Source organism: Notamacropus eugenii, chromosome 4 (assembly GCF_028372415.1).
Source record: "Notamacropus eugenii isolate mMacEug1 chromosome 4, mMacEug1.pri_v2, whole genome shotgun sequence".
Classification (NCBI taxonomy): Eukaryota; Metazoa; Chordata; class Mammalia; order Diprotodontia; family Macropodidae; genus Notamacropus; species Notamacropus eugenii.
Window position 1 is genome coordinate 330350585 of NC_092875.1, and position 72089 is coordinate 330422673.

The 72089-nt window shown below is 36.9% G+C and overlaps 1 pseudogene; it reads left to right on the plus strand.

Moving 5' to 3' along the window:
• The first annotated feature begins 34261 nt into the window (after window positions 1-34261).
• On the plus strand, window positions 34262-34884 carry LOC140498464 (MRG/MORF4L-binding protein pseudogene; annotated as a pseudogene).
• The last annotated feature ends 37205 nt before the right edge of the window (window positions 34885-72089 follow it).

Below are 72089 nucleotides of genomic sequence, written 5' to 3' on the forward strand. Positions count from 1 at the left end.
CACCACTGTTGCTTTTACTCTGAGCCACTCAGTGAGTACGCCTACTGCTGCTGCTACTATTACTTCTATTACTACTACTAACAACAACAACAACTAGCATTTACACAGCACTACGGTTTTCAAAGTACTTTCCATGTGCTACCTTGTTTGAACCTCACTACAACCCTTTGAGATAGACCACTTTTATCTCCATTTTCCATATGAGGAAATTGAGGTTGAGAGAGTTTGAGGGACTTGTCTAGGATCCCAAATATATTAAGTATAAGAAGCAGGATTAAAATTTGAGTCTCTCTGATTTCAAGTCAAACACTCTATCCACTATGCCACCTAACTACCTTTCAATTTAGTTGTGACTGAATAATTTACTGTATTCAGAGAATTTCAGGAAGATAAAATTTCAATGAATTCCCAAGTCAATCTTCTGAGCAAAATTCTTCTGATTTGAATGTAGTTTTCATAGTTCAAAGGTGAAGATTGATATCTAGGGTAAAGCTGACTCAAAATGTCAGAAGCTCAATTTGTTATCTTTGCACCTAAATCTTCTCCTCTTCAAAATTTCTCTATTTCTGTCAATGGTATCATTACTGTGCCTGTCTCCCAACTTCTTAATCTCAGTACTAACTCAACTCCTTACTGAAATATTCGTATATTTTATATATTCATCAACTGTCAAATCTTACCATCTTACTTACTTCCACAATATCTCTCACATCTGGCTTCTCTCCACCCACACAGCTCCTTCCTTAGTTCAGGACCTTATCAGCTCACATCAAGATTATTGATTGGTATCTCTGTTTCAAGTCTCACCACTTTAAACCATCCTGTTTTCATGTATGAAAATAATTTTCCTCAAAGACAGGTCTAACCACGTTATTCACCTACTCAGACAACTCTAGCACCTGCATATTGGGATTACACAAGCTTCCAAACACAGATGTTTGGAAGTCACCCATTTGAGCTTCTGGGAGCCAACTGTAAGGGCTCTCACCCTCTTTGATTAACCTTGTAAAATGCAGTGAATATTGCCTCAGAAAAAATCCTGGAATTGTGGAGTCAGCAGAAGCAGTCTTTTAGTTCAGGAGGCTAGGGAGACCACAGAAAGGTGGTGAAAAAAGATAAAGATAAAGAAAAAGATATAATCTTCTCTAATCCTAGATTTTAATGTCTTTTACAAACTGCTCCCTAATTTTCCCATCCTCATTCAGCATAATCCTCTACTCTCTGTACTCTTCAATCCAGCAAAACTGGCCTTAATTCTTCAGAAATGTCAGTCCATCTCTTATCTTTATCTTTGCACTGACTATTTGCACGTCAGGAATATACTCCTCATCACTTCCCCCTATGTTCTCTGGACTCCTCCTATGACTCTTTAAACTTTTATATCATATCACAGCATCCTTCTTACCATGAGTTCACTCTGCCCCTGTGGGCTTGTCACCTGGGAAATTCTTTGTACCTTTTCCCATTGAAAGATAGATACTCTGCTATTGAGACATATTCCTCTGACTAGTCATTTCCAAATAGAAATTCACTTTTAAGGAAAATCCCAGCCAGGCATGACTTCAATTTTTTTTGGATTCTACCCTTGACTACCCATACTTTCTCCACCATGCCTCCTTGTGAAGATCTATCATCACCCACTTTAGGGAATTATTTTAGTTTTTCTTCTTCCTTCATTAGAATTATTCCTTGAATACAGGAACTATCTTTCTATTTGTATTTTTATTGCAAACACTTAATACAATGACTGGCATATAGAAAATGTTTAATAATTGTTAGTTGACTTGACTCTTTCTCATGGAATGCCCCTCTTCTTTTAAGACTCAGTTTAAGTACAATCTTCTTTTTTTTTTTTTAAATTTTTTCAAACTTACTTGCTTTCAATTTTCAGCAATCACTTCCAGAAGTTTTAAATTTTCTCCCACTCCCTCCCATTTTCCTCCCCCAGACAGCATGCAATCTTATATAGGTTCATACATTCTTATTAAACACATGTTCACATTAGGTTATGGTTCATATAAGAAAACGAATGGGAGAAAGTTGACAAAAACTAAACAAAGCCAAACATAACAAAAGAGAAAACAGCCTGCTTCATCTACGTTCCAAATCCATAGTTCTTTCTCTGGAAATGGATGGCATTTTGTATCGAGTCCTTTGGAAATGTTTTAGGTCTTTGCCTTGTGGTGGAGGACTAAGTCTACCAAAAACAGTCCTTGCACACCATGGCTATTACTGTGTATAATGTTCTCCTGGTTCTGCTCACTTCACTCAGCATCAGTTCATATAATTCTTTCCAGGTTTTTCTGAAGTCCCCCTGTTCCTCATTTCTTATAGCACAATAATATTCCATTACATTCATATATCACACTTTGCTAAGCCATTCTTCAATTGATGGATATTCCCTCCATTTTCAGTTCTTGACCAACACAAAAAAGGAGTTGCTATAAATATTTTTGTGTCCATTTCCTGTTTTTATCATCTTTTTGGGATGTAGACCTAGAAGAAGAATTGCTGGATCAAAGGGTATGCCCAGTTTTACTTTGGGGATAGTTCCAAGTTGCTCTCGAGAATGGTTGGATCAGCTCACAGCTCCACCAACAATGAATTAGTGTTCCAACTCTCTTATATCTTCTCCAACATTTATCATCTTGCTGTTTTGTCATGTTAGCCAATCTGATTGGTGTGATGTGGCACCTCAGAGTTCTCTTGATTTGGATCTCTCTAACCAGTAGTGATTTAGAACATTTTTTTTCAGATGACCATAAATGGCTTTAATTTCTTCCTCTGAAAACTACCTGTTCTTATCTTTTGACCATTCATCAATTGGAGAATGACTTGTATTCTTCTAAATTTGACTCAGTTCTCTATGTTTTAGAAATGAGGTCTTTATCAAAGACACTAGTTTTAAAAATCTTTCCTAGATTTCTGCTTCCTCCTAATCTTGTTTGTATTGGCTTTGTTTGTACAAAACCTTTTCAATTTAAGATAATCAGCATTATCCATTTTGCATCTCATAATATTCATTATCTCTTTTTGGTCAGATATTCTCCATAAATCTGACTAAAAACTATTCCTCACTCCCCTAATTTGATAATAATACCAGTTTTTATACCTAGATCATACACCCATTTGAACTTTATTCTGGTATATGGTATCAAGCATTGGTCTATGCCCAGTTTCTACTACTCTATTTTCTAGTTTTCCCAGCAGTTTTTATTAAAAAGTGTGTTTTTATCCCAGAAGCTGAGGTCCCTGGGCTTATTAAACAATAGACTGGTCATTCACAACTGTGTCATGTGTGGATCTACCCCTCTATTTCTTAGTCAGTACAAAGTGGTTTTGATAATTGCTGCTTTATATTACATTTTAATATCTGGTATGGCTAGGCCGCCTTCCCTAGCATTTCTTTTAATTAATTCCCTTGATATTCTGGACTTTTTGTTCTTTCAGATGAATTTTCATATTATTTTTTCTAGCTCTATAAAATATTTGTTTTTTTGTAGTTTAATTGATACGGCACTGAATAAGTAAATTAATTTAGGTAGAATTGTCACTTTATTATATTAGCTCAGCCAACCCATGAACAAATGATGTTTTTCCAATTATTTAGAACTGAATTTATTTGTGTGGAAATTATCTTGTAATTGTGTTCATATAGTCTTCTGTTGAGCTGACTGGTTTGTGCCAAGGCCAAGGCCAGGTAAAGTCTGAGTTTCCCCAGGATTGCACTTAAGCTCACAGCAGGAAGTGTGAGTGAGGGGGAAGAGGACTTCTCCTCCTCTATGGCTGCACTAATGCTGTCTATGCTGGTGTCTGCCCAATTTCCTTGGTTGTGCGAAGGCACACCTGGTGTGCTGGTGTTGATGTTTACTGGCTCCACCCTCCTTGGGCTCAGGACCTCCTGCTGGTCCCCTCAGCTGGGGTTTGCTGGGATGCTTCAGGTCTTACCCTGGTCCCCTTCAGCTATAGCAAAAGTGGACCTTCCCGGTGGTCTCCCTAGCCTCCTGAACTAAAAGACTGCTTCTGCTGACTCCACAATTCCAGGATTTTTTCTAGGGCAATATTCACTGGATTTTACAAGGTTAATCAAAGAGGGTGAGAGCTCTTACAGTTGGCTCCCAGAAGCTCAAATGGGTGACTTCCAAATATCTGTGTTTGGAAGCTTGTGGGCTCCCAACCCTAAAGCAGCCACTGTCATGGGCCTGTCCCCTCTCTCTCACCCAGCTCTGCTGGATTCCCGTCCTGTGCTGAGTGGCCTCAGAATCGAAACTGTAGCTGGAAATTCAGCCTGCCTGGGCTGATCCCACTATGCTACAACTGCATCTGCGCTGGTGCCTCTGCAGGCTTCTCAGGTACGATTTTCTATTTAGTGCCTTTCATAATTCTTTCCAACTGATATTTTCCGGCCTCCTAAAATACCTTTCATGTAACTACTTTTTTTGTACAACTGTATTTATTTTCTTTATTCTATATATGCATATATATAATTAAACTAGTTAAATCAGTCAATATATAATTATCTTTATAAAACAAAAAAGCATAAAGACAAAAAGTACAGATTTATCTAAGATGGGTAATCTGTATGAATCCAAATATTTAAATATGAAGAAAAATTAAAAATGACTGTTAACCTTTAGGTTATGATATGACATTAAAACATCAAGGAGTTGATATGCATACACATATATATTTATACAAGTGAATATACATATATATACAAATATAATTTATATACAATATAGTTTATATTATAACATCCATAATAATTTTTACAACATAATTTGTATCATATGATATGATATAGCATAATACAACATAATATAATATTATATAACATAAGAAGAAAATAAAAATGTATATACTCCCTACTTTATTCCAGGCACTGTGCCAAGCACTTTATAAATGGTGTCACAACAACATTTTTGATACTCACAACGACCCTAGGAGATAGATGCTACTATGGAAAGTCTGTGTGTATACAAATACATACATACATGTATACATATACACACATATATGAAGACATGTACATATAATTAATGAAACATATGTGTGTTTGTATATATATGTATATTTATGTACATTTACACACTTACATATGTATATATTAGCTATTGTGTCAAGCATTTGGGGTATTCCCAAAAATTTCATTTGGGTATCATATAGTGATCAGAGTAGGTAAGTTGATCTTTTTTTATTTTGGTACTCTCTGTCCAGAGCTTCCATCTTGCTGGTAACATTAGTTTTAATGGTGTACAGAGTTTTCTGCTAGATGTTTTAGGGATAAAAAGAGGGAATAGAAGAGATCATCTCTATCCTGCAGAAGCAGACAAAAATAAAGAAGTAATAATAATTATAAATATTGAAAATGAACATCCATATATTTATGAATACTTGAGGAATATTATTCATTTTCATTTCCTCATATTACAGAGTAAATTAGATGGAAATGATTAAAAGAACATGATAATATGCTGATTTGAACAAATCCTTTGTTTTGGTCCTCCTTTCTATAGCCATTAATAAACTGTGGAAATAGAGACTAAACCAGAGACCAGCAGTCTTTCAAGAACTGTCTCACAAAAAATCCAACCTCTTTCTACTAGTGGGGTGCCAGATAAATATTTCTTGTCTACTATGTAAATGGTATTTGGTTGAGCATTGTGGGGCTAATTACACTCCTTTGTCTTCACCCATGGGGACAACACCCTAATTTAGGTACTCATGAGTTCTTGCTCGGTCTTCTCATTGATCTCCCGGCCTGAAGTTTTTCGCATCTCTATGCTTCACACAAACCTCAAAATGATTTTTTTTAAAGCAAAGATCTAACAATGTCATTCCCCTACTCAAGAACTTGTCTCTAACTTGTCATTATTGTCTCTAAGGATAAATAAAACTCCTGTGTTTGTCATTTAAAGCCCTGTACAATTTGACACTAGCCTCAACTTTCAAGACTGGTTTAAGATTCATTGCATATTCTCCCATAGTCAAACTCGCTCTCTTATTGTCTTCATATTCAGCATTCCAGCTTCCCCATGTCTACCTTCATATTATGATATCATTAAAGAATTCTTCCCTACACACACACACACATACGCATACACACAAACTTTCTCCTTTTTTCTGCCAGGTTTCTGTATTTCTTGAATGAAAGATTCATTTCTTACTGTTGAGACATTACTGATTCTACATATCTTCTTTTTTACAATATACATAATATGGAAAAGGGCTGCACATTAAGCCACTGTTAGTATTTAACATGCTGATATTGATTGGGTTACGCAATGATATCCATGGTAAGAAAAAGCAAATTTCAAGGCAACAAAGGAAAAGGAGTTTACCATTAGAGTAGAGAAAGGGTTAAATTTGAAGCTGAATTCAAAACTAGATCGGTTCTTTACTTGGTTTATGGCATTAATTCCAAGGTTTTGAAAGGTGACCATGCTTTCCCATCCATTCTTTAACATTCATCAATAAATGTTCTCTAAATGGGTAAATGTATAGCAAATATTACTTGCCTTAAACTAAAATGCAAAAGCAAAGCCAATACAAAATTCACATATTTTGCGCAGCAGGTAGAGTACTAGACCTGGGCTCAAGAAGATTCTTTTTCCTGAGTTCAAATCTGACCTCTGACACTTACTAGCTGTATGATCCTGGGCAAGTGACAACTCCGTTTGCTTCAGTGCCTTCATCTGTAAAATGAGACAACAAAATGGTAAACCATTCCAGTATCTTTGCCAAAAAAAATTCCATATGGGGTCACAAAGAGTTGGATATGACTGAAAATGACTGAACACAAGAAATAAGTTGCTAAAGAAAGTGAAGTCCAGTCAACTAGATCTTGGGTGAATGAGTGAGAGGAGCAGATGCTGCAAAGGCCTACTCTTATATTTTCAGCTGAGAAACATTTTTCCCTAACCTTGGGAGTGACTGTTGAAAGAGAAACGTCCAGGTAGAGAGAAGCACCATGCTTATATAAATTGATAGAAATGAAAACAAATACATGTCAATCTTTATGTCTTTGGCAATAATGAACTTTAAAGTTTGTATGCTCTTGCTTATATAAAGAAAAAGCTTCACTCCCAACATTACACTTTGCCAAAAGATGTCCACTCTTCAGGAAAAGTAGAAATTTAGGTGAAGATGCACACAAACATATACCTGTTGGACAGCCTTTTCCAAAGGTGTGATTAGTCTGTGAAGCAACTTGATTCTGGCATACATTTAAAATTCCCTTTCTCCAAGTGTAGATGCCTTTTGTCGTCGGGAAGATTTATCATAGACTAGTTCTTATAATTAAGTTATATATATTCAGCCACACAGAGATGGTGGTTATCTCAGAATGGGCAGCCCACTCAAATTAGGCTCAAATAAGTAACCTAAAAATAACAGAAAGAATCAACTGTCAGAGCATGCAGTGTGTGTGTGTGTGTGTGTGTGTGTGTGTGTGTGTGTGTGTGTGTTAGAGTGGAGGTGGCAAAGCTCTTCTCAAATGCAACAAAGGAAAGAAAGTTGTGTTGTATATTTGTATACAAGCTTATGAGATGACAGACACCTATAGTTCAATGAAAACTATAAACAAAATGTGAGTGAAAGGAATGATAATAAATCATACTTATTTCTAAATTCATAATCAGTATTCATAAATACAAATATTTCTTTTATTTAGCAAGGAGATATACAAAAATGGGGATTACTCTTACAATTTTAATATAAACTAAATAATAGAAATTCTAGTACTGGCAAAAGTAATAGTGGTGTTGATTTGATCCAGTATTTAGCCTCATTTCTACAAGGAGGAATTCATACATCAGTAGGACCTCAAACCATGAGGTGGGTTATAGCATTAGGAAATAGCTGATAAGAAAAGGCATTCAAGACAGGTGTAGGACTCTAGTGATAAGAAAGCATGATTGAGCCCAGCGTCTGGAGGAAGTAACTGGGACACAATACCACTGATTCAAGACTATGTGATTTCTTTGCATAGGTACTCCCTTAACTGTTACAGGTTGTAGTCTATTTATGAATGATCTGAAAGAATTGCTGTGCCATATCTTCTCCTACCAAAAATAATCATCTCCTTCTCCAAACATGGTTAGGTTTTTCTTCAGAAAATAAACACAAGGGGCAGAGCAAAGATGGCTGAGTGAGAGCAGCGACTCACATAAGCTCTTAGACAAACTCCTTCAGATATCTCTAAAAAGAGAATCTGACCAAATTTTGGAGGTGCAGAATCCAATAGGAGACAGACTGTGGCAGATTCACAATCCAAGACAGACTGGAAAGTCAGTGGGCAAGATCTGTTCCCCAAGGGTGAATCCACAGCATACAGAGCAGCATGAGTGGGAAAACTCCAGGCAGCTGCAGACAGTTGCAGCACAATGGAAAGGCAGAGTGCCAGCCCACTGTGGGAGACCAGAAGAGGCAAGCAAGTGACAACTTCTGAACACCAAATATCAGCCACAGCAACTCCTCAGAGTTTCAGCCCTAAGACTAAATGTCTGTAAGTCACTACTTGAACTTTCAGGAGCCACAATGGCGAAGTGAAGGGTAAATGCTCTCTCCTCCCCCCTTGTTGACCTTAAAAGAACCATAAAATAATTTCCCAGAAAAATCCTGGATCAGTGGGAACAGCAGAGAGGGCAAACAGTCTCATAACATCAGAGGCTAGGAAAAGAGTTAAGGGGAATTCCTCTTACTCTGGGAGAAGTGAACCAGTAGGAGAGGAGCTCCAGAGGAGGTGGAAACTTGCACTAGGAACAAGGCAAACCTCAGCTCTAGGAGAGGAGCCCCAGGAGCGGTGGAAACTCTCACTAAGATCCAGGTGTGCCTCAGCACTCCAGGGGAAATAGGAAGACAAGAAGGCAGCTGGGATCACCGACTCCTGAGCTTGCCTTTGCCTCAGCTCAGCTGAGAAGATCTCCCTTGACCAGACCACTCCTCCCCCACACTTAACATGGTAGTCCCAGGGCTGATAGGGGAAACACAAAATAAGAAGATAAATTAGCAACTGCCCTTAGTTTTTTCACTTCAGTCAGCTCAACATCCAGTTTTGCAGTTTCTAACTGAAAGAACCAGCACCCACAACACATAATCACCATTATGTGCAAGAAAAAGCAAGGCAAAAGCGAAAAAAACATAGATTCTTTCTATGGGGACAAGGACCAAAACACGCATACCAAAGAGGTCAGTAATGAGACTGTACTCCCATCTGAAACTGCAGAAGAGACTGTGAACTGACTGTGAACTGCTCGCATGCACAAACAGCCCTCCTGGAATATCTGAAGAAGGAAATAGAAGAGATACTGGCCAATGATTCTAAAAGCATGAAAAAAGAATTCCATGAAGAGAACATCTCTTTAAAATGGAAAATTGAGAGGGCAGAGCCAAGATGGCAAAGTAGGAAGATGCACACATGCTAGCTCTTACCCCACAGCCCATAAAATATCTGTAAAGAAAAACTCTCAACAAATTCTAGAGCAGCAGAAGGCACAGAACAACAAAGTGGAGGAGATTTCTAACCCAGAGTAACCTGAAAGACCAACGGGAAAGGCCTGTCACGTACTAGACACATACCAGAGCCCAACTTTGCCCTTGGCCATGTGGCATGGAAAGGAGCAGATTTGAGCAGACTTTAGGGATACAATCTCCAGCAGGAGCACAGATCCCTCAACCCACAGGCACCAAAGGTTGGTGAGAAGGTCTTTGTGGCTGGCCAATAAAGGAGCAGGGTGTTCCCATAACTCAGGCCTCCTCAGGTGGCAACAGTAGAGGCAGTAGCAGACAGGGCTCCCAAAGCAGGCAGTAGGCCTCACCCATTGTTGAAGGACTCATCGTAAACTCCCTGAGAGAACTGAGCCTTTGTGGCCCCCCTGCCACCTACTGAGCAGCTAATCACAATCTCACGCTGAATAGCAGCTCTGCCCCCACCTAAAGCCCCTGAGGCTATGCAGTAGCTCATCTGAATCCCAGCCCCCAGTGCTGGCTTGGCAGTACTGAAGGCGAGGTAGTTGTGGAGAGGAAACTCAGAAGTCAAGCAACTGGCTGGGAAAATGTCCAAAAAAGGGGGAAAAAATAAGACCATAGAAGATTACTTCCTTGGGGAATAGGTGCCTTCCCCCATCCTTTCTGATGAGGAAGAACAAGGCATACTGTCAAAGAAAGTCAAGGCCTCTGCTTCCAGGGCTTCCAAAGTGTACTTAAAAACAAGTTAACAACTTACTAAAGGAGAACCAAAAAAAATGCTGAGGAGAATAACAGTTTTAAAAAGAGGTTAACTCAATTGGAAAAAGAGGGCCAAAAAGCCAATGAAGAGAAAGAGGTTTTAAAAAACAGAATTAGCCAAATGGAGGAGAAGGTTCAAAAGCTCACTGAAGAAAATAATTCTTTGAAAGAGAGAATTGAGCTCCAGGAAATGAATGATTATGAGTTAAATCAAGCAGTTAGTAAACACAAATAAAAATTTGAAACAATAGAAGACAATATGAAACACCTAATTGGAAAAACAACTGCTCTGGAAAATAGATCCAGGAGAAACAATTTAAAAATTATGGGACTACCTGAAAGCCATGATCAAAAAAAGAGCCTAGACATTATCTTCCACCAAGGAAAACTGCCCTGATGTTCTAGAATCAGAGGAAAAAATAAATATTGAATGAATCCACCAATCACCTCCTGAAAAAGACCCAAACAGAGAAACTCCTAGGAATATCGTGGCCAAATTTCAGAGTTCGCAGATCAAGGAGAAAATACTGCAAGCTGCTAGAAAGAAACAATTTGCATTTTGTGGAAATACAATCAGGATAAAACAGGATCTGGCAAATTCAACATTAAGAGATCGAAATTCTTGGAATGGGATATTTCAGAAGTCAAAGGAACTGGGATTAAAACCAAGAATCACCTACCCAGCAAAGCTGAGTACAATACTTCAAGGGAATAAATGGTCATTCAATGATGTAGAGGACTTTCAATAATTCCTACTGAGGAAAAAACCAGATCTGTATAGAAAATTTGACTTCCCAAAACAAGAATCAAGAGAGCATGAAAAGGTAAACAAGCAAGAAAAATTATAAAAGATTCTCTAAAGCTGAACTGTTTACATTACTACGTGGAAAGAAAATATTTATAACTCGAGTCTTTTCTCAGAATTTGGGTAGTTGGAGAGATTGTACATACACACACACATACACACACACATGCACATATATAGATAGAGAGTACAAGGTGTATTGAATCAGAAGAGATGATATGCACACAAAAAATAAAATTAAATTAAGGGAAAATGGAACAGGGCAGGCTATAATATAAAAGAGATAAGAAAAATCTTTTTCAACGGAGGAGAAAAGGGAGAAGGGGAGAGGGGAAAAATGAAGTTACTCTCTCCAAATGTGGCTGAAGGAGGGAATAACATGCTCAATAAATTTGAGGAAAAGACCAGATCTGTATTTAAAAATTTGACTTCCCAAGACAAGAATCAAGTGAAGCATGAAAAGGTAAACAGAAAAGAAAGATCAATAAAGACTCTCTAAAGCTGAACTGTTTACATTACTACATAGAAAGAAATTATTGTTAACTCTTGAGTCTTTTCTCAATATTTGGGTAGTTGGAGAGATTGTACACACACACACACACACACACACACACACATAGATAGATAGAGAGTACAGGGTGTGTTATATCAAAAGAGATGATATCCACATACACAAAAAAATAAAATAAAATAAAATAAAAATTAAGGGGAGAAGGAGGAAAATTCTGGGAAGAGAAAGAGAGTAATGGAATGGAGCAGGCTATAACTCACAAAAGAGATAAGAAAAATCTTATTCAATGGAGGAGATAAGGGAGAAGGGTAGAGGGGGAAAAATAAAGCTACTCTCCACACATGTGGCTGAAGGAGGGAATAATATGCTCACTAAATTTGATATGAAAATTTATATATACCACAGGAAAGTAGGAGAGGAGGCGACAAGTGGAGTGAGGGGAATGTTAGAAGGGAGGGCAAATGGGAGAAGGGAGTCACTAGAAATAAAAACTTTTGAGAAGGGACAAGGTCAATTGTAGGGGGGAAAATAAGGGGGAAAGGGCAGGTCAGAGGGCAAGATAATTAGTATTACACAACGTGATTACTATGGAGGTCTTTTGCAAAACAACACATATTTCGTCTGTATTGAATTGCTTTCCTTCTCAGTAGGGCTGGGGAGGGAAGGGGGAGAGGGGGAGAAGTTAGAATTCAAAGTATTAGAAACGAATGTTGAGAATTTTTATTGTATGTAATTGGGAAATAAGAACTACAGGGATAGGGGTATGGAAATTTATCTTGCCCTTCAAGAAAAGAGAGAAGATGTGTATAGGAGAGGGGTGAGGTGTGATGGAGGGGAGGATACATTGAGGGAAGGAGTAATCAGAATGCAAGGTATTAGGAAGTGGGGGGAGGGGAGTGATGGGGAGAAAAATTGAACATGTTACAAAGTGAGGTAAAAGCAATTAGTATTAAAACAATAGACTGAATTGATTACTGAGAATAAATCATTGACATCTTTAGTTTGGAGAAAAGAATTTCATTCTAAATTTACTAGAGGAAGGTAACTTCGGGTAAAATTTGGCATTGATGGACAAGTCAAGGTTTTCATGGTAAATTTTATTTTACAATTGCCACTAGAACATGTATAGAAAGGCATGTAAGCCACTTAAGACTTGCCTCAAGAGATGTTCCTTAGACAAAGTGAAACTATTATCATATTTGAAATCTGATTATTGGAACTTGCCATTTTTAGATGCTATGGGAGTATTAAGTGACTGTTCTTCTGAGTCTAACTCCAGGTATGGGTAGCAGGAAAGGTGATCTGAGCCTCCAATACATGATGCCAGTAAGCTGATGAGATGCTGGTGTGAACTGAATAGGTGATCTCAAGGGAAGTGTGGGAGAGCAGCTGTTCAGCATGGGCTGAGGTGGGATTCTAATGACTCAATTTCCCCACTGACACCTGGCAGACTTTAAACCTGACTGAATGTAAGTGGATAATCTAATCCTGCCTGGAACTGACATGAAGTTGGGGTAATATTTTACCCCTGCATTGTCCTTACTATTGGTGGCAATTTCCTACAGTCAAAGGTTTGTAAGCTTAACACCAAATCTATTCAATTATGGATTATGGGTAGGGACACATCCGAGGTTGCCTAAAATTAAGCTATTAGGCATAGGACTTTAGACCAACAAAAATAAGTTAGGTTCCTTTAATTCTTAGTAACACTGTGGAGACAATTAGGTCAAGAGCTTGTGAAGTTAGCAACATAAATATTGCTTATGTCTCAGTTGGTTAATGTTTAAAAAAAAAATTTCTTTTGTGGTCCATAGTGTAAATGCTTTAAAAAGAAGTATCACCTGTTCAAAAGTTGGAATTGCTTTATCTGGTATAAACTGTGTTAAAATAATAAAAAAGAAGGAATAAAAGAAAAAAGTAAAGAATCAGTCAAACAAAATCTAAAGAAAGAAAAGATAGAAGAAAATGGAAAATTTGTAATTGAAAAAACAACTGACCTGGAAAACAGATCCAGGAGAGAAAATTTAAGAATTATTGGATTAACAGAAAGTCACAATGAAAAAAAGAATGTGGACAATATCTTCCAAGAAATCATCAAGGAAAACTGCCCAGAAGTGCTAGATCCAGAGGACAAAACAGTCATCAAGAGAATCAAACATTCACCTACCAAAATGGATCCCAAACTAAAAACCCAAAGAAATATTGTTGCCAAATTCTGGAACTATCAAGTGAAGGAGAAAATGCTACCGTCAGCCTGAAAGAAACCATTCAAAACTCAAGGAGCTACAGTCAGGACCAAACAGGACCTACGTTAAAAGACTAAAGGAATTGGAATACGATATTGCATAAGACAAAAGAGCTGGGACTACAACCAAAGAATAATTATCCATCAAAGTTCAGCATAACATTGCAGGCAAGGGGATGGTCATTCAATGAAGTAAGGGATTTCCAGACCTTCATGACAAAAAGGCCAGAACTCAATAGAAAATTCAATCTTCAAACGCAAGTCTCAAGGGAGAAGACTTGCTGTCCCTTCTGCATGTAGGATAATTGTTACAAAAATGAATCAATAAAGTGCTTGAAACATTGGCCCTTATACAAAAGATATGCTTCCATTGGTCATCTATTTATTAACATCTAATGATTATTTCTCCTGTTCAGTTTCTTGGAGATTCTCTGTTTTCCTCTATAGTCCTTTGAATATCTAAGGCCACTATTGATTGAGACTTAGCAGACACTTATACTTATTATTAAGAAGCATCATTGGGCACATGGAGAGTTGTTTCACTTAACCACAGAGTACAATGATCATTGCTAGATGGTAGGATTGGCCTTTGGGGTATAGCCAAGAAAAAGGCATGTTCTAAGGAGAAGAAAATCTCAGCAGCTGTCTCATTCCCCACTTCTCACTCCCTAACTCCAAAACAATTGCATGATTCAATCAATCCCATTAGCATGAAACAAAACAAGCAAAAATAGCCAATCTCATTGTTTGCCAGTGTGAGAATAGCACAATCAATTTTCTTACATACGAAGAAATGAAGTAAGAATCTCATCAGAGAACATGATTTCATTGCTGGAGTTCAATCTTCACTTAGGAAGCTGAAAGTGTAAGCATAGGTTATTCCTTAAGGGTTGCTGTAGCCTAGATCAGAATTTGTAGAATCTGAGTAAAGTCACAAAACTCACACCTAATCTGAGCTTTGATTTGACCATCTTTTATTATCTTGAATATGGAGTTTATTTAGTCAATTTCTAAATTCCCTGTCAACCAACTGTCCTATAAATCTATGATATTATAAATTTAGATTGAAATCTTTAGATGCAGAGTTGGAATCCAGACAATCATCACAAGAGAAGTTCTCTTTTTCCATGTAAAGGCAGAGTAGTAATATGGTAGCATTTATTGCATGCAGTCATGGGGACTTTTTGTACCCAAACTCCTCTCCTCTTAGTCTGCCCCAGAATTTGACATTTCTCCTTTTAGAGAGTCATTCCTTTGGGTTGAAGCCTTGTAAAACCAGGAATCCCTGTCTAAATGCAAATATACCTAGGAGGAGCCATACAGTTAAAGTTAAAGTGTAATAAGAGAGGAATACTTCAGTATTAATTAGTTCATCAGAGATTATTAAGATAGTCACTTAGCCCTTCAGGAAATGAGATCTAAGAAAGATAGAATTTGATAGTGATAAAAGAAAAGATAAAGCTCTGGAGTATGAGGCCCTACAAAATGAAGACAGTCTCAAATGAGGAACTCTGTGGACTAAGAGGTGGCAAGAAAAGTGACAGGATGGAGAAGAGCAAAAGCTATGGAAGTAGCAAGAGTACTAAAATATGAAAAATAAATAACATTTGCAGAACTAGTAAAAGAGCTAGGCTTGACAGGCCCCTGCAGGTTTACATTCTCCAATTTCCCTTAATTCTTCTTCTGAGGACAAACACAATATTACAAAGTGGCACAGTACAACTTAATGGATGATTCCCCACTCTTGTTCCAAACTAGATTCAAAAATATAGAATATTGTCTACTGAGAGAAGCCAACATTAGGTTAAGCAAACTGTTCCCAGAAGCTGATAAAATAAACGTGACAACAGGCTGGCTCCCACTCCCTGGAGAGCCCAATGATCCACAGTTACCTCCCTATCCATTTTTAAGACATGCAGCTATTTCTTTACAGAGAGATCTCCAAGTTCCAAGCCAAGGTCATTAACCTGGGTAAGTGGTTCTGTTCCATGCCCTGGCAATTCCAAGTGAGAGACTTAGCTCTGAACAGAATCGAGGACACTTGACTTTCAGTTCCAGGAACTAACCATTTCATGACCCTTATTCATCACACCTCTCAACACGAGACATTTAATTAAGTGTGCTTGGATTTTAATACTGGAGTTGATTGGCTATAAACCCAGGAATGCATGCAGATCGTATTGTAGTCTTCTTCGTTATCTTTTGTACCATGCATTACTTTTTCATGTGAAGCCATAACAGTACGATCCATTATGAGCTGCTAGAATTTCAGGCAGTTTCATTCCTCAGCCACAGCATGATTCTTTTGGCAATCATTAGACTAGTCTTCCAGCTCTACATTTTAATGGTTACTTATGAAGCCATTTAATGCCAGGACTACCTGAAAATATTGAAGCATAATTTCTAGCCAGTCTTTTCCCTACTGTAACCTATTATTTTTCTCTAAAATATTTTAATCTCCTTAAACTCATGAGTGTAATAGTCTGTTTTTTTGGAATTAGAATGACTCAGTCTTCAGGATCCACTAGAGTCATTACTGGGATGGTGCAATTTGGGTTTTGTTCTAGCATGCCAAAATTTAGAGGGGATACTTTCAGTTCTTCAGCAGCAGCAAAGAACAAATAAGCTTAGCAGTAGTTAACAGGAAAATTTATCTAAAATAAGTAATTTCCAGACAGAGAGGTTTCCTTACTGCCCCAATCTCAGTAGCTAATCCCACCCATATCTCCAGTCAAAACCTATCGGAATCCTAGGTGTCTAGCATCTCTCACAACACACCACCTTCCATCTCCCTCATCCCCCAAGATTGAACTAGAGGTTTGCTTTGTGTTGATTACTCCAGGTTCAAACAATTGCTAATTGCAGCTACATGAATTATTATTTCACTTGAATACTTTGTCATAATGGTCTCATCTAAATGTCAGTCTCCAATAAAAGGAAATTCCCTGATTTAAGGAATAAGATGGTCATTTTTGGTTCTTTTGATTTTTTCTACAAATGTATAGAGAGGCATATTTTACACCTTGCAGGAACTCAGTAAACACTTATTGCTTTAATCCTTGAATTCACTATGTATGTAGTGATTAATACTCTCTCATCCTCTCTACCAACTTGAACACTACTTTTTAAATAAATAGACTTGAAACTTCTCTTTGGCAGTCACCTTTTGAATCAGTTTCCTAATGAAAACTAATTTTTTTTTTTAATCAAACACAATATTCCTCAGCTACATCACTCACTTTGGTTACCAGATGTAAGTCTAAATTCCTTTTTGCTTCTTCTGAAGATGAATTCTACTTTCACTTTGAGCTCTCTTTTCTTCCTTTTTCTTTTTCTCAAAACACCTTTACAACACATCCCACTTTCTCCTATTATACTCCAGTCTTTGTTAAAAGAGATGGCTCTTTTCGCTGCTTAGATCATCTACTTTATATATGTCCTTGGTCCCGTCCTCTGATTTTCTCCAGAAGACTCACCTCAATAATTCCCTTTCTCTATAATCTTTAGGGGGGGGGGGGCAGAGCCAAGATGGTGGAGTAGAAAGACGCACATACACATAGCTCCGAACCCACAACCCATAGAACATCTGTAAATAGCAACTCACTGCAAATTCTGCAGGACCAGAGGCCACAGAACATTGGAGCGAAGGAGATTTCTGTTCCAGAGGGACCTGCAAACCTCTCGCAAAAGGTCCTTTGTGCTGCGGACAGGGAGCCAAGTACAGCCCTGCTGCAGCCGCGGCACCAAGAGGAGCAGATCCAAGCAGGCTTCAGGGATGGGATCTCCAGCAGCCGCGCGGGTCCCTCCACCCACAGGTGACGGGGGTCGGTGAGAAGGTCTCTTTGGCGGGTCAAGAGGGGAGTGGGGTGCCCCCATAACTCAGGCCCCCTCGGGAGGCAGAAGTGGAGGTGGGAGCAGACAGGGTCTCCCAAAGCAGGCAGGAGCCTGGATCCATTGTTGAAGGTTTCTGCATAAACCCCCTGAGGGAACAGAGCCTGTGAGGTGGCCCTGCCCTGACCTGAGCAGCTGAACTTAATCTCACACTGAATAGCAGCCCTGCCCCCGCCAAAAGCCCTGAGGCTGGAAGCAGCATTTGAATCTCAGACCCCAAGCACTGGCTGGGAGGATCAGGAGGCCAAGTGGGTGTGAGGAGAATATTCATAGGTCAAGTCACTGGCTGGGAAAATGCCCAGAAAAGGGAAAAGAAATAAGACCATAGAAGGTTACTTTCTTGGGGAACAGGCATTTCCTCCCTTCCTTTCTGATGAGGAAGAACAATGCTTACCATCAGGCAAAGACACAGAAGTCAAGGCTTCTATATCCCAGCCCACTCAATGGGCTCAGGCCATGGAAGAGCTCAAAAAGGACTTTGAAAATCAAGTTAGAGAGGTGGAGAAAAAACTGGGAAGAGAAATGAGAGACATGCAGTCAAAGCATGAACAGCAGGTCAGCACCCTGCTAAAGGAGACCCCAAAAAATGCTGAAGAAAATAACACCTTGAAAAATAGGCTAACTCAATTGGCAAAAGAGGTTCAAAAAGCCAATGAGGAGAAGAATGCTTTCAAAAGCAGAATTAGCCAAATGGAAAAGGAGATTCAAAAGCTCACTGAAGAAAAGAGTTCTTTCAAAATTAGAATGGAACAGATGGAGGCTAATGACTTTATGAGAAACCAAGAAATCACAAAACAAAACCCAAAGAATGAAAAAATGGAAGATAATGTGAAATATCTCATTGGAAAAACAACTGACCTGGAGAATAGATCCAGGAGAGACAATTTAAAAATTACGGGACTACCTGAAAGCCATGATCAAAAAGAGAGCCTAGACATCATCTTTTATGAAATTTTCAAGGAAAACTGCCCTGAGATTCTAGAACCAGAGGGCAAAATAAATATTCAAGGAATCCACAGAACACCGCCTGAAAGAGATCCAAAAAGAGAAACTCCTCGGAACATTGTGGCCAAATTCCAGAGTTCCCAGGTCAAGGAGAAAATGTTGCAAGCAGCTAGAAAGAAACAATTCAAGTATTGTGGAAATACAATCAGGATAACACAAGATCTAGCAGCTTCTACATTAAGGGATGGAAGGGCATGGAATAGGATATTCCAGAAGTCAAAGGAACTAGGACTAAAACCAAGAATCACCTCCCCAGAAAAACTGAGTATAATACTTCAGGGGAAAAATTGGTCTTTCAATGAAATTGAGGACTTTCAAGCATTCTTGATGAAAAGACCAGAGCTGAAAAGAAAATTTGACTTTCAAACACAAGAATGAAGAGAAGCATGAAAAGGTGAACAGCAAAGAGAAGTCATAAGGGACTTACTGAAGTTGAACTGTTTACATTCCTACATGCAAAGACAATATTTGTAACTCTTGAAACTTCTGTATAATCTTTAATCTCTACTTGTCTACTAATAAGTAATAAGGAATCTACTGATTCCTTCCCTATTGCCTAAAAGTAGGATCAAATCATCCACATCCTTAAAACGAAACAGAAACTTAATTAGATCTTATCAAACCCTCACACTATCATTTTATATCACTACTCCTTTTCATAGTCCAACCCCTAGAAAAATTGTATATAGTTATATACACTCATTTACCTTGACTTCTTTTTCTACCCTTATTTTTCAAACTATTTACAATCTGGCATCTAGTTTCATTGCTCAATTTGAACTTCTTCAAAGTTGTGAGTGATAACTTCCTGGTAACCTTTTTCAGCCTCAACGTAGCTTTTAGCATTATTGACTACCATCTTTGTCTGCCTGGATATTCTCTCCTTTTATTCTTATGATCCTGCTCTTTCCTGGTTGGTTTCCCACCTGTGTGCCAATTCCTTAGTCTTTTTTTGCTGGGTCATCCTCCATATCACTCCAAAAATTCATCCTGGACTACTCTCTCTCTCTCTCTCTCTCTCTCTCTCTCTCTCTCTCTCTCTCTCTCTCTCTCACTTTCTCCTGATCTCTAACCATTCATTAGCATTGGCTTATAGAACATTTCAAACTGCATGACCCATAAACAACTCAAACTCATCATGTCCAAAACTGAACTCATTTCCTTTATCTCCAAACTACACTTCTTTATTTTCCTGTTTCAGGCAAGGGCATGACTATCTTTCCAGTCCCTTGGGTTCTCAACCTTGGTTTTACCTTCTATATCTTGTTCTCTCTCATGCCACATATTTACTGCTACTTACCTAAAATTCCTCTCATACATTTTCTTCTTTCATGTGGCAACTTCTCTAATGCAGACCTTCACAATCTTTTTTATTTTTATAATGTCTATTATGTGCCATGCACTGTGCTCTGCAATATTTATGAATTGTGTAAACTATTCTTACAAGTATCATTTGATTCAATCCTCACAACAACCCTGTGAGATAGGTGCTGTTATCACCCCTCAGCCAACATTTTACAGATGGAAAACTGAGGCAAACAGAAATTAAGTCACTTGTCCAGGTGGGTTTTGAGAGTCTAGAAACAAATTTGAACTCAGATCTTCCTGACTCTAGGGCTAGCACTCTATCTACCACAACATCTAGATGCTTCTTGGTTAACTTTCCTGTTTCAAGTCTTTCTCCTCTTTAGTCCATCCCGTATACAACTGTTAACGTTTATGTTCATATATCTCTATATACATACATAGAGATGAAAAAACAAATACATACAAGGGAGATAGGAAGAAAAGATGCTAGTAACCATGGAGTATCAGAAAAAATTTCAATTAAAAAATGGTGCTTAAACTGTCTTGAAGGAAAGCAGAAATTTTTTGAGATGGAGGTAAATAGGGAATGTATTCCAGGCATAAATGATTAGTAGTGCAAACATATGGAAATGGAATGTGGACAGTACTGTATATAAAAGGAGAAGGCAAGGGGAATAAGCATTTATAGACTATCTACTATTTAGGCAATATGTTGTTCTTTTTACAAATACTATCTCATTTGTCCTTACTACAATCCTCTCTGATAGGCACTATTAATATTATCAATTTACAGGTGAGGAAACTGAAGCAAACAGGCCTGCCCAAGGTCACACAGCTAGATAAATATCTAAGGCTTAATTTGAATTCTGATTCTCCTGACAACTTGCCCAGCATTCTGTCCCATACAACAACTGTTGTATGTTGTATGTTGTTGTTTTCCTGTGCAGGAAAACAGCTTGAAATAATATAAGAAAAATCCCCAGATACTAGGGCCTAGTGTACTACCATCCTAGATACTACAACTTTGCATCTAGCATGAGGAAATAAAAGAGGGAAAGATCCCAGAGTGCCTTATTCACTTTGTGATTGTGGCCATATACAGGATGAGTATGGGGGACAATGGGGGTATCCAACAAAGGGAGGAAGGAAGCTAGTCTTTTAGCACTTAACTACTCAGGCTGGACAATGACACCAGCAGCATATTGTGTAACTGTGATTTGTAACACAACAACAATAACAATAGCAAGAGCATTTACAAGTTGTCTACTATGTGCGCAATAGTATTGAGAAATGGGACCCAGAAAAAGAAAACGGAATTTGTTTTCATGGATTTCCTGTTTTTTATTTCCCAATTCAAAATGTGGCTTAATTACCATGAACTCTGTCCTTTAAATACACATATTAACATGCAAATGCTGTTAGGAAGGGCACGATAACTGAAGAGTTAATTAGCTATTAACCATTTAGTTATCATTGTCAGGGGGAAAGGTAGGTCTCTTTAAGCAAATTAGGAGATGGCCTACATAGTATGATTTAAAGTATATCACGAAACCTCACCTGGCCTTTGCCTAAGGCCAATCTGTAGTAAGATCTCAATATTTCCCAAGTGATTCCCTTTCACCACTAAGGGAACAAAGCTGCAGGTGGTGCACAGAAACAGTCAATAAGGGAAGCAGCAGGCATGGGGACAGCTGCTAGCCTGGTGCTAACAAAGAAACAAAAAGACTGGAGGCTAATAGTCATATATAGTCAAAGAAATCCTAGGCCTTACTTCCCAGCATTAACTGTCACTCTCCCTTTAGGCTGAATGGTGCCTTTTGGGGAGAGTAGCCACCCCTTTCCCCCTCTTTGAAGCCTTCCCTGAATGCCTTCTGAAAATAGATGTCCTCAGGTAATAATGTTTGGAGGACAAGTGGACACACAGTATATAGCTCTCTAGGTCTTGGGGAATAGCTCTGCTTCTTGCAACTAATGACACTAAGTCAACACTTAAAGATCCTGCCTTGTATCGGCCCTGAATCGGCAATCACTCCATTTGGAAAACTGAATGTTTGGATTACCTACTTATGAACCTAGCCTGATGCTTGGGGAACCATGCACTGTTTTCTCATGTCCTCAAGCTATTCAGACTGATCAAACTGAATATAGAAAAATTGTGAGCCAGATAATTTTGAGATGGCAAAATACTAATCACTGACGTGTACAGAATTTTTAAAGCTTGTAACATGCTTTATACAGATTATCTTATAGGAATCTCACAAAAAAAATCTTTCTGAGGTTTACACTGCAGATATTTTCTCTATTTTATTGATGAGGAAAGTGAGAAAGAGAAAGGATAATCACTTGTCAAATGTCACACAGGTAAGTTTCTATGCTGGGATCAGAGATTTAGGTCTTCTTAACATCATCTAGTACATGATCATTAAACTATCTGAGTCTTCAATCAGATATGACCCGAGTCTCTTTTTCATAGACCACCTCTGAGGAGTGGTTTTAGAGCTATTCAGATAGGTCCTTTAGAACCTAAATATCTTTCTTAAATCTCTAAAATAGTATTGTTTTCTTATTAGCATAAATTGATTTATCACTTTAGTTTTGTAACATCTTTGGCCCTGAGGGAATGAAATAAATGACAGGTATTTTTCATGGGGGTGGCTGAACAAGCAGATTCATGACAATTGGTGGGTATCAAGCACAGTACAAGAACTTCAGTCAAATAGTGAAAGGATGGGGAGGAGGGATGATGCATGTAGGAAAAACAATCATAACTAAAGACAAGTTTGTTATCCATTTTATCATTTTGTTAGGACAGGCCTTGATTCTAGCCCAAAACAAATTGATAAATGTCTACTTGTAGCATTTGAAATATTGTAAAAGTAAATGCCTTCAAATTTTTCCCCCCTGGTTTTGTTATAGGAAAATCAGCCATGTTCACCAGGGGTTATATGTTCATGTAAACCATTAGCTGTTATTGTCTGTATTCCAGTCTCCCAAGTTTATGACCTTAGTGTTATCCTTAATTCCTCATCCTCCCTCAGTGATCCAAGGAGTTGCTGTCTTGTTCTTTCAAATTTAGCATCACTTGCTTTCCAATCCTTCTCTCTACTACCGCAACTACTACTTTAGTAAGCTATAACTTCTCTCTGTGCCTCAAGTCTCTCTCCCCTCTAACTCACTCTCCACAAAGATTCCAGAGTGATTTCTTTATGTGCAGACACAACTGCTGAATATTTTGGCTCATGTGGAGCCCTTCTTTTTCTCTTTTATTACCTTAGAGTATATGCCCAAGAATAAATTCCATGAGTCAAAGGCAAAGAGTAGTTTAGTGATTTTTCTTCCATAGTTTCAATTTGTTGTCCGGAATGGTTGGGTCAATTTGTAATTACCTTAGCAGTTTATTAGTATGCATCTCTTCCCACAGCCCATCCAATATCAACTTTTCAATCTTTTATCAATTCTACCAATTCGTTCCATGTGAGGTGATACCTGAGAGTTGTATTAATTTTTGTTTTTTTTATTATTGGAGTTGGAACCATCTTTCATAAAATTGTTGATAGTTTTCAATTTTTTTTTAAAACTCTTTATAACCATTGACCAATAATCTACTGGTGAATATCTCTTGATCTTCTGTATTTGTATTAATTTCATGAATAGCAGCATTTTTTTGTGGTAGCAACAACCTAGAAACAAGATGGGGTACTTCTATTGGGGAAATGAATAAATAAATTGTATTACATCAAAATAATGAAATATTATTATACCATAAGAAATGAGGAAGATAAAGAATTTGGGTAAACATGAGAAGACTTGCACAAGTTGGTAGAGTGAAATAAGTAGAATGACAGCAACATGATAAAAAAAGAAAAAGGGAATAATTATTAATTAAGTGGTTCTTGTGTGCCATTGCACGTATTTTCAAATATTGACTCATTTGAAACTCACAACACTCCTGTAAGTGCTGACTCACATAGCAGTTAAATGACTTGGCCATGGCTCACACAGTGAGGAAGTATCCAAGGCTGGCTTTGAATTTAGGTCTTCTTGACTGCTGGCTCAGAACTCTATTCAGTTCCCCACCTAATTGCACTAAAATTACAAAATACAAAATGACCAAAATAAGGGAAACGAAAAGAACACTAAAACAAAGCTGAATTCTGAATGCTTATCATAACCACTTTTGACTCTAAAACAGATGATGGAGCATCTCCATTCTTTCACTAATGAGGTGAGAAATTATGAGTGTAAAATACTGCAGAGAGTGTCATATAGGCATGGTCATCAGGTCAACTTGCTATAGATAATAATTTTTTCCTTGACATAAGGAAAGTTCTCATTAGACTTGTGTATGACATCAACAGTCATAGTTTAAAAAGAAAAATAAAAGTTTCTGACAGAGGCAAAAGGACTGGTTTCTTTGTCACTAAGTAATAGTGTGATGCTATACAAGTGACTTTTACACTCCAGGCCTTTGTTTCTTCATTTATAAAATGAGGGAAGGCTATTAAATGATCTCTCAGATCTATTCCATCACTAATATTCTATATGCCTGTGTCTGACTTCTGTTTTTATTGATGCTTCTTCCTCCTTAACCGCCCCCTACTTCCACCACCACTTATTTAAATAAAGTCCAACATAAGTATCCCTTCCTCCTTAATCTACTGGACCTTCTATGAACCTCCCAGTGCACATTTATATTTCATTTCTCTGAATTCTTATAGTACATAGTCTGACTATGCAAATTACTTAGTACTTAGTACTTAGATTTCAGAAACAGGACTTCTTTTTCTTTCAGATTTTACAGTGAATGAATGAATGAATGAATGAGAAATACTGAATAAGCACTTATTACGTTCCAAACATTGTATTAAGCCTGGTGTTATAAATTGTAAAATGACACAGGTCTTGTTCTCAAGTGGAACACATTAACAGGTAGAGACAACACATAGAACATAGGTAGAAATGGCACATGCAATGTAGGTAAAGACGTCGCAGAGTATAGGTAGCAATAATACATACAGTAGGCTTCAACTTCAAGTCATGGAAGTGTCTCGTGGTCCTTAAGGCTTAGCAGAATGGTATTAAGTAATGCTTTATCAGTCAATCCAAAAAACAAACATTTATTAAGTGCCTAATATAGTAGGTAAAGTGTGGTTTAGTAGATACTTTGCTGGATGTGGAGTCAGGAGAACTGATTCACTCATCTATAAATTAATTACCTTCTCTGAGTCTGAATTTCCTCATCTTTAAAATGAGCATAATAATATTTGCATTATTGACATCACAAGATTTCTGTGAAGTCAGTATTTTGCAAATCTTAAATCTCTCTAAATAGAGGGCAATAGTTACTAAATGCTTGATAGATTTTATTATTCCAGACTGTTGTCATCTTGGCATCTGGTGAAATGGGATTCTGTATTTTGAGCTGTAGGCCATTTAGAACTCCAATTACTGTCATAATGCCAAAGCAAGTAGGCTGATACTTTTTGTATATTATACAACTAGCTCAGACTCCACTCTGAGAAAGGTAAGTAGTCATGTTAACAACTCAAGTGCATTGTTGAGGGTGATGACAATGTCTTTGTCAACTGCTGATGATTAGGGGGAAAGTTAATTAACAAAAACTAGGAGGAGATGGTAGAAAACATTTCATACAGAAGTTATAAACACAGAGTAAGAGAAACTCAAACTTGGAAGTGACCTCAGAGGATATATAGTTCAATCCCTACTTGAACAAGATTTGCTCTATAACAAAGCAAATATGTCAAACAAACAGAATCAGTCTAGGTTTTCGTAAATTGCTAAGAAATTACAGTATTTTAAAGAATGAAATTTGATTAAAATGAAAGATACATGGAGTTGTGAGAAACAATTGGACATTTGTTTCTAAAACTCTGTAGTTTAGAGAGTGATAGAATAAAAGTCTGAGGTTGTCTGGGTTTTGCTTAACTAGCAAGATAAACCCATGAGGCTGCATCATTTTTCTTTCTGTCAGATGAAAACCTATGGTTTCTATCTTGGTTGAAAGCTTCTATAGGAAGACAAAACTTCATACATTCTTTGGAAATGACAAGTAAATGGGAGAAACTTTTAATGTGCTAACTTGCCCTTCCTGGCCCCTTTCCTTAGTCTATTCTTGCTTCTCCGTTTTACTTGCTCTGTCACTCCTTAAGTGATCCAGATAAGAAGTCATATTTGCATTTTTTCCCCAATGATCTCTCTGGGCCTCAGTGTTTTAACAGAACTTTCCAGTTGCCCTTTGGCAATCAATAAAAGCAGTGATACTCCCTTGTTAGATTTATAGTGGTGAATTGACAAGAATTTTTTAGGGTCACTTTTTATCTCTCCAACAGGGCATGTCACAAAGTTGTGATTGTAATAATGAACAATATTATTATAATCAGGTTAATATTGATTGTCACCCCAAGAGCCTCACTGAAAATGGCTTCCCAGTTTAGATTTAAACTTGAGCTGCTATAGATTAATAGATAATTTTAACATGTATAGTTGAGGTTTCTTTTCTTCTTCATGAGAACCAATTTATTGTTAAAGTGGCATATGATAGCTGTCACTGCCCTGGTTAATAAATCAGCAGTTTTCATTGAGAAATGACCATCAAAAATTGTAGAGTAGAAAGAGACATGATTCCTACCCTTGAGCATCTCAAAGCTTAGCTAGGGAGTCAAGATTCATATACATATGAAATAGAGAATAATTTGAAATATCATGTTATGATATGCTCTGCCATTTGTGTCACCTATGTGACCCTGAACAAGTTAACATGCCTCTCTGGGGCTCAGTTTCTCCATCTTTAATATGAGGATGTAAGACTAGATGATATCTAAAGTACTTTCTAACTCTAAATTTATGATCTCATAAATGTCAAGTGTAAACTCTTAAGTTCATTGAATACATTTGAATTGTTAGGTGGGAAGCAATCTGCAAATCTGTTCTACAATTACAATTTACAATTTTCAGTTGTTTGAAATTGTCTGGTTTTTTATGACCCCATTTGAGGTTTTCTCAGGCAAAAATACTGAAGTGATATGTCTTTTTTTTTTTTTTTGCCAGCTCATTTTGCAGATGATGGAACTGAGGCACAAAGGATTAAGTGACTTTCCCAGGTTCACAGAGCTAGTAAGTGTCTGTGGCCAGATTTGAATTTAGGAAGATGAATATCCCTGACTCCAGGCCGAGCGCTCTGTGCACTATGGCGCCACATAGCTGCTAGGAACCTTATTGTATGGTTGCAGTTGTGGTTGCTGTTGTTGCTGTTACTGCTGCTGGTGGTTCTGCTTTCTTAAAGAGGAACAATGATGTCACCAGGCTGATGTCTTCAGACTTGCATGAGAACTGAATTTAAGTGAGGCAGAGCTGCACAAATTCATCAAACTCCTCATCTCAGTCAGAATCATTGAAATCCTGTGGCAAGACAAAAAGTCTAAGTGACTAGTGTTTTCTGCTCTGCTTGGAAACTTTATATGCCAAGTAAATGTGAGCCATCTTCATTATCAATGGGATGACTTCACATAGCCCTAAATTGGTGAGCCAAGCAGCCCTAGTCCAGGTGACCTTTGCCAACCTTTGTCCTTTACCTAGCTTAACAGTTTGCCTTGGGTTCATTGCTCTAGCATTGCTTGCTTCCTCACTAGGAGACTGGGGTTCCCGGTGCTTCTCTAATAACTACACCTTAGATCTCTGAGCAACAATTCCAATTTAAGTTCTATTCTAAGAATTCCTCCCAGAAGAGGGGAAGGAGATGAGCAAAGTACCTAGAGTACAAACACAATCAACTATGGTAAAGAACAGGCAGTTTTATTCAGAGGTAAAAGAATGCTCATCAATAAAGAATCTGTTGCTTTCACTCTCTTCCTCCTCACCTGCTTCATTGCAACCACTCCTTCTGCTATTACCCCACTGAGTATGTGCTCATGAAAAGGGGAAGGATGTCAGTTACCTTTGGGATTCCGACAAAAATGCAAGAAACCAAAGAAGACACATATAGGAGGCAACCCCATGCCAGACACAGGACTTTGTGGCAGATCATGGGCTCACAGAGGTGGAGATGGATGAGCAGAAAGCTCTGTCCCACTTTGGGAGCTCAGAGTTTTTTTTTTTTTTAATACCTTGAGTCCGATAGGAAACAGAAGACTAAAAGTTGGAATTTCCCTCATCCTTTTGTATAGTGTGCACATTTACTGAGTGAAAGCAAAATAGTTAAGTGTATTGACTTTTATAATAATATAAAAAAATATAAGTATAATGTTATCACTTTTATCAGTTAAAAACAAGTTTAACATTCAATATGCCCTACTGTTACTGCAATCACTTGTTGATTTTAACATTCTTTACTTCGTCATCATGAAACCTGATTTGTATCACATCTGGCAAGCAGTACATTTTCTTAAGGATAGACTTGTATGGTCTGTAGCAAGGTGGTGAATGTGTGGTCTTGAGGCCACATGTGACCCTCTAGGTCCTCACGGGCAGTCCTTTGTCTGAATCCAAACTTCAGAGAAAAAATTTCCCTTAGTAAATCCTTAAAAAAAATAATAGATTCCCCCAGGAAAATCCTCAGTAAAAGGATTTATTCTCTAAAACTTGAACTTAGCCAAAAGACCTTACCCAAAGACTTAGAAGGCCACATGTGGCTTGGAGGTTGCAAGTTCCGCACCCCTGGATAGGTTTTCAAGGAGGCTTTAAATCAGGAGAATTCTGAAGATACTGAAGCATGTTTATCTCTATCTCTTGTATAAATTTCTTAAGCCTTAGGTAAATGTGACATGGCACAAGGTCATATTTTATGTATTCAATTTCCATTAAGAAATTTCTTTAGTTTTGCATTAATTTTGTTTCTCAGACATCAATATAGTTGCTTGAGACCACAATTCCTACAATTGTGACAAGATTTCTAAGGCTTCCAGAAGAAAATCTCCCCCAAACATTTTGAGGATGGATGTTTTAAAATCCAAAAAAGAAACCGAGATCTTTCAGGGTTAAGTCTCACTGTTACAGATTTACTTGGACTTTTGATAGCAATCTTGGCTTAGCCTTAAATGAAAAAAAAAGTCTTATCTGAAAAAAAAGATACTTTTTTCTGGAACTTCAGTACTCCAGTCTTTGCATTGTTTTGCCCAAGATAAAGATATTTTTCTTCATTGCAAAAGTTGGCAGCTTTAAAAAAATACAGCCATCTTGCTATCCTACTTTCAAGAATTTTATGGCACGTTGTAGAAGAATCAATAATTCCATTCCATTTCATACTAATGCCAAGTCCTTTTAAACATCTTTGCTACTTTCTAAGGATTAATAAGGGGCTATTTTACTGCAACTATTTGTCAATTCTTGGTATTGATTTTCCTTTTTTTCTATATATTTTTGTGATTAAAATTCATTGTTAATTTGAATGATATTTGAATTATTTGGTTTCTTCATTCAATGACTGATGCAATACCTTTAACAGTTACTCAAAAGTGAGCAAATATTCTCCCATAATTGGCACATTTCCCTAGAATAATATCCTTATAATAAACATATTTTAAAACACAACAAAATATAGCAATGAAATACATGTGTATGGCAAGCAATCAGCATCTAACTGGTGGAGAACTAACAATACATGAGGAAAAACAGATTAATCTAATTTTTTCTGGTTAAAGTCATACATTCTGAGTTAGACTAAGTCATAGAGACATACATGCATGACCATTACCAACATAAAATGAAACCAGATAAAAATGATTGCTTTCATTAAATTATTTGCATATCATTGCAGTGACAAGATTATGAGTTTTAGCAACTGATTGGATCAAGAAAAGGCTCCTATTGGATATAAGACCTGAAGTGTGATTTACAGGAAGCAAGAGCATTTAAAAGTGTATATGAGGAGGAAAATATAGGGGACAGCCTATGTAGAGGCACAGAGCTGGGAGAAGAAATATACAATATGGTGAACTACAAGTATTTCAGTTTGGTTGGAACATAAAGCGATGACCCCTATGCTAGGCTCTGTAAAAGGGACACAAAAGAATATAAGGCGCAATTCCTTTCCTCAAGGAGTTTATAGTCTAGATATAGGAGAATGGAGTGAAGACACATATAGTGAAAATGTTAAAAAAAAAAAATCCGTTCAAAACAACACTATCTCAAAGCAGATATAACAGGACAGCAAAAGATAAATTCAAAAATGAAAAATAAGATGACTTTAGGGCTTTACAGATGATGAAACTGAGACTTCATAGGAGAAATGGCTTTCCCAAACTTGTAGATAACATCAAAAGTAGGATTTGAACCCAGGTAATCCGATTCCAAATTCAATAATCTTTATTACATCTGAGAGAGAAAAATCATGTTGGACATGGTACAGTGGAGTTAGTTTTGGATTTAGAGTTAGAGGACCTGGAATAATATCCATGTTTCACTTGTTATTTTCTCTTGACCTTGTACACATGACATGTTCTTGATTACTAAGGTATTCTGGTGTATTTACTGGACAGAGGGTTCTGCTTGGGTCTCCGTTTACTTTTTTGTAAAGTGCGGGTTGTACTAGATTATCTCCAAAGACCCAACTATGACATTTTTCAAAATGTGTACCATAAAAAAAAAGTGGAGAGAGTGTGTGGAGAACCCATTGCAAATTCATCAGCAGTGTAGAAAATTCAACTTAAAAATCTCTTTCTTGCCAATCAATTGTCAAAAGGACATAGAATTTTATGTTTAGAGTTGGAAGACAACTTAGAGGTCCTGGGGACCAAGCCCTTAATTTTACAGTTTAGGAAACTGAACTCATAGTTAGTACATGTCTAAGGTGAGATCTTTCTAATTCTGTCTCATAGTTAGTACATGTCTAAGGTGAGATCTTCCTAATTCTGAAGCTATTGGCTTCTCCACAAAACTATGCTTCCTTTCTCTGATGAATCATCTGTATGTAGGAGGAAGAACACATTGTCCAGCACAGATCAACTGCTTTGCCTCCCGGATTGGGGTACCACTCAGGTGTCCTGTAGTAAAAATGGTTAATTATGAACTGCACAGGTGACCTGGCATGTTTTTTATTACTAGGGATCCTAGTGAAAAAAGGAGTCAAAAAGCCTTGGGTTCCAATGCTGACTTAGATGTTTTTTAGTTATGTCACTAGGTTTGAGTTACTCAGCTTCTTTCATTTTCAGCTTCTGTATCTATAATATGGAGAAGATAACAGATCATCACTTAGCTTATAGGTTGATTCTGTAAAAAGAGAATACACACATGTGTATATGTATATATGTATATGTGTATACATATATATGATGTTTTGAAAACTTTAAATCCCTAAGTAGATGCATTGATGCTAATGATGACATACCTGTCAGCTTCAAAAAAGATTCCATCTCACTGTTTTCCTTGGGCTGTCTTTCTCAAGTAAAGGCCATAGGGAGTTAAATCCCAAATCATTCAAACTAGGTAACTACATATTCTGTCTATAAAGCTATCAGACTAACCCTGACAAAAAAATCCATAGCTGAATGTCCCTAAAAATTTATATACATAAACATGCACATATATACATATTTCATGTGTTTATATGCACATACATTCACATAATATACTGATATATACACAGGTAATACTTGCTGGTATTTCTTGTACACACTATACACACATGCATACTTTGAAATAAGTTTGAAGTATATGTTATAGAAACACATTACATATATTAATACTTCGAAGGATTTTTGAAAGAGTGTCATATACACAGTCAATCCTCAACTTTTGCAGGGGTAATGTTTCTAGAAGATGGCACAAAAGTAAAAAAAAAAAAAAAACATGAATGTTGATTCATTGAACCTATGGGAAATAAGGGGATAGGTTCCTGCAACCACCAAAAGCTATAATCTTTCACTAGAGATTGCTGAAAATGCATTTCTATGCATGCAATTCTTTATAACAAGATATTAATTCTGATAATATGCATTTTCCATAACACTTTAACTGTGAAATAACCCATAAAATGCAGTAGACAAAATAAAGTTGGTAACATTTAAAACATTTTTCTCACTAGTAATTCCCTAGAATTCTATAATCTTTTGTGCTAACAACTTAATAATAATAAAAACCTTTGATTTCAATCTATTTACTTTTCATAGCACATGAAATCTGTAGTTTCATACATACTGTAGAGAAAATGAAATTCTTAAAATTAAAACTTTTTTTCACCTCTCTCTTGCCTTCCACTATGTCAGATGGTGGTACTGTATACTACAGTATTGCAAACCTCTCTACCTTGCTTTCCTCTGAAAACCCTATGCCGTTACTTGGGAAAGAGAACCCAAGGGAAACAGTGAGATGGAATCTTTTCTGAAGCTGACAGGTATATCATCATCAGAATCAATGCATTTGCTTTGGGATTTTAAGATTGCAAAACATCACTTACATGTATATGTACACATGTATGTATATATACATATATACATGTGTGTGCATATGTGTATATATACATACAGACATATGTTTATTCTTTTTTTGCAGAATCAACGTATAAGCTAAGTGACGCTCCATTATCATCTACATATTATAGATACAGAAACTGAGACTGAAAGAGTTTAGGAGCTGCTGTTGGATGATGTGGAGATTTGAGAAATCTTGACACCACCTCTGACACTCTGTCCTTCACAGTTGGTGGATGGTATTGGAGACCAAGAAGAACACTTGAAATAATCCATCAATATTGATTTGACATCAGACTCTCTAGGAATAGCAGCTGCAGAGATTCTAGTATGAAGTTTCTTTAATACCTTTATTTTCTCACTAAACCACACCACTGACTTTGCATACTTGGGCTTAGAGCTCTAAGGACTTGCATGAAGCATTAGGGGGCATAATTGCCACGTAGAACTTGAGTTTTAAAGGCAAAAAGTGAAAATGTGCAGCAAATGCATTGGGAGATCTTTACTGTAAAATGGTAGGGTGAACAAGACCAGAGAAGCACCACTGCTCCACAAATATGTCCACATGGCATCTCTCATTTTTTTCTCTACTACACATAGCTAAGAATGTGTGCAGTTGCCAATACGAAGGTGAAAATGAAGTTGCTAACAAAATCATAGCAATGCTTGAAGCCACAGAAGTTAAACGCAAGAATGTTGAAGATTAACTATAAATAGATGGATGGATACTTGCTGTTATTGTTCAGTCATGTCTGACTCTTCATGACCTCAAGGACTATGATGCACCAGTACCATCCATGGGGTTTTCTTAGCAAGGATGCTAAAATAGTTTACCATTTCCTTCTTCAGTGGATTATGGCAATCAGAAGGTTATGTGAACTTGCCCTGTGTCACACAGCTAAGTTTGAATTCAGGTCTTCCTGATTATATAATTCACTGTCAACTGAGTTACCTAGCTGTGACACACACTCACACTTAAACACACAAATATATACGCATGTATACACACACACATATATACAGATACCTATGCACATATATGTGTATATTTGTGCATATATGCACACATATATTATAAAGAAAAATAAACACATACTCTCAATCTCTAGAGATTCATCTTTTAATTGGGAAAAAGACTGATGATTAACTCATTCACTGAATAAAATTTTATTTTGTGGTTATTGTGTATAAATCTTGGTTTTTTGGGGGGGAGGTTTGTGTGTGCGTGCTAGCTATGGACAGATCTTGTTTAGATAAAATAAGATACCTGTCCTAATGGAGTTTACTTTCTAGTACAGGATAAGATAGAACAATATTTCAAATACTACACTTGTCAATTAGTTAACAAGGATCTATTAAGTGTCTACTTTATGCTAAATATTGTTTTTTGAATACATCAGGTCACCAAATAAAAATGCATAGAAAAATATAAAAAATAAACACTCTTTTTTATTCAGACAGCTTACGTTGTGTCAGGGAAAGAATGTCCTTTGTGTGTATGCATATACATAAGCATATATATATATATATATATATATACATATATATAGTTATACATATATATGTATAACTATATATATGTATATATATACACACATACATATATAAATATATGTATGTATATATATAAAATTATTTATATCCATACATGATTTTATGTATACATACTGAATACATCTGCACACACAAGTTACATGCAAAATTAATAAAAGCTACATGTTTATGGAACAAGTCACTAGCTTTTTGGGTTGAAGGAGGGGCAGATTACGAAAAGTTTCAGATAGAAGGCAGTAAGTTAGAGAGTTACCAAACAAGGTACTATATAAAATCCAAAGGAGGACAGAGCTATGCAGGAAGCCGAGGTTACCACTGGTGGAAGCGGCGGCAGCGGAGGTGGCTCTGGTTCTGGCCCCGGCCCTGGCAGTAGCGGTGTCAAAGGCCCCGTGGAGTCGGCGCCGGCCCACCAAAAGAAGTGTGGAGCCCCCAGGTGGAAATGTGCCTCTTCCATGCCATGCTGAGGCACAAGCCCGTCGGTGTGAACCGGCACTTCCACATCAGGGACAAGTTCAGTCAGAACCTAGGGAGGCAGATCATCTGGGACCATTTAAGTTACTATGTACGATATGCAAGCATTGCGTGAGTCTGAGATTCTTCCATTCCCTAATTCAGAGAAGAACTTCATCCTTCCTGAAGAAATCATTCAAGAGGTCAAAGAAGGAAAAGTAATGATTGAAGATAAGGTGAAGGAAGAAATAAAGGAAGAAGTGGATCCACACACTGTTTTTACATCTTCAGGAAATTTGGGGAAAGGAGCCGAAAAGTCCAGTGGCAAAGAGAAAGAAAAGAGCTCGTCAGACTCTGGATCTAAAGAGGGTGCAGGCAAGAGGAAACGCAACTGGGTTGCAGAAAATGTCAAATGCAAACAGCAGTCCCTCTAAGTCCGAGTGCAGCCAAACGTCGAAGAACATAGGCTTTTGCTAATAATTTAAAGGAGAATAAGAATGAAACAAAAAATCCATGATGTTTACTTTAGTGGAAGGACTTTGACAAGATTTTTTTAAATGACACAAATTGTTCAGGTGGCACATATTTTCATTTTTGCTAATCTTTGGGAAAGGAGCTTGAAAAGATTAGCATGAGGGACGAGGCAGAGAAGTCAATCCTATACTTGCTAGATAGGAATATGGTTTGAATACAGAAAAGAGTGTAGCTTACCTTGGTGGCAGTAGGATATTTGTTGAGCATTCTACCCGATAATCAGATTTCCTAAGGTAAAATGGTAGCTTTGCAAATGTATACTTAAGGAATTTTATGATGATATACATATAGAAAGATTATTTATGTATTCTTTGTGTTTTTGAAGTCAAAATTCATTTCTTAAAGATGTGCTAACCCTTTAGGTACTTACCACCTTGACTTGATTTGGTATCTGAAATCAGTTGTAGGATCTTGTATATACTTTTTTTTATCACAGTAAAGCAAATGTTAGAGTGAACTAGGAAGATGATTCAAAGGGGGACCTCTTTCAAATGGACAAATTACCAAGAAAGGCGTTATTCTCAAATACGTAACTCTGAGCTAGGAGCAGTAAACCTGAAAGACAGCACTGGCTGCTGTGTCAGAAAAAAAAAAAGTTTCAATTTTCTACCCACTGAAGTAAACATAAGATCTCTTCTTGGAGACTTCCGTCAAACCTGTCCACTTAAGGTTAAGTGTGGAACTGTAAACATTTTCTTACTGGGTGTTTCATGAATCAGGGGTCTTGACTGAATTGCTTTTTAGTGCCACAAAATGTGATAGAACTTCTCTTCTTGCCACCAGAGTCCAAGAATTGGATGTTTTGATTCATTCGTGTGTACTGTATATAATTAGTTTGGTATTTCACTATTTAATTTTTAAAAAATATTTTACTAGTGTTTTATGTGGAAATAGTATTGAAGAAGCTTGATCTTGTGTTGTATTTTTTCTGATAAATTTGTTTTAAGGCCATGGCTATTTTGAGATACATGTTGCTCAGTTTTATATGCTGGAATATTGAACATTTGTAGCAGTTCTTATTTATTTATACAGATGGTTGCAAACAGATCAAATAAATGACTGTTTTGTGGTAGGGAATCTTAGTCTGTTGAACTAGTGTTGGATATGGCACAAAATGCGTATTTGAAATATATCCCTGCTTGACTGCTGAATAAAAATATTAAAAATCCAAAAAAAAAATCCAAAAGGGAAAACAATTACAGATAAGTAGAATGAGGGAAGACTGCTTGCCTAAGATAACTAATGAGATGGTCTTTGAGGGATCACTAAGAATTAAATATATGAAAAAAAGTGAGAGATAGTAGGAGAATGATAGGAGCAAAGATGCGGGTGGAACATTTGGCATACTCAAAGTGAGCTCAGAAGTTCATTTCTTTTGGAACAGAGAGTGTGTGGTAAAGCACTAACATAGAGTAAGTCTGGAAAGATAGGGTTTCATCTAGGTAGTAGAATTTCTTGAATGCTGAACAAATAAATCTCAACTTTACTTGCTAGATGATAGGGAACCAATGAAGACTAGAGCAAAAGAGTGACATGGACATTTGGTAGTAGGTGGAGTAGGAATAAAAATAGTAGTAGTAGTAGTAGTAGCAGTAATGATAATAATAATATTTATTTTGTCAATGATTTAAATAAAGCATTCAAGTTGATAGAAAATACAGGTAGAGAGACTTTTATTTTTACTCTAGGAAGCAATTGTAACGGGTAATAAGAAGAGTTTTTGCTAGGAAAGTGGAAGTGGAAAGAAGAGAGGAGATGGTGGATTTAAGAGTGATGTTTAAGAGGTGAAATCAACTGGATTTAGTATCTGACAGCTGTTTCTTTAATTCAGAAATAACTCAAATATTGATAGAGTGCTGGGCTTGAAATCAAGAAGACTCACTTTTCTTAGTCCAAATCTGTCCTCAGACACTTACTAGCTGTGTGACCCTGGGCAGGTCACTTAACCCTGTTTGCCTCAGTTCCTCATATGCAAAATGAGTTGGAGAATGATATAGCAAAACTGTATCTTTATAAAGAAAACCCCAAAGGGACTCACAAAGAGTCAGATCTAATTGAAATGACAGAACAAGAACAAATCTGAACATGGGAAACTGCATCACTCAAATGATCAGCAGGAAATTATTGAACACCTGCTGTGTCAAGCACAATATTAAGCAATCAGGATACAAAGATCAGAGTAAATAATCCCTATATACAAGAAGCTTATATTCTTCTGAGAGAGATTATATGTACATACATAGGTGTGTCTATCTATGACATTCCCCCTAGCCTAATGGATAAAATCACAGGAGATAAAGAGGTTTTAACATGATAAATGAAGTGGAAAGATGAATCTTCACCCTGACACCGCCTTTGGAATGTGTGCAGAAGTTCTACTTAATTGAATTAGAGGGGAAGGTAACCTTTGGCAGGTGAAAGATTTGCCATTCACCTGGTGTTCCTTAAAATTCAATCCTGTCAATTCTTAGAGACAGTTGAGGCAGTCAGAGAGCCAGAAGAGAGCCGTGGAGTGTGACCCCAGAAATTCTACCAGATGGCAGTAGCGAATTGGAGTATTCCTTTTATCTTATCCATCCATACCCCCACCTCCATAAGACATAAGTGTCTTGAGGTAAAGTTATCCTCCTCCTGGTGGAGGTACAGAGAATACCATTGGAATTGGCAGGTGAGAGTCAAACTGGAAAAAGTGGCAGGTCTAGAGCATTTACTAAGCATGTATGCTAAAAACTATCAATGTTACTATCCCTGTTTTAAAATGAGGAAACTGAGGCTCAGAGGAAACTTGCCCCAAATCATACAACTAGTAAGTATCATATCTGAAACTAAGAAGTTTTAGGATGCATATTTCAGAGGTTTACTAATACCACAAAATCTCTCTCTCTCTCTCTCTCTCTCTCTCTCTCTCTCTCTCTCTCTCTCTCTCTCTCTCATTTATATCTTGCACCAAGATGGACACACAGTAGTCTTAATGAGTGAAGGAATAGATCTTTGCCCACTCCTTAAAGGAAATGCCAACTTAGAGGCACTTAGTGACTAGGACAAAGTAAACTGTCATCTTTTTTCAGTGAGACTCTGGGACATAAAACTTTGTAAAGAGAGATTACTCATCTTTATGACAGATTATATATGCAGTATATAGAAACTAGACTATTTGAATATGTACCAGAAAGGTACATCTGTTTGTTCCCAGATACCAAGCCCATTGTCTAATTTTCCACCATTTAAGTTTTGATAGTTTCATTTTTGGACTACTAGGTGGCACAGTGGATAGAGTGCTAGGCCTAGAGTGAGGAAGACTAATCTTCCTGCATTGAAATCTGGCCTCAGACTGCTACTAGCTGTGTGACCTTGAGTAAGTCACTAAACCCTGTTTGCCTCAGTTTCATCATGTGTAAAATGAGCTGGAGAAGGAAATGGCAAACCTCTCCTGGGTCTTTGCCAAGAAAATTCCAAATGGGGTCAAGAAGAGTCAGACACAGGTGAAAATAACTGAACAGCAACAAACCAGACTTATTCACATGTCATCCATTTTTCTTCCTGAACAAATGTTTGGCTGCAAAAAACGAAAGGCCATGCTATTGAGAGTGTCCTGCTCTTCCTAAAAACTGAGTTTCTACACACAACCAAATATCAGGAATAGACTAGTTTAATCTAAACTCAAGGACAGACATATTATTATCTAGAAACCCTCATAGGAGGCCTTTTGCCTGGCTTGTTGGGCTGGGGTTCTCCTCACAGCCTCATTCCTTTGTGGCCTCTTTAATAGTAATATATTTGTGAATAATCCATAATTAACTGAAGAGAGCATAATATTAATTATTGTGCTCGATTGTTAATCAGTGGGGGTATTTCCCCACCCTCCTCCCTCTGCTTGCATGCTAACCTGTCAGGCTCTAATAATTGTTGCCTTGGTTTGGGTTAAAATCTCCAAGGAGGACCAATTCTCTTGTTCCATTAGTGAGAACACATATAGATCATTTTCAGCACTAATCTAGGGCTAAAATCAATTACATCTCTTGTATTTAAAAATTAAATTGACTTACCAAGGGAGTAGGATGAAGGAAAAAATACATTCCTCCTATTAGGTGTAATTACAATTGTAAAACATTTTCCTTCGAAATGTAATTGCTGCCTGCAGAGGCTCAAACTGGAGCAGTCGAAGTGTTTAGCTGCCACATTGGGTTGTCTTTCATGTTTTTCTTTGGCCTTTTGTCTCCCCTCCTCTTCTTTTTTTTTCCTTCTGATTTTAATGCTGTTAGAACATTGTGAAGTCCTTTAAGGCATCTGAACTTTCAAAGACTCTTAAATTTAGTCCCAGAAACAGGAAACAAAAAAGAGGGAGAAAAGAAAAATAGATTGTTTTTTCCTCTGTAATCTATATAATGAAAAATTCAATTCAACAAATATTTTCAAGCCTCTGTTTCAGAGCTATTCCTATGCTAAATGTTCTGGGGAGCCACACAGGAAGTAGAAGTCTCTGTTCTCACATTTATAGAGCCTTCAATCATATGAGAGGGGAAGGGAAAGGGGCAAAATACATATAGCCAATATTGTTACCCATATTCCAGTGGGAAAAGTATTTAGGAGAAATGGTTAGTGCATTTTGGCAGAGGGGAGGTCTTCTGCAGGGTTGAAGTTATGTAGGAGGTTTGGTGAAGCAAATAGGGAAGAGTTGTTGAGGGACTTAAATGCCAGGCTAAAAGAGTTTGGACTTTATTCTGTGGCAACGGGGGTCACTAAAAGCTTTTTTCACAAGGGCGTGAAGGGTGCAGAGCAGTATTTTAGGAAGATTATTCTGTCAGCCACATGAAGAATAGATAGGACAAGGGAAAGATTACATTTAGGAGACTTTTCCAATATTCCATGCAGAGAGTGGAAGATAGAGCAGTGGATCAAAGCTTGGCAAGCAGTCAGAGTAGCAGAATTAGACGTGATATGCCAGAGAGAGTGGTGAATAGAAATTGAGGCAAATCTTACCCCCTACAGAAAACCTCCCATATCCTTGCTTCTACATCAGATTCTAATGATTATCTTCCTAATGTGCAGATAGTGGAACTAGAGGATCTTAGAGATGTATTACACAAAGTTTTCATATTCTGAAAAATGCATTACTAACTGAATCAGAATGATGCTAATAAACCTATTTACCTCTCTTCCATCATATACAAAGATAATATGATAATATTCCTAACCCTCCAAAAGCAGGTCATAAATTTTCTTTGTTTTCCCAAGCACAGGGATAGATTTCCCTGCTTCATCAAACATCGTTATTTTTGTTATCAATACCATTATCATCATTGTAGACTTCATTGTTACCAGTGTCATCATAATCATCACCAATATTGGTGTGGTTCTTTAGAGTTTAGAAAAATATTTTCCCACAACTATCCCATGAGATAGGGAACACAAATACATATATCGCCAATGACATCACGACTATTGATGAAAAAAGTGAAGCTCACAAAGGCCAAGTGACTTGCCCATTGTCATATAGCTAATAAAAACCAATGAGTGAACTTCAACTACTTGCCTTCTGACTCTAAAATTAGAGTTTATTCTAGTGTGCTAATTTATTTTCCTCCCTCCATTCCCCTTTGAGACCAATTATACATATAAAGTGCATATATGTATATATTTACCAGACTGATGGTTAGGGCTATGAGAAGAGAATGTGCCCAAAGAATGAGATTAAGAAAAAAAAACAACTGTAAGGTTATATGGATAATTCTGGGGTTTAAATCTTCAGGAACATCTTGAACAAACTCTCTGAAATAACTGACAAGTGTCTGGATCAAATTTCCCTACACCAACAGTTTACTGCAGTGTCTTGAATAGCCATTGAAATAAGCACTATAAAAGTTATAATTATTACATGCATCTTTGGAGTAAAATATTTTCTTTAAAGCAACAGAATTCAAAACAAAACAAAATAGAACCATAAAATATGTTTGCATGAAATCTTAGCACTCAACTAACAGAAAGCTAATGAATATGGGGAACTACCTCAAAATGGTTACATTTGGTCAATATCAAACCTTCTAAGTCAACAAGTGTCAGTAGAGATACATGTGCTTATCCATTCCCTCTCCAAAATGAAACTATATCCAAATTTTTGCTTGTTCCAGTTAGTTCACATATGATTGTACAGTTGTAAATTTCACAGTAGCTTGAGTAATAAATCACAAGATCAAGATTTAGGGGTAGAAGAGATGTCAGAAGGCATCTCGTACATTCATTTAGATTTTTTTCCCCCATTATCCGGCATTTTTCACTCCCTCCACCCTGTCCAGTATCTCCTACCCACAGGATGGGGCAATGGAAGAAGAAAGAAATATAGATTCCCCTGAATCCCCTAAACACAGTCAAGCAAAACATTCCTACAGTGGTATTGTTCAAAATTAAGTTTCTTATTCTGTATATCAGTCCATCATCTTTCGGACATGAAGTGAGCAGCATTCTCCTTTATTAGGTCTCTAGAATAAGTTAATCATAGTTCTTAAGGCTTTCAGAATTACTCCTTTAGAATATTGGTGCTACAACACCAATTATTCTTCTGGCTCTGCTCAATTCATTCTCCATCTGTTCATTGAAGTTTTTCATGTTTGTCTGAAATTGTCCTTTCTCTCATTTCTTATGCACACTAGCACATGTAGTATGTTTCCCATATTTTACAGAGGAAGAAATTGGGACCCAGAGAAGTTAAATGTGTTGTTCAGGGTCACGCATTGGTAGTAAAGTGAAAAAGCTGGTATTGTAATCCAGATCCTTTAACTTAAAAAGCAATCACTCTCCACTCTGTTCACTGTGACTCCTTTGAATGTGATCATACTTCAGTAAATATCTGTTGGTGATGGTGATTTAATCAATTGATGTATAATAGCCTGTATATCCATAGAATATCACTGTATGTAATCTTTTTTTCTCCATTGGCTACATGCCATTCTTTTAAAATCTTTTCAATATTAGATAGCTATTGTTCAATGGTTTCCTCACTATTGTACTGGGCAGTAGCCCATGACCCTCATGCACCAAGAAGTCTTAACTATCTATAATAAGTTTTTCCAGGATACCGAATTTGTCTCATGATTTGTCCTATTGCCCAAGTTCAGGACTTCCTCTGATATTGTATCACAAACTAAAGGGGGAGATTTATCATAACCTAGCAGTTCTGCCACATCTTTCACAGTACTACTTTCCCTCTTTTGAAAGATAAAGTCTTTCTTGGACTTTCCAAGTTTGGAAAGGGGTATGTCTTAATAAATGGTGGCCATATACCCTGAGTATCTGGGCTTTATAATTTCAAGTAGCTAACATGGTAGACCCACATTATTGAGACTTCTGAATAGCTTGCTAGTCATTTTTACCAACATATAAAGCAAAACACAATTGTACAGGGACCTGTCTCTTATGTACCTTGGTGTTTTGAGGTGGTTCTGCCCTCATGTAATTACTATTAGAAAAAAAAGCCTGTGCTTAAAAGAAATCACAGTATCACAAATAAGCTTCCCTTCTTCCCTCCAATTCAAGGAGTCTCATGACAGAAAATTCCTCCTTTAAAGAAAAGGGTTTGGATTTCTTTGGAGAATCACTCATTCTCTTCCTAGATATTTTGGGAATATTAGTTTCCAGTATACCCCAATGGTAGGAACCAATTTTCTTTATATAACATTGACTGCCTTTAACCCTAATGACTGACTATCAGACCAGTAATTATTTCTTCCTTTTCCCAGGGTTCTACAATACTTTTAAGTGGATTTGGGGGTCCTAAGTTTCATTTTCCAGCCCCTACTCATTATGATCTACCAATGTTAGGAAGTCATTTTGTACCCCAGTTGTATTTAACCAGTTAGGACTCAGATTAGCTTTTAAAAAAGAATAGTTATTTCAAAGGTACAAAAACAAACATATCAACATATTCCCTGCTTCCCAAGCAGGTTATGGGAGCATAATCCTCATAATTCAGTCTCTGGGGTTGACAGTTTAACTTAGTTTTTTGCAGCATTGTCCCATCAAATTCCAAGTCCAAGGTCACCATTGTCCTCATGTCTCAGGAACCATGTATTCTCAGAGTTTCCCTACTGGGCTAGAAATAATATGTGTCCTGTAATCCTAGCTTCAAGGATGCTATGCCTTAAGTTTGGGTCTGATAAGGACTCTACCCTCTACTCTTAGAATAGTAAAAGACAAATTAATCTGAATAAAGCACCATGCTTGATTATTGGGTCACAGGAATTAAATCCCTGGTCACAGGGATTAAAAGAGGAAATGAGGAAATATTCCTTCTCCATAACCAATTCAGTTCATAGTGACCATGCTGTGGTTCAAAGGAATTTCATCTCCTCTGGAACCAGCTGAGAAGAAAGAAGTACTGACCCAACCTGACCACTTTCAAGACATCGACTTTTCTGGCTAAGTAACCAATGGGAAGAGGTTGTTCACTCTCATGTAGTAAGAGAGTGTAAAATTCTCCCAGACATGTCCTTGGTATTTATCTCATGGATTCCTTCACCTTAATGATGATCAGGGCATGTGTCAAAAACCCATTTTATACTTAAAATACACAAACTCAAGATAATTGAAAATTGCAAAACAAAATTTTTACAAGATAATAAAAGGACAACTCATATGTGAGTCCATGTACATAATTATACCTTCTAGAGCACATCTCTTCTCCAGAAACTCATTACCACAATTTAAAATATTACCTTTGCAGGAGCTGTAGTCAAAGATATTTAGCTTTAGTACTGTTGTATCAGTTTGCTTCCATATTTCCTTTATCAGGTCTATTTTGCTTGCCTTTTGAATCTCTTTACTTATCACTCTCCCTCTTTAGTGCTCCAATATTTCTCCTTATCTGACAAGATGTTTCCAGCTCTAGAATCCTTTGAATTTTTATAGTTGACAACTGTTCTTCAACCTTTTAACTTGAAGAGGATCAATGACATCACAATGTTACTTTTGACTGTGACTGATCAGACTGAGCTCAGAAGACTCTACCACAAATTAGGCACAAATAGTACATTTGACATTTGGGATGGAGATGTCTCTAGATTTGTATACCTTATGTTTTCTTTGTGCTACTGCTATTATGTTTTGCTCATAGAGTACAATACTTTCTTTGATGCAGACATAGCATACTGAGTGTTTAAGTGCCAGCATCTCACAATTCTCACAACTGATAATAAAATTCTTCAGAAGAATGCTTGACACTTGAGAGTGTCCTTTAAGCATTTCTTCTGACTTCCATGTGAGTGTGTGTCTTGTATGAGTTCTCTCTAAAATAGTCTTTCAGGTAAATATATGTTCGATATTTGGGCTATATGGCCAGCCCATCAGAGTGAGCTCTCTGCAGTACAGTTTGAATGGCTAGCAGTTTAATTCAAGAGAAGGCCTCAGTGTCCAGTACTTTATCTTGCCAGGTAATGTTCAGAATCTTCCTAAGACAATTCAAATGAAAATGAATGGATTTTCTGGCATAGTGCTAGGAGACTGTCCAGGTTTCACAGTCATAGAACAAAGAAGTCAGCACAATGGGAGACCTTCAGTTTCATAAGCAGCCTAATCTTCTCTCTCATACTTTCTTTCAGAGCCTTCAAAATGATGAGATATCTCTGGCAATTTGTGCATCAACTTCATCATCCAGGTAGACATCCTCAAAAAATATTCATTCAATAGAAGCAGTATCCCCAAGGCAAGACTACTACCAGAAGACTTAATGTCAATAGGATAAAGTGCTTCTCCATGAATGGACAGTTTATTTCTAACTTGGAGGGAAAACTGAGCCAACACACCGTTGGCAACCGTGGATATCTTTCAGAGATTTGGCATACACTACCACTTTTACTGGGCCAGAGGACTCACAAACACTAGAATTTGTTGGACAAAAACAGTGGGGAAATTCAGATACTGCTAAATGAAAGAAAAGAGAGAGAACTCCACTGGATTTACCAGCAAAATAGTTTATCTGTCTAAGAAGGTGGTGTTTATCTTCACCAAAAGTAAAATGCAGGTAATCTTGGAGAGATGCAGAATTCTTGGGTCAGTGAGAAGGCACATGAAATTTAGTTTTACACTGATAGTAACAATTTAAAGCAGTTTTGTGATGCTCTGAAGGCTCTTTATGGGCTAAAGACTTTTGAGGCATCTCAACTAAAAATGCTATTCGATCCCATTGATTAGTGATAAGGGCATGATCATGAAGAAGTGGGTTAAAGACTTTCATAATGTTCTTAACAGACCATCATCAACCAGTGGTACAGCTATTGACCTTAGGTTTAAGTCTCTAACTGAACTTCTAAATGAAGAAGAGGTGACATCTCATGTGACAAAGCACCTACTTTGATTTTATTCAAGCTGAGATTTACAAGAGGTCTACTGTTCATACAAAAACTGACTGAAATTTTCTGGGTTGTAGGGCAAAAGGAGGTTATCTGTAAGGAGTTCAAGGATGCCTCTATTTCTATGAAGAAAAGAGAAATAGGTTTTTCTGTGACAATCACGAGGTATAGGGGTGAGGTGGTGATGGTCTCTCTTTCTTAGTCACTGCTGGCAAGATAATTGTCCTTCTTAACAGGCCAATCATTCACCTGGAAGACAGTCATCTACCTGAGAGCCAGTGAAACTTTTTAATTTCAAAAAGGGTTGAGAAATGGCCTATATAGTATTTTCTGCCTGAATACTCCATGAGAAATGACAGGAGCAAAACATAGGTCCGTATACAACATTCATCAATCTGATCAAAGCCTTTGGTACTGTCATATGTGAGGAATTGAGGAAGATCATTGTAAAATTTGGCTGAGTGAAGAAGTCCATCAGTATTGTATGACAATTATATGATATCATTCTTGCACAGGTGGTGAAAATTGGACAATTATCTCACCTTTTCTTAGTCACCAGTGGAGTGAAACTAGGCAGTGTGCTTGTTACCCTGCTATTTAATGTGATGTTCTCAGTGATGTTGTCAGATGCCTTCAACAAGGACGAAAACAGCATCAAGGTCAGATACAAAAATGACAGTAAATTATTTAACTTGAAAAGGCTACAAGCCAAGACTAAAGTGGAGGGAGAATTGGTGTGTGTGTGTGTGTCTTTTTGTTCTCCTAGAGGACTGTGCATTCAACACAACTTCTGAGTCTTATGTACAATGGAGTATGGATTGATTCTCTGCTGCTTGTGCTGCTTTTGGCTTGACAATTAACACCAAGAAAACACAAGTTCTCCCACAGGAAGCACAACATCATCCATATGTGGAGCTACTGGTTACAGCAAATGGAAAAACATTGAATGCTATGGATAAGGTTAATTACCTCACCAGTATACTTTCCAGGGATGTCCACACAGATGATGAGTTTGATGCAAGCATTGCCAGAGCTAGGTCAATGTTTGGGAAAATACAAAAGAAAGTGAGGGAAAGAAGAGCTAATAGACTGCCTATCAAACTAAAGGTCTACAGAGGCATTGTGCTGACTTCATTGTTATGCCTGTGAAATTTGCACAGCATACGAGCACCATACCAGGAAACTCAATCACTTCCATTTGAACTGTCTTAGGAAGATTCTGAAGATCACCTGGCAAGATAAGATAACACATGCTGAGGTCCTTTCTTGAGTTGACCTGCCAAGCATTCAAAGGCTGCTTGCGAAAACATAACTGATAGACTGCCCACATTGTTCAAATGCCAACTGTATATTTTCCTAAGACTATTTTACGGAGAACTCACACAAAACACTCCCATGGAGGTCAGATAAAGTGATTCAAAGACAGTTCCACAGTCTCTCTGAAGAATTCAATTTGAATTGTGAGGCATGGGAGATGCTGGCACAGAACCAGTCATCATTGTGTGCCTGTATCAAAGAAGATACTGTGACCTATGAGCAAAGAGGAATCACAGTAGCACAAAGGAAGTGTGAGGTGTGCAAATCTAGAGACATGGTCACTCCAAATGTTCCCATGGACTCTTTGTCCCCAACCTGTGGTAGAGTGTGCTAAGTTCATATCAATCTGATCAGCCACAATCAGACACACTGGACTTTGACCCTAAAATAGTGATATCATTTCAGTCTACTTCAAACATGAAAGACAACAACCACTTCCAAGGTAAGTAAACTTAGCCACAACATTCAAAATTTTTCCTTCTGATGCAATCATTGGTTACATATATGAATGGTACCTTGCTGGCTGGTGGAGAAGATGTCTTTTTTCTTTTTTGGTGTTGATTGTCAGGTCAAAAGTACAAGCAGTAGAGAACACTATACTCTATTGTATGTCAGCCTCAGAGGCTCCATTTTGAATGCACAATTATCTGCAAATTAAAAGCATGCACCAGCTCTCTCCCGACTTAGTCTTGGTTTGTAGCCTTTTAAAATTAGTTTACCATCGTTGCTACCCCTGTTTTTTTTTTTCAGTTGTGTCTAATTGTAATATTTTTTTACCAGAACCTGCTGTCTCTGGGTCATAGAATCAAGTAATTCATTGTCTTTCTAACTCTCTTTTCATCTTCTATATTCTTGCAGGACAGCTAGAGAAGGCTGTCTACATTAAGCTTTGGCTGCTTAGCAAAAAATGTTTCAAAGGTATGGAAGTGGATATGGTTCCTCCATTTTTCAAAGCATAGGGAGCTCCAAAAAAGAGGATATTTGTAGTCCCTGATACAAAAATGATGATTGCAAAATTTCAAAGTCCTTTCATACTTATTACTTATTACCTTAGTGATTATTTAATTTCGTGAAATTTCATTTCACTTTAAAGATGATGAAATTAAAGCACAGAGAAGTCAAGTGTCTTGGGCAAGACAATATAGCAAAAAGGATGAGTTAGGACTTAAAATCAATTCTTATAAAGTCACAGGGCAGTGCAACCAACATTTATCCATATAAGATGACCAGGAGATTTGTTTGCAGAAGCACTTGCCCCTATGTAGACATTGGAAGTTGAAAGGTAGACCATGCTCACTTTCATCCCTGAGGTAGAGAATGAAATAGATACTGAGAGTACAATACCTAGATATGCTACATGAGTGTCCAAGCAAGAGCTACCAGTCCAGATCTGCTTCACAAAAGTAAAAACCTACTCTCCCTACTTAAATTTCAGTACAAGAACCAAGAGACACTATCAATTTCCTAGAGCATGCCTACATTCTATCTTGTTTAAATCTAGGGAAAAAGTCATTTTTAATAGTTTAATATAATAATAATTTCAAAAATTGTCAAAATTATCCTCACCCTGTTTGGTATTAAAAGTCTTACCTCCCTACCAACTTTGGATGGCTCAAAGGAAAACACACATGAATTACAGAACAGAGTATAATTACTGAGAGCAATGAAAATAAAGTGATTTCATATTGAAAATCTAAGAGACAGTATTGTTCCAGTAAACTGAAATTTCCACTTCCCCCTCTACATTTTTAGAGGTGTGCATTTTAGCAGAGTGAAAAAAAGAATGCTTTTTTCATGCTATCAAAGTCCAGTAAAGGAAATGTGTCATCATACTGACATTGACTCTTGTTCCCAATATCTCACTTAATAGGTCATCTGGTCCACTTTGGGACTTCTCTCAGGGATAAGTGTAGCCTGTTGTACTCCCTAAATCCTCTACTTAGCATACTGCTATTCAAAGTCTCTCAGTTCTTTTGCTGGACTGCATTAGTAAATTCGCTATCTACTCAGCCATGTCCTTATCAGCATTTCAAAAGCCTCCAGTTCCAACTCTCATTGTTGTTGTGTTCGTCCTTCATTTTTGAAGAGGACCATGACATCAGAGAAAAGATGACTTGACTTACACTTTGTTTTGAGTAAGGGAGAGCTGGGCAAGGTCACAAGCCTCACTTTCTCCTCTTGAGCTGGAGATGGCCCAAGATGCAATGGGAGACCTTGGCCTTTTATGCTAAGGACTCTTCAGGTACACACTTAAAAGTGAGGTAATGCCCATTCATTGAATAGCCTTCTTTAAAAAGTAGTGGGGCATGGCCCCTTTAATAGAAAAAAAATAAAGAGATAAATCACTCTGGGAGGGGCAGGAGCCTCAGGGTTGTTGTTTAGAAGAGAAATTGACATTCATTCAAAGTCACTCTTAGATACTCTGGGAGGAAGGCCTTCTTGTGGCGTGACCCTCCTCCTATATACCCCTCTAATCAGGGGTAGGGAACCTATTGACTCGAGGTCACATGTGGCCTTCTGGATCCTTGGGATCTAGAAGTCTTTTGACTGAGTCCAAGTTTTAGAGAGTAAGTCTTTTTATTAAGGGGATTTGTTCTCTGAAGTTTGGATTCAATCAAAGGAACACATCTGAGGACCTAGAGGACAATATATGACCTCAAGGCTGCAGGTTCCCCATCCCTGCAAGCTTAATGATCTCTCTCTCTCTCCCTCTCTCTCTCTCTCTCCCTCCCTCTCTCTCTCTCTCTCTCTCTCTCTCTCTCTCTCTCTCTCTCTCTCTCTCTCTCTCTCTCTCTCTCTCTCTCTCTGTCTCTCTCTCTTCCCCCTTGTCTATCTCTCTCTGTGTATTTGTGTCTCTCAATCTTTCTCTTTCTGCCTTTCTGTCTCTCTATTGCTTTTCCTCTTTCTCTGTCTCTGTCTCGCTCTGTATTTTGTCTGGTTTACATGATATAATGTAGGCAATTTCTTTGTTTTAAAAGTCCTGACTACAGAGAAGTATTAATGACAATGGATCTGGCAATTTGACTCCTGCCCTGCATTTCCTATCTTTGTCTGGCACCTGAAAGATCCAGGAAATTGCAGAGACAAAAATCCAGGCTGTTTTGAAACATGGGTTACAAGAAATGACTACTGTCTACAATGCACTCTGCTAGGAACTAAGGGTGATGATAAAGATGAAGATGACAATCAATCAATAATCACTTATTAAGTGCTTTAGAAGAGCTTTTAACCTTTTTTGGTGCCATGAATCCCTTTGGCAATCAGGTGAAGCCTATGGACCCCTTTTCAGAATAATGTTTTTAAATGTCTCCAATAAATGCATAAAATCACAAAGGAAACCAATTATATTGAAAGGCAGTTATGCCTTTTTGTCTGTAAGTGTGCTAGCAATGTTCATAGACTCTAAGTTAAGAACTCTTGATCTGCTTTGGGTCAATGATGATGGTGATTATAACAATAGTGGCAACAGTAATAGGATGTTTTCAAAAGAACAGACTAAAATTCATCCTTATTTCCCTCTTGGCATTCTGTATCACAGAGTTGGAACAACTTTCCCATCACTGAAACATTTTAGCCCTTAAAAAAGGGTATAGATGATACTTTAGAATGATGAGCACAGTTTATAAAAGGTAATCTGTCCATGTACAAATGAAATCTATCTAGACTTGGAATAATGTATAAGAATTAGGAAAAATCTTCAGCTTTCTTGGATTTAGGGGAAGCAAAATAAATAGGTGCATAGAGTTCTGCAGTTGTCTTTTTTCCTTCTCTCTCTTTTTCCAAGCTAGCAAAGATGTGTTCTCAAAGCCTGAATGTTTCAGAAATACCTTCTAAACTGATTATTTAATTTATTCTGCATGTCTAATAATAATTAATAATTACAGATAGCATTTGTATAGAGTTTTAAGATTTAAAAATCTGTTTAGGTTTTTCATTTTATGCTCACAATAGCCTGGGGAATGAAGTGTTATTATTACCCTCCTTTTACAAGATAGAAAACTGAAGCCGAGAGTGATTAAGGGTCTTACTTTCCCCAGGGTCACATAGCTAATAAGTGTATGAGGTTGGATTTGAACTCAGGCATTCTTGGCTCCTAGTCTACTGATCTATCCACTATACCACTTAGCTGCTTCTTTTATGCTAAATATTACTTGAAATGTTAAGAGCATGGAGTGTTCTTCCACAGTTCTCAAAAATTTTGCATCTTATCCTTCTTACCTCCTTCACAAAAAGAAATGGGACAAAAAAGCAGAAACAAGCTGATCTCACCAAGAGTGATCACAAAATGAAGATATTTTGATTCATAGGGAAATACATTTTGTGGGATCATAAATTCCAAAGTTTTTCATAAATAGCCATACATATTATGGATACTTTTTCAATTTTAATACAACTAAAATTTTTTTCAGGGAGAGGAAAGCCATATCTTCTGGATCAGTTGTCTACACTGATTCATTTAACTGGATAATTACTCAATTCTTCACTCTTCTTGTGGATAAAAATTCCAAGTCATAAAAAAAATTTAAGGCTTTTTAACATACCATCAAACAATTTTAAACTGAGTGCTTAGCACTTTGCTGAATAAAGACAGGAAAATGGGCAAGTCTGGTCTTCTATATCTCTTAAAAATGTTCCTCTTTTCATCCCCAGAAGCAGACTGCCCTAGAAAAGTCTGCTCATTTGAATTGCTCAGTAATGAAAGCCAATGAGGTGGGGCTGGCATTATACAGCTCATTTCCTTCTACCTCATTGTGGAACAATAGGAACCTCAGAAATGCAAGACTCCATGGCCTTGCTATCCATGATACATGAATCTCACCTTCTGCACATTTCTCCTCAGAGCACCCATGACTGACTTTTGAGCTTCATCGCCAAATAAATGACTGGTGTGAAAGTAATTTTGATTTAGTAAAACCTCTTTTATTCAGAGAGAGTCTGTACTGGTTGAAATAATACTGGACTGGGAGATAGCAGCCTTGGGTTCAAGTCAATTTCACTGACTCCTTAACTGATGTTAAACAACTTAATCTCTGGGAACCTCAGTTTCCTCATACATAAATATCGGAAATAATAATTCTGTTCTATCTACTTTGTACTCTCAAAGACTGAAGGAGGTCATTTCTAAAAATTGTTTAGCAACCAATAAGTACTTTATTCATTCAGTTGGATAATACATATTAAGTGCCCATTATGAGCCCAGTAGTAGATGGAGATATAAATATAGACAAAAGACAATCCCAGCCCTTTTGGAACTCACAGTCTAATGAGGAGAAAATATATAAATAATATATGACAATATATAAACACCAATGTACAAACAAGCTATAAACAGGATAAATAGAAAATAATCAACAGAGAAAAGTCAGTAGAATTAAGATAGATTCAGTAAGAGTTACCATTATCATAGCTATTCTCAAGATTCACATTGATGCAGTTGTAGGAGCTCTGAAATTGATTTCAGAAGACTCGATTAGAGACAAAACTAACCTTGTTTCTTCTACTTCCAGTTTGATCTTAGGAGTCACTTTTACATTGTAGATCTCTGTTTCCTCATCTGCAAAATAAAGAAGTTGGATCAGAAGGTTTATAAGGTCCTTTCTAGCTATAAAACTATGATCCTCCAATTGAAAATCTATGTTCTAATGAACCATATTTGAAAACATATTTTTCAATTCATAAAAGGAACATCATTGTGAATCTGATTAGATGTCATTCAATATAATTTGAAGTAGAACCCGGGGAAGATGGCCAAACCTTCTGAACTGGAGAATATAGGAGTAGCTCTACTATTGTAAACATTTTTTGTTTTATTGTTTTTCAGTCATTTCCAACTCTTTGCGATCTCATTTGTGGTTTCTTGGCAAAAAATACTGGAAAGGTTTGCTCTTTCCTTAGACAGATCATTTTATGGATGAGAAAACTGAGGAAAACTGGGTTGTAACTGGTCCAGGGTCACACAGGTAGTGTGTGAGATCAGATTCTAATTCAGGAAGAAAAAACTCCCTGACTCCCAGTCTGGCACTCTATTCTCTGAACCACCTACTTGCCTTAAAAAAATCTGATGGTTATAGTAAAGGGAGTATGATGGAACAGAAGGAGCATGGAACTTGAGGTCATAAAATCTCATTTAGACATCCTACTCTGTTAACCTTCTAGATCTGTGATGGTGGGCAAGTTACAAAAATATTCATTTAACATTTCGTGTTCATGGTTCATGGCTAAAGCGTTGCTTGGGTCACTAAGGAATTATTTAGATCTGACCATTTGTTTGAAGAGTGTTTTGTAATTGTGTTCACATGGTTCCCGAATAAGGTAATCATTTCTATTTTGGAGATGAGTTTGAGATGTTAATGGGACTTCTAACAGACATTAGACAATGTGTGAGTGAAGTTTAGGAAAGAGATTAGAATTTAGTGGGGCACTCCTTTGTTTCTTTTCCAATTTTGGACAAGTTTACATAGAATTCATCATTAAAACGATTTATGGAAGCTGATGAGATGACCACTGGAAAGCATAGGTTAGAACATTAGGAAATACCAATGGTAAATAGATGTGGAAAATGGATGATGATCTAACAAGGAAAGCTGACAGAAGAAAGGTAGAAGAGGAGAAACAAGACATGGTAGTTACTTTTTTTTAAATTAATTTCTTTTTTTTTTAATGTTCTACAATCACTACCAAAAAACTTAGATTTTTACACCTCCTCCTATGCCCCACTACCCCCTTCCCTCCCCAAAACGCCATACAATTCTTCATAGTCCCTACATATACTTTCCTATCGAATATGTTTTCACTATAGTCATGCTGTGTAGACGAACTAAAATAAATGGAAATCATATAACACACCAAAACATAATACACACACAAACACACACACACACAAATATACAAACATGATCTGTTACATTCTGCAAATGAATTTCATAGTTCTTTCTCTGAGTGTAGAAGGCATTTTGCCTTAGAAAACCATTGGGAATTATTATTAATTTTTAAGTTCTTGAGTTATTACAAAGTTCCAAGTCTACCAGCAAAAACTCTGACACACAGTGGTCGCTGCTGTGCGCAAAATTCTCCTGGTTCTGCTCCTTTCACTCAGCATCAGCTCACATAAGTCCTTCCAGGCCTCTCTGAAGTCTTCTTGCTCATCATTTCTTATGGCACAATAGTACTTCATTACATTCATATACCACAACTTATTCAGCCATTCCCCAATTGATGGGCATCCCCTTGACCTCCAGTTTTTGGCAGCTACAAAGAGTACTGTTATACATGATTTTGTACATGTGGGACCCTTTCCCATTTTTATGATCTCTTGGGGATACAGTCCTAGAAGCAATATTGCTAGGTCAAAGGGTATGCACATTTTTGTAGCCTTTTGCGAATAGTTTCAAACAGCTCTCCAGAATGGTTGGATGAGCTCAGAGCTCCACCAACAATGAATGTGTTCCAACTCTCCCACATCTACTCCGACATTTATCATTTTCCTGTTTTGTCATGTTTGCCAATCTTATAGGTGTGATATCGTACCTCAGAGTTGTTTTGATTTGCATCTCTCTAATCAAGTGATTTAGAGCATTTTTTAATATGATTATAGATATCTTTAATTTCTTCAATTGAGGAAAGACTTGTATTGTTGTACATTTTACTGAGTACTCTATATATTCCAGAAATGAGGCCTTTATCCTCAAGATTAGCTGTAAAAATTCTTTCCCAATTTACTATATCCCTCCAAATTTTGGTTGCATTGGATGTAGTTGTGCAAAAACTTTTCAGTTTAATGTAATCAAAGTTATCCATCTTGCAATTCATAATGCTTTCTATCTCTTCTTTACTCAAAAATTCTTCCCTTCTCCGTAAATCTGATAAATACACTATTTCTTGCTCCTCCATTGTATCAATCTTTATACCTAGATTTTGTACCCATTTGGACTTTATTCTTTTATACAGTGTCAGGCATGGGTCTCTGCCCAGTTTCCACCACACTGTTATCCATTTTTCCCAACAATTTTTGCTGAACAGTAAGTTATTATCCCAGAAGCTGGGGTCCTTGGGCTTATCAAACAGGAGGTTGCTATATTTCTTGCCTACTGTGTCTTCAGTGTCAAGTCTATTGCATTTGTCTACCATTCTGTTTCATAGCCAGTAGTAAGTGGTTTTGATAATTGCTGCTTTATAGTACAATTGGACATCTGGTAGCACTAGGACACCTTCCCTAGCATTTCTTTTCATTAGGCCCTTTGATATTCTGGAACTTTTGTTCTTCCAGATGAATTTTGGTATTATTTTATTCAGCTCTAGAAAATAATTATCTGATGCTTTAATTAGTATGGCACTAAATCAGTAAATTAATTTGGGTAGAATTGTCATTTTTATTATATTAGCACGGCCTACCCATGAGCAACTAATGTTTTTCCACTTACTTAAATCTGACTTTATTTGTGCAAAAAGTGTCTTGTAATTGTGTTCATATAATCCCTGGGTTTGTTTTGGCAGGTAAACTCCTAAGTATTTTATAGTGTCTACCCTAGCTTTAAATGGAATTTCTCTTTCTATATCTTGCTGTTGGACTTTGTGGCTAATACATAGGAATGTGGAAGATCTGTGCGGGTTTATTTTGTATCCTGCAACTTTGCCAAAGTTGTTTATTATTTCAAGTAGTTTTTTACTTGAATCTCTGGGATTCTCTAAGTAAATCATCATATCATCTGCAAAGGGTGATAACTTTGTTTCTTCTTTGCTTGTTCTTATTCTTTCAATTTTTTCATCTTGTCTAATTGCTACAGCTAACATTTCTAGTACCATATTGGATAATAGTGGTGATAATGGACATCCTTTGTTTCACGCCTGATCTTACTGAAAATACATCTAGCTATTTCCCTTGCATATAATGTTTGCTGAAGGTTTTAGGAAGATATTCCTTATAATTTTTTGGAAAGTTCCCTTTTTTCCTAAGTTCTCCAGAGTTTTTACTGGGAATGGATGTTGTTTTTTGTTGAAAGCTTTTTCTGCACCTATTAAGATAATCAAGTGGTTTTTGTGAGCTTTGTTGTTGACATGATCGATAATGCTAATACTTTTCCTAATATTGAAACAGGCCTGCATTCCTGATATGAATTCTACCTGATCTTAATGTATTATTCCCATGATAACATGTTGTATTCTTTATTCTACAATCTTATTTAAAATTTTTGCATCCATATTCAATAGAGAAACTGGTCTATAATTTTCTTTCTTTGTTTTGTCTCTTCCTGGTTTAGGTATAAAAACCATACTTGTATCATAGAAAGAATTTGGGAGGACTTCTTCCCCAATTTTCATAAATAGTCTATATGGTATTTGAATTAACTCTTCTTTAAATGTTTGATAGAATTAACTTGTAAATCAATCTGGCCCTGGAGATTTTTTCCCTAGGGAGTTTATTCATGACTTATTCAATTTCTTTTTCTGAGATGGGTTTCATTAAGTATTGAACTTCCTCTTCCATTAATCTGGGCAATTTGTATTTATTAAAAAACTCATCCCTCTCCTTTAGATTATCGAATTTGTGGGCATAAAGTTGGGCAAAATAATTTCTAATTATTGTTTTAATTTCCTCTTCATTGGAGGTGATTTCACCTCTTTCATTTTTAATATTAGTAATCCAGATTCTTTTTCTTTATTTTAATCAAATTGACCAAAGGCTTATCAGTTTTATTAGTTTTTTCATAACGTCAACTATTGGCTTTATTTATTAATTCAATAATTTTCTTAATTTCAATTTTAATAATCTCTCCTTTGGTTTTCAGTGTATCTAATTTGGTATTTTCTTGGGAATTTTCAATGTGTTTTTTTCTAGCTTTTTCAGTTGCTTGTCCTAATCTTTGATCTCCTCTTTCTCTATTTTATTGACGTAGGCTTTCAAAGATTTAAAACTTCCCTTAAGAACTGCTTTTGCAATATCCCATAAGATTTGGTAGGTTGTCTCATTATTGTCATTCTCTTAATGAAGTTGTTGATTGTTTCTATGATTTCTTCTTTAACCCACTCCTTCTTTAGGATTAGATTATTTAGTCTCCAATTGATTTTTGGTGTATCTTTCAGTGGCCTTTTATTGCATACAATTTGTATTGTAATCTGAGAAGGATGCATTGATTATCTCTGCCTTTTTGCAGTGGATTGTGATTTTTTTTTTGTTCTAGTACATGGTCAATTTTTGTAAATGTGCCATGTGCCACTGAGAAAAAGGTATATTCCTTCTTATTCCCATTCAGTTTTCTCAAGAGATCTATCATATCTACCTTATCCATAGTTTTATTTACCTCCTTAAACTCTTTCTTGTTTATTTTGAGGTTAGATTTATCGAGTTCAGAGAGGGAGAGGTTGAGGTCCCCCACTAGTATAGTTTTGCTGTCAATTTCTTTCTTCAACTCCCCCAGCGTCTCCTCTAAGAATTGAATGCTATACCACTTGGAGCATACATGTTTACTAATGATATCGTTTCATTGTCTATGGTGCCTTTTACTGGGATATATTTTCCATCCTTATCTCTTTTGATTAGATCTATTTCTGCTTTTGCTTTGTTTGAAATTTTGATTGTTTCTCCTGGTTTTCTCTGTGTTGTGGCTTTTGTTCTTTCAGTTAGAAGCTGCAGAACTTAGTGTTGAGCCAACTTTTGTGAAAAAGCTAAGAGCAGGGTTTTTTTTTTTTGTTTCCCTACTCAGCCCAGGGGTTAGCTTGTGAAGTGTGTAGGAAAGGTGGTCTGGTCACGGGAGATCTCCTCAGCGGAGCTGAGGCAAAGGCAAGCTCAGGGGAGTGTGACCCCAGCTGCCCTATTGTCTTTCCATTTCCTCTGGAAAGCTGAGGCATGCCTAGATGCTAGTGTGAGTTCCCACCCCTCCTGGGGATCCTTTGCTGGTGCTGAGGATTGCCAGATGAGAGTTTCTCATCACAGTTTCTGCCCTGAGTCTTCTGTCCTTCTGATTTGCCTCTGCCACAGTAGGAGGAATCCCCCTTATCTATTTTCCTAGCCTCATGTGTTATAAGACTATTTGCCCCTTCTGCTGTTCCCACTGATTCAGAGTTATTCTGGGGAAATATTTTATGGTTCTTTCAAGGTCATCAAAGGGGGAGGAGAGAGCATTTACTGATCATTCTGCCATCCTGGCCCCCAGAAGTTCAAGTAGGTGACTTACTAATGTTTAATCTCTGGTTGAAAGTCTCAGGAGCTGCTGTACTGATATCTGGCACTCAGTGGCACTCACTGGCTTGGCTCTGCTGGTCTCCCACCCTTAGCTGGCACTCTGCTGGTTCTGCCTGCTACTCTCAGGTTTCCTGGGGCCCTTCTGCTCCACTGTGCTGGCCACGTTGCGCTGTGTACTGTGGGTTCCCCCCCCAAAACCCTCCCCCCTGCTCCCCCCAACAGAACAGATACTTCCATTGGAACTTCCAGTCTTTCCTAGGCTCCAAATCTGCCACAGTCTGTCTCCCATTATATTCCACACTCCCAAAATTTGGTCAGATTCTCCTTTCAGGGGTATCAGAAGGAGTTTGTCCAAGGGCTTAGGTGAGTTATAGCTCTCACTCAGCCATCTTGGCTCCACCCCCAGGGTAGTTTCAAATGAGCAAAAGAAGAGAAAGTATACAGGGAAAATCAAAGAGGATAGCAACTAGGAAAATATCAGATAATACAGCAGTTAAGACAGCACTGATAACTTTTCAAAGAGTAATTTTAGTGATGGATGAGATCAGAAGTCAGATTGCAAAAGACGAAGAAATGCATAGGATTTGTAGTGTTAGAGGTGGACATGGTCATGAAGGGTTTTTTAAAGAAGAGTGTGGTCTGGACATGTTTATAGGTAGTGAGAAAGAAGTCAGTGATTGAACATTACAGGGTTGAAAAAGCAGGGTGAGGAGGGAGGATTAGGAAATGATAAAAAGTAAAAATTATCAAAGTACTTCGGAAGTTCTAGGAGTCAAGGCACAAAAAGAAATGTTGGCTTTGCAAAGAAAAAGGACTATCTCTTTAACAGAGTCTGGGACAAAAGCAGATGGGATGATAAACGGAGGCTTTGAAATATGGAGTAGGAAAGAAAAGCATGATTATGGTAGATGGTCTCAATTTTCTCAGTAAAGTGAAAGACAACATTCAGTAACATGTAAATAAGAGTGTAGAAAGAGCCATGAGATTGGATAAGCTATGGTAAGAAAAAAAGAGGGCAAGGGATTCAAAGTGGGTGGATAGTTGAACTGGTCAAAAGGGGGCAAGAATGCAAAGGGATGTGAGTGAGGTGGGAACAGGAAACCAATGCAGTTGTTCATAGAACTACAAGTTATAGAGAAGATGAAAAATGGATTTACAATGAATAAAGCAGAAAAAAGAAAAGAACAGAGAAGAGGATCTTAGAGTTCAGGATTAATGGGCTAGCATAGTTATGAGAAAGAGAGAGATTTAAGGCAAGAGCATCCTTGTGGGTAGCTCAGGATAAATGAAGATGTGGGTCATGGAAATTAAGGTCCTTGACTTTCAATGTCATCACTGTGAATATTGAAATCCCTAGAACAAGAGAAAGGATGAGGTAAAAAAAAATTTTGATTAAGATACCGAATTCTTTTGAAAAAATAAGCAAGAACACTCTGGGACACAGTATATTGTAGCAGCAGTATGTTATTGATACAGTGATATTCACAGGAGGAGAAAATTCTGAGTGATAGAAGTAGAGATTTAGAAGTACAAGTGAGGGAGTTCTGAAGATGACACAGTGAGAATAACGACTCACCTAATCTCTTAGACAAACTTCTTCAGATACCTCTAAAAAGATAATCTGACCAAATTTTGGAGGTGCAGAATCCAGAAGGAGACAGATTGTGGCAGGTTCACAGACCAGAACAGACTGGAAGGTCTATAGAAAGGATCTGTTCCAGGGGGGGTTAGCCCACAGCACACAGTGCAGTGTGCCCAGCTGGGGAACGCTCCAGGGAAACCTGAGACAGCAGCAGGCAGAATTGGCAGAGCAGCAGCCCAGGGTGAGAGACCAGCAGAGCTGAGCAAGTGACAGCCACTAATCCCCATATATCAGCTGCAGCAGCTCCTGAAACTTTCAGCCAGCAGATTAAACATGTGTAAGTCTCCTACTTGAACTGCCAGGAGCGAGGATGGTGGAATGATCAGTACATGCTGTCTCCTCCCCCCTTGATGACCTTGAAAGAACCATAAAATATTTCCCTAGAAAAATCCTAGATCAGTAGGAACAGCAGAGGGGTCAACTAATCTCATAACACCTGAATATAGGAAAATAACTAAGGGGAGATTCCTTATAATGTGGCAGAGGTGAACCAGAAAGAAAGGGACCCCAGGGTGGTAGAAACTCACACTGGGACCCAGGCAAGCCTCAGCGCTGAGGAAAGGAGCCCCAGGAGGTGTGAAAATTCTCAATAGGACCCAGGTGAGCCTCAGTGCTAGGAGAGAAACCCCAGGAGGGGTGGAAACTCACACTAGGATCTAGAGATGCCTCAGCACTCCAGGGGAAATGGGAAGAAAATAGGGCATTGGGACCACAATCCTCTGAGCATGCCTTTGTTCAGCTGAGGAAATCTCCCCTGACCAAACCACTCCTTCTCCACACTTAACAAGCTGACCCCAGGGCAGATCAGAGAAAAGCTGAACAAAAAGGTAAAAAGATCCTTGCTCCTAGCTTTTTCACACAAGTCAGCTCAACACCAAGTTCTGCAGTTTCTAACTGAAAGAACCAGAAGCCATGACACATAATCTCCATCATGAACAAGAAAAAGCAAAACATAGTGAAAAAAAACATAGAATCTTTCTATGGGGACAAGGAGCAAAACATAAAAACCAAAGAGAAGACTGTAAGGAGACTGTACTTCCATCTGAAACTTCACAAGGGACTATGAACTACTTGCATGTACAAGCAGCTCTCATGGAACAGCTGAAGAAGGAAATAGAAAAACTGGCCAATGATTTTAAAGGTATGAAAAAAGAATTCACTGATGAAAACACCTTCTTAAAAAGGAAAATTGAACAAATGGAAAAGGAAATACAAAACGTAACTGGGAAAAGAGAACAAATGGAAAAGGAAGTACAAAAATTAACTGGAGAAAATAACTCCTTCAAAGGACCAATTGGACAGATGGAAAAGGAGATGCAAAAGTTAATTGAAGAAAACAATGTGATAAAAATTAGAATTGTGCAAGTAGAAACTAATAACTCTACAAGACAGCAAGAATCAGTCAAACAAAATCTAAAGAATGAAAATATAGAGGAAAATGTAGAATATCTAACTGGAAAAACAACTGACCTGGAAAATAGATCCAGGAGAGAAAATTTAAGAATTATTGACCTGCCAGAAAGCCACAATGAAAGAAAGAGTCTGGACAATGTCTTCCAGGAAATCATCAAGGAAAACTGCCCTAGATCCAGAGGGCAGAACAGTCATTGAAAGAATTCACCATTCACCTCCTGAAAGAGATGCCTAACTCAAACTTCAAGAAATATTGTTGCCGAATTCCAGAACTATGAAGTGAAGGAGAAAAAACTATGGACAGCCAGAAAGAAACCATTCAAATATCAAGGAGTTTCAGTCAGGATCATACAGGACCTTGCCGCTTCTACATTAAAATATCAAAGGAATTGAAAACCAATATTCCCTAAGGAAAAGGAGCTGGGACTACAACTCAGGATCAACTACCTAGCAAAGTTCAGCATAACATTTCAGAGAAAAAGGCAGTCATTCAATGAATTAAGGGATTTCCAGACCTTCCTAAAGAAAACATCAAAACTTAAGAAAAAATTCGATCTTCAAATTCAGGTCTCAAGAGAGGCATAAAAAGGTAAACAGTGGGGAAAAAAACCAAAAACCTTGTTACTCAATTTGGGCAAACTGTTTACCTCTGTATAAGGCAAGATGATACCTATTTATCTGGAGAATTGTACATCTGTTATGAAACATAAAAGGGATATACATAGAGGGAAAGGGTATAAAGTAAATGATGTCATGTGAAAAATATGGTTTATGTATGCAGAAGGGAATGTAACAGGAGGTGTGAAAAGGAGGAAGCAGAAAATGGCAAATTACATCACAGGAAGAAGTACAAAATTATAGTAGAGGGAAAGAGGGGAGGGAGATAAGCATTGTTTGAGAGGAACTCTCATCTGATTTGTTTAAAGGAGGGAACAATAAACAAGTAGATAATCCTAACTAACTCTATAGGCAGTAGGAGGGGAAGTGGAAAGAGGGGAAGGGAGGATAAAAGGGAGGGAAGAAGCAATAAGGCTAAAGGGGAGTAAAACGGACGGGGGCTAAAGAAGAAAGGGAAGGCTGCAGGAGGTAGTGGTGAAAAGTGAAAACTATTGAGGAGGGGAATGGACACTGGAGAACTAAAAACACAAATGGTGGGAACGATAATGGAGGGAGATACACAGATTGCCATCATAACTGTGAATGTGAATAGAATGAACTCTGCCATAAAACGGAGATGGATAGCAAAATGGAATAAAAGCCATAATCCAACAATATGTAGTTTACAAGAAACACATTTTAAACGGGCGCCAAAGGTTGGAGCAGAATATATTATCCTTTCACTAATGGAAGAAAAGCAGGAGTAGTAATCCTAATCTCAGACAAAGGAAAAGCAGAAATAGATCTAATTAAAAGAGATGAGGATGGAAAATATATCCCGCTAAAAGGCACCATAAACAATGAAGCAATATCATTACTAAAAGTGTATGCTCCAAGTGGTATAGCATCCAGATTCTTAGAGGAGTCGTTGGGGGAGTTGAAGGAAGAAATTGACAGCAAGACTATACTAGTGGGGGACCTCAACCTCCCCCTCTCTGAACTTGATAAATCTAACCTGAAAATAAACAAAAAAGAGGTTAAGGAGGTAAATAAAACTCTGGATAAGGTAGATATGATAGATCTCTTGAGAAAATTGAATGGAAACAGAAAGGAATATACCCTTTTCTCAGTGGCACATGGCACATTTACAAAAATTGACCGTGTAGTAGGACATAAAAATCTCACAATCCAGTGCAGAAAGGCAGAGAAAATCAATGCATCCTTCTCAGATCATAATGCAATAAAAATTATATGTAATAAAAAGCCATTGAAAGATAAACCAAAAATCAATTGGAAACTAAATAATCTAATCCTAAAGAAGGAATGGGTTAAAGAAGAAATCATAGAAACATTCAACAACTTCATTCAAGAGAATGACAATAATGAGACAACCTACTAAATCTTGTGAGATACTGCAAAAGCAGTTCTTAGGGGAAGTTTTATATCTTTGAAAGCCTGCATAAATAAAGTAGAAAAAGAGGAGATCAATGACTTGGGCCTGCAGCTGAAAAAGCTAGAAAAAGAACATATTGAAAATCCTCAAATAAATACCAAATTCGAAATACTGAAAACCAAAGGAGAGATTAATAAAATTGAAATTAAGGAAACTATTGAATTAATAAATAAAACCAATAGTTGTTTTTATGAACAAATTAATAAAATTGATGAAACTTTGGTCAATTTGATTAAAAAGGAAAAATGATAATCAAATTACTAATATCAAACGTGAAAGGGGTGAACTCACATCCAAAGAGGAGGAAATTAAAATAATAATTAGAAATTACTTGGCCTAATTTTATGCCCACAAATTCAACAATCTAAATGAGATGGATGAGTATTTTGAAAAACACAAACTGCCCAGATTAACAAAAGAGGAATCTGAATACTTAAACAAACCCATCTTAGAAAAAAAAAATAGAAAAAGCCATCAAAGAACTCCCTAGGAAAAAATCTCCAGGGACAGATTTACAAGTGAATTCTATCAAACATTAAAGAACAGTTAATTCAAATACAATATAGATAATTTATGTAAATTGGGGAAGGAGTCCTCCCAAATTCTTTCTATGATACAAATATGGTTTTGATACCTAAACCAGGAAGTGATAATACAGAGAAAGAAAATTATAGACCAATTTCTCTAATGAATATAGATGCAAAAATTTTAAATAAGGTTTTAGAAAAAAGAATGCAGCATGTTATCATGAGAATAATTCATTAAGATCAGTTAGGATTCATATCAGGAATGCAGGCCTGATTTAATATTAGGAAAACTGTTAGCATCATCAATCGCATCAAAAATAAAACTAACAAAAACTACATGATTATCCAATAGATGCAGAAAAAGCTTTCAACAAAATACAACACCCATTCCTATTAAAAACACTTGTTAACATAGCAATAAAAGGATCTTTCCATAAAGTAATAAGCAGTATCTACCTAAAACCTTCAGCAAGCATTATATGCAATGGAAATAGCTAGATGCATTTCGAGTAGGATCAGGGGAGAAATAAGGATGTCTATTATCACCACTATTATTCAATATGGTACTAGAAATGTTAGCTGTAGCTAATTAGACAAGATAAAAAAAATTGAAGGAATAAGAACAAGCAAAGAAGATACAAAGTTATTGCAGATGATATGATGATATACTTAGAGAATTCCAGAGATCCAAGTAAAAAACTACTTGAAAAAATAAACAAATTTGGCAAATTTGCAGGTTACAAAATAAACCCGCACAGTTCTTCTGCATTCCTACATATTAGCAACAAAGTCCAACAGCAAGAGATAGAAAGAGAAATTCCATTTAAAGCTAGGATAGACACTGTAAAATACTTGGGAGTTTACCTGCCAAAACAAACCCAGGAATTATATGAACACAATTTCAAGACAATTTTTGGACAAATAGTCAGATCTAAGTAAGTGGAAAAACATCAGTTGCTCATGGGTAGGCTGAGCCAGTATAATAATGACAATAAATTAATTTACTTATTTAGTGCCATACCAATTAAACTATCAGATAATTATTTTCTAGAACTGGATAAAATAATTTCAAAATTCATCTGGAAGAACAAAAAGTCCAGAATATCAAAGGGACTAATCAAAAGAAATGTTAGGGGAGGTGGCCTAGCTCTAACAGCAATTATCAAAACCACTTAGTACTGGCTAAGAAACAGAAGGGTACACAAGTGGAATACAAGGTACTCAAGACACAGTAGGCAAGGAATATAGCAATCTCCTGTTTGATAAACCCAAGGACCCCAGCTTCAGGGATAAGAACTCAGTGTTCGAGAAAAATTGCTGGGAAAACTGGATAACAGTGTGGCAGAAACTAGGCAGAGATCCATGCCTGACACTATATACAAGAATAAAGTCCAACTGGGTACACGGTCTAGGTATAAAAACTGATACCATGGACAAACTGGAGGAGCAAGTAATAGTGTATTTATCAAATTTATGGAGAAAAGAATTTTTGAATAAAGAAGAGATGGAAAACATTATGAAATGCAAGAGTAATTTTGATTACTTTAAAGTGAAAAGTTTTTGCACAGCCAAACTCATTGTAACCAAAATTTGAAGGGATGTAGTAAATTGGGAAAGAATTTTTACAGCTAATATTGAGGACAAAGGCCTCATTTCTAGAATATATAGAGAAGTGAATTAAATGTACAACAATGCAAGTCATTCCCCAGTTGACAAATGGTCAAAGGATATGAACAGAAAGTTTTCAAAGGAAGAAATTAAAGATATCTCTAGTCATGTGAAAAAACGCTGTAAAGCACTACTGATTAGAGAGATGCAAATCAAAACAAATCTGAGGTACCACATCACACCTATTAGATTGGCAAACATGACAGAACAGGAAAATGATAAATGTTAGAGAGAATGTGGAAGAGTTGGAACACTAACTCATTGTTGGTGGAGCTGTGAGCTTATCCAACCATTCTGGAGAGCAATTTGGAACTATCCACAAAGGGCTATAAAAATGTGCATACCATTTCACCCAGCAATATTGCTACTAAGACTTTAACCCCAAGAGATCACAAAAATGAGAAAGGGCCCCATACGTACAAAAATATTTACAGCAGCATTCTTTGTAGTTGCCCACAACTGGAAATCAAGGGGATGCCCATCAATTGGGGAGTGGCTGAATAAGTTGCGGTATATGAATGTAATGGAGTTCTATTGTGCCATAAGAAATGATGAACTTCAGACAGGCCTGGAAGAACTTATATGATCTGATGCTGAGTGAAAGGACCAGAACCAGGAGATGTTTGTGCACAGAAATGAAGACAGTCTGCGAGAGGTTTTACTAGTAAACTTGGATCTTCATAGCAATTCAAAGACATTAAAAAAATTTTTCCCAATTTTCTTGTAAGGCAAAATGCCTTCCACACAGAGAAAGAACTACGGAATTCAATCACAGATTATAGCAGTCCATTTGTGCATGCATGCATGTGTGTGTGTGTGTGTGTGTCTGTGTATTATGTTTTGATTTGTTATATGATTTCTTCCATTTATTTTATTTCTTCCACACAGCATGACTCATTATAGTATTCAATAGGAACATATGTGTAGATCCTATACAGAATTTTATGCCCTCTTGGGGAGGGAAGCAGTTGGTGGGGGATAGGTAGGGGGAAAAAATCTAAGTTTTATGGTAGCAATTGTAGAATATTAAAAATTAAAAAATATTTAAAAATTTAAAAAAAATTATGAGTAGGGTGGTTTTAAGAAAAAAACTCAGTAACATAGCAAGGCGTACATGGACTGATGTGAAGTGAAGTAAAAAGAAAAACTGGAACTCAATTGTGTGTAATAACAGAAAAGATTAAATCATGATCAACTGTGAAAAACTCGTGAAGGACCTATAAATACATGAATTTAAGACAATTCCAAAGGATTCATGATGAAAAAATTTTTATCTATTTTCACAGGGAGAACTGACTCAATCAATATAAATTGAAGTATACCATTCTCATTTTTTTTAATTTTTCTTGCTTTTTTGGAAATGTAAGCATATGTTTTGCATCTGCATCATTCCAGATGTACAATTAATATCATAGTGCTTCCCTTCTCACTGCATGATGGCAAGTGTTGGAGGAATAAAATAATAAGGCAATATTTGTCTTAAAGGATTGGAAGTCTTCTAATGTGATGTTTCAGGTGGCTAAGGAGGTAGGTTAGGATTATAAAAAAGAACTACTTACCCAGCAAAACAAAATGTAATCCTCCAGGGGAAAAAAGACATTGAATGCAATTGAAGACTTTCAAGTATTCATGTTGAAAACACAAGAGGTAAATAGAAAATTTGGCTTTCAAATAAAAAAGAAAACAGGAAAGAGAAATCATAGGGGATTAAATAAGGATTGAGTATTTACTTTCCTATATGGGGATATGGAAATAGTAACTCCTAAGAGCTTTATCATTATTAGGGTAGTTAGAAGGAGGCAGAGGGCAGTGGGTTGGGTTGACTATGATAAGGTAATATCCAAAAAAATTAAGAGGTGAAAAGGAAGGGAGAGTATAATGGGAGAAATTATCTTACATAAAAGAGGCCCAAAAGAGCTTTTACAGTGGAGGGGAAGATAGCTGGGAGGAGGTGGCAAGCAATACTTAAATCTTACTGTCATCAAAATTGGCTCAAAGAGGAAATAACACACACTCATTTGTGTATTGAAGTCTATCTTAATATATACGGAAGCAGAAGGAGGGTGTGATTAGAGAAGGCAGGAGGATAAAAAAGAGTGAAGTTTAGAGGAGTTGGAGGTTAAAATTAGCACACTTCTGAGCAGGGACAGGATAAAGGGTGATAGAGAACGAAAAGAAGGGAAAATTAGATAGAGGGAAAGACACAGTTAGAAATCATAATTGTGAATGTAAATGGGATGAATTCATTCGTAAAATGAAAGCAGTCTTCAGAGTGGATTAACAAAGAATCCTACAATACGTTGTTTTACAATGCGTTGCTTACAAAGAGACAGACTTGAAGCAGAGAGAGACATACACGGAGGAAAGGTAAGGGGATGCAGCAGAACTGATCATGCTTCAACTGAAGTAAAACAAAAACAGGAGTAGCAATCATAGTGTCAAGCAAAGCAAAAGGAAAATTAGATCTAATTTGAAGAGATAAGGAGGGAAATTATATCTTTCTAAACGGTATTATAGACAATGAAATAATATCAATACTAAACATACATTTACAAATGGTATATCATACATATTATTAAAACAAAAGCTCTATGAATTGCATGAAGAAATATAGAATAAAACTTAGCTAGTTGTGGACCTCAACTTTCTCTTCTTAGAACCAGATAATAGAATAAAATAGAAAATAATATACCTTTTTCTTGGTGGTACATGGCACTTAAACAAAAATCAACCATGGTCACACAGGTAGTGTGTCTGAGACTGGATTTGAACTCACATCCTTCTGACTCCAGGACCAATGCGCTAGCCATTGAGCAATTCAGCTGTCCTGTAAAAAACAATTTTAAAATGAATTTTTGAATATACTTTAGCTCAAAATTCTCTCCATCCTTTCCTGTCTTTAAGGCAAGCAATTTGGTATAGATTATACATGTGCAGTCATATAAAACATATTTACTATTAGTACTGTTGAGAAAGAAAACACAAATAATTACAACAGCAACAAGAAAATATGAAAATAAAGATCTTACTTTTTGTGGAAATTGTTTTGTAATTTTGTTCATACAATTCCTAGATTTGTCTTGTTCAGGTACTCTCCCAAGTATTTTACATTGTCTACTTATCTCCCCCTTCCACTAAATTTTTTTGATTAGAGAGTTATTCATGGATTGTAAGTAGGGTAATTTCTTTGCATTTTTTAGGAAAGGAATTTCTAGGTATTTCTCTTATTTGTCACATTACATTCTCTTCTTATCAACCAATTTAGGAAGAAATCAACCTAATTAGGGATCTCCTGATCTATTCTAACAATATATACAGGATTCTAGAATTTTGGGGTGGGAAAAAAACCTCAATGTCCAATATGTCCAATGTATGCTGCAGAGGAATCATCATCTGTAATATGCTTGTCTGCTAGTCTTGTTCAGCCTCTACATGAAATCCTCAAAAAGACGTAAACCATTCTACTTTGAGATGAGTCTAACTTAAATTTGTCTGTCACTTCCATTGATTGTACCTTGATGTCAAGGAAAGCTCCCTTTCCATATGACAACCCTTCAAATACTTGAATACATCTTCGATGGCTCCTGAGATTTGTTTTTTCATTCTGAAGATTTCCTGTTCATAGGAATAGATCGCTTTGCTGCTTTCTCTAGATTTTCAATGTGCTTCTTAAACTGCGCTACCTAGAACTAAATGACATTTCCTAGAAGTGGTCTGCCCAGAGCAGGTTACCCTAGGATTCTCCCTTTCATATTTCTGGAAACAAGGCCTCTCATAGCAGCTTAAGATTGAATTAGCATTTTGGATCACTTCATGCCACTTCTTATTGCTGACTCACACTGAACCTGTAATCCACTAAAACCCAAGATTATTGAGGTACACTGTCAAGACTTTCCTCTAGGCCTTTATCTGAGTTATTAATAAGAATGTTCAAAAGCGCAGAGCTAGGAAACATATTTCTAAGGCCTTCCAGTGGGGACCCTCTGTCAAAGTTGGCTCTGAACCATTAAATGAGTGCTCTTTGATTTTGTCTATTCAAATATTTACAAATACATCACATACTGTTATCTTCTGGCCTATATCTGTCTAATCGACAAATATTTTACAAGAGATTTTATTAAATGCTTTGCTAAAATCTAGGTTAAAATATATCTATATCATATTCTTCATCTAACAATTTAGTTGCTTTTTCACAAAAAAGATATATCTTAGTCTGGCATGATCTGTTCTTAGTTAATTGGCCTGCTGGCTCTTTGTAATGAGTTGTTCTTGAATTTTTCTAAGGTTCATAGTCAAATTCATTACCTTGTAATTTGAAGACACTATTCTATTTTCTTTTTAAATAAAAACTGCAAAATTTATCCTGCTTCAGTTCAATAGTACCTGTTTTTCAGATATTGACTTTTCTCCATTGTTAGTTATTATCCTAACCACTGAATAAAGGAAACCTATTATTTTGTTGATATTTCCCTTTCTCCCAGTTTATTATTAAATAATGCTTTCAGCTGATATTGGCACAGTTCACTAGCCTCAGCTCTTTCTAAGATTTAGCACTCCTGACATTTTTATTCTCTTTTTCTACGAAATACTTAACTGATCTTGTTTCCAAATTGTATCTGTGTGTGTATGTGTATGTGTGTGTGTGTGTGTGTGAGAGAGAGGGAGAGAGAGAGAGAGAGAGAGAGAGAGAGAGAGAGAGAGAGAGAGAGAGAGAGAGAGAGAGAGAGAGAGAGAGAATTCTAACAGCTAGCTTGACTGGTAATATTCGTCTCTTGAGAGACCTATCATTTTTCCTCCTTAAGAAAGTTATTTCTCTTTGTATCTTCAAATTTCATTTGTGAGATTTCTATCACTCCAGGAAAGACATTTCCTAAATAATGCTAGTCTATGGGATCCTACCATATCTCAGAACTTAACGTGAACTCTTTGAAATCTCCCTGAAAATTCAGGGTACAAGTGAGTCTGAGCTCAATTTTCCTCTCCTTTATCAGAAACTTTATAAAGGGATGTGCCATTTTACCTCCAAAATTCACATAATTTCCAATCTAGTAATGAATACTCCCTTATCAATGTGGATAAAATAACAATAATCATTCCACCTCATTAGGTGTACTGCTTTCTTCTTTTTATCTTAATATATTTTTACTTCATTAAAAATTTCCAAATTGTGTATAAAAATTAGTATTCTTTAAAAATAGTATTAAATTCTCTCCCTCCTTCCAGGCTCACTCCCTTCCCTGAAAAATGAAGCAATGTGATATCAATTATACATGTGAAATTGTGCAAAACATATTTATATTTTAGCCATGTTGCAAAAGAAAATAGAGAAAAATAAAACAAGAACAATAAAGGAAGTGGAAAACAAGGGGATGATTCAATCTTCATTCAGAATTCAACAGTTTTCCTTCTGGAGATAGATAGCATTTTTCATCATGGATTCTTTGGAATTGTCTTAGATCATTGTGTTCATCAGAATAGCTAAGTCTTTTACAGTGGATCCCCAGGGGAAAAAAGTTCAGAGTTTGGGCCCAGCACAAAGGTCAAAAAATAACAAGGACCTGAGGCTAGAGGCCCCTATACCCCAGGATTAGAGACAGTTATAATAATACGCTGCTTTTCTTTTATTTTTTACTGAGCCAGCAATGGAGAAAAAACTCAACTATAGACACTTGCTATAGAAATAGAGAAGATTTGGGTTCTCCTCTGGGTTCACCTTCAGAAGAGAATCCTCAAGGAGAAACAGTCTCCCCTACCCCAAAGAGAAACATCAAATGGTCACCTGCCTAAAGGAATTCATAGAAGAACTCAAAAAATATTTTAAAAAATCAAATTTTCATTTTGAACAACCCAAGAAAAACAAGAAGATTATGAAAAGAAAGTCTACCAACTAGAACAGGAAATTCAAAATTTTAAGGAAGAAAATAACTCCTTGAAAATCAAAATTGCAAAGGGGAAGTCAGCGAAGTTATAAAAGACTAATAAACAATGAAACAAAATATAAAGAATGAAAAAATGGAAGAGAATATGAACCACTTTATAAGAAAAACAACTGATGTAGAGAGCAGTTCAAGAAGTGAAAATATGAAAATGATAAGACTACTTGAAGGCTACAATCAATAAAGAATCTTGATAAAAATATAAAAATAATTAAAGAAAATTGTCCTGAAGTATTAGAACAAGAGAGGAAAGTAAAAACAGACAAAAAAGCCCACCAGCCATCACCTGCAGGAGATCCTCAGAGGAAAACCAGAGCAATGCCATAGTCAAATATTGAAACACTCAGGCCAAGAAGAAAGTAGTACAAGAGCAAGAAAAAAAATAATTCAAAAATAAGACAGCCACAATTAACATTATACAAGACCTAGAAGCAGCTATACTAAAAGACTGTGCATGTTGGATCACTATATGTTGAAAGCAAAAGACCTGAGGTTATGGCCAAAAATATCATACCCCAGCTGAACAAAAAACAATGGATATTCAGTTAATTTGACAGACTTTTAGGACTTCATTCCAGAAAGACCAGAATATAATAGAAAATTTGACACATAAGAGGAAAGATTAATAGAAGGTAAACATCAAAGATAATTAAAGGGCCTCAATAAGGATTTTTTTCTTTTACTTTTAATACATGGAAATATAAACTGTGTGTCTAAGAGTCTCACTAGTAATTGGGTACTTTGCAAGGAAGAGCTGATCATGAGGTGATTCTAAAAAGTGATGTAGGCCAAGGTAAAAGGAATAATCTTATAAAAGTGACATGTGAAATATACAGGATATAGATGGAATTAGAGGATATACAGGAATTAGATGTGGAAGGAGGGTGGGTAGTTCTGGAAACCTATGCTCATAAGCAACAGATTAAAGAGGGAAGAATACATATACATCTAGAAGGTTATTAAAGTCTTCTAAATTCAGAAAGAAATGAGAGGGGAAGAGACAGGAAGAGGGAGAGGATAAGAGAGTAGTAGGGATTAGCATAATATAGTTTAACACAAATGGGA